The sequence below is a fragment of the Hyperolius riggenbachi genome, chromosome 3, assembly GCF_040937935.1.
Source record: "Hyperolius riggenbachi isolate aHypRig1 chromosome 3, aHypRig1.pri, whole genome shotgun sequence".
In the NCBI taxonomy this organism is placed as follows: domain Eukaryota; kingdom Metazoa; phylum Chordata; class Amphibia; order Anura; family Hyperoliidae; genus Hyperolius; species Hyperolius riggenbachi.
In genome coordinates, this window is record NC_090648.1 from 442,022,215 (window position 1) to 442,094,303 (window position 72,089).

At 40.4% G+C, this 72,089-nt stretch overlaps 2 protein-coding genes across 2 annotated transcripts; both read right to left on the bottom strand.

Annotated features, from left to right (window-relative positions):
• Window positions 1-21,334: 21,334 nt before the first annotated feature.
• On the bottom strand, window positions 21,335-55,109 carry LOC137562395 (protocadherin Fat 4-like). The gene is made up of 5 exons (XM_068273734.1): window positions 52,815-55,109; window positions 41,401-43,713; window positions 35,419-37,749; window positions 22,782-24,941; window positions 21,335-21,469 (listed from the first exon to the last, which is right to left on the bottom strand). The coding sequence occupies exons 1-5, from the start codon at window positions 55,107-55,109 to the stop codon at window positions 21,335-21,337; spliced, it is 9,234 nt and encodes a 3,077-aa protein (XP_068129835.1).
• Window positions 55,110-61,170: 6,061 nt separating this feature from the next.
• On the bottom strand, window positions 61,171-63,237 carry LOC137562396 (protocadherin gamma-B1-like). The gene has a single exon (XM_068273735.1). It carries the CDS (start codon window positions 63,235-63,237, stop codon window positions 61,171-61,173), a length of 2,067 nt encoding a protein of 688 aa, XP_068129836.1.
• Window positions 63,238-72,089: the final 8,852 nt, after the last annotated feature.

Consider the following 72,089-nt stretch of genomic DNA (forward strand, 5'->3'; position numbering starts at 1 on the left):
TAGACGCTGATACACACACACGCTGCTTCCGGCTAAACAGGAAGCAGCGTGTGTGTGTATCAGCGTCTATGGAGAGATGAGACTAGCGGCGAGAGAGCAGCGATCGGAACCAGGGAAGTAAGTAGTTTTCTATAGCGCTTCCCTGCTGCATTACGCTGCAGTCCGAGGGGAGATCGCACGGAGGGCGGCCCGGGGAGTGGAAGGGAGGGAGAGGTGGGGCTGCCCTCCCCGTGGCTGCGGCTCCCCCCTCCATCATGGGGGGCACCTACCTTACCTATATTGGGGCAGCTACCTATCTAACCTATCCTGGGGGGCACCTGCCTATCTAACCTATCCTGGGGGGCACATACCTATCTAACCTATCCTGGGGGGCACCTACCTAATCTAACCTATACTGGGGGGCATCGACCTAATCTAACTTATACTGGGGGGCACCTACCTAATCTAACCTATACTGGGGGGCAGCTATCTAACCTATACTGGGGGCAGCTACCTATCTAACCTATACTGGGGGCAGCTACCTATCTAACCTATTCTGGGGGGCACCTACCTATCTAACCTATACTGGGGGCAGCTACCTATCTATCCTGGGGGGCAGCTACCTAATCTAACCTATACTGAGGGGGCAGCTAACTAATCTAACCTATACAGGGGGAAACCTACCTATCTAACCTATACTGGGGAGCAGCTACCTATCTAACCTATAGTGGGAGCATTAACTTATCTAACCTGTATTGGGGGAACCTACCTACCTAGCTAGCCTATACAGGTGACAACTATACTGGCTACCTATATTGGAGGCACCTACCTAACTAACCTATACTGGGGGCATCTACCTATCTAACCTATGCTGGGGGCAACTATTCTGGCTACCTATATTAGAGGCACCCACCTAGCTAACCTGTACTGGGGGCACCTACTACCTATCTAATTTATACCGGGGACGCCTGCCTATCTAACCTATACTGGGGGCAACTATACTGGCTACCTATACTGGAGGCACCTACCTGGCTAACCTACACTGGAGGCAACTATACTGGCTCACCTATGCCTGGCTACCTATAATGGGGTACCTATTCTGGGGGAATCTATACTGAGTGCAACTATACATGGCTAACCTATACTGCGGGCACCCATACCTTGCTGCGGGGGGGGGGGGCGCAATTTTTACACCCTCGCCCTGGGTGCATTTTAGCCTAGAAACTGCACGGATTAGCCAATAATTACCTCCAAGCTGGTAATGTCATAAGTCTTCTCTAATGTTTTCTTCTAAGTAGAAAAACCAGATCAACAAACCATTTCTATTACATTGAACCCTAAAAAAATTTACAGAGTACATCTCTACAATATATGCTTATAAAGTTTATTTAGATTCTGCAGTATTGTACCTAAAAAGAGAAAACTGCATCTCTCATTTGGGTGGATTCAGCAAAAGTTAGTAAAACTGCTGTGTAGAGAGAGAGTATGGCAATGTTACTGGCACTACCATCGCTGAGCTAGCACACATTGCAGAAATAACGCAACCCACATTTCCTAGGTAGTATAGTGTGCAGTACCCACACAGCCTCAATGTCAATAGTACTGGTAAAATTGCCTTGTGCTCTCTGTGCATGGCAGTTTTACGGATGTTTGCTGAATACACTTCTTTGATGCAAATCACTGGAGAACACTACCTGGAGTCAGCAAGAATTTGTGAATTGATGGGAGTGCTCAATTTCCATGCCCATTTTTTTTTACATTTGTCTACAACCATGTTTTCATCATGTCTAGTATATACTGATTTGTCAGGCAATATACAATGACAAAAGTACTAGAACATTAGCCTCCACAAAGATAAGCTGAACTATAAAATTTGAATGTCTCATGCTTTCCTTATTTTGCATCAGCTTGCTTGCCTTATTTCGCACCTATCTTGGTTGACTTCTATGTATTATTAAGAAAGTGTGTTATAACAACTTACCTGAGTTACAGTGCTGGTTAAAATAGCTTCTTTTAAACTTTCATGCCCAAGGCCTGAGTCATCTGTGTCAATAAGAGTATCCACTGGAACAATTTGGTTTGATTGTAAGAGACCAAAATCACTTCCTGATGGGTCCATAGCTACACATACATTGTATGAGTAGGGGAAGGGTAATGTTCCATCACTATACATGGACAGTACCCTGGGATCTCCTGCAGGATACAGACTTGTATTTAAAGTTCCAAAGTTTGGTAATGGCTTTGGCTCCTTGCATTTTGATATAATGACCAACATCACAGTTATAATAAACAACAAAGAAATCAGTGCTAAAGCAATTACTAAGTAAAGCTGCAAGTTTGACTGAGGTTCTTCATCTGTCAGTGGATTACTGAGTTTAGGAACAACCTGCTGGAAGTTATCTGCAACAATGAGGCTTAAGGTGACAGTAGCCGAGAGAGCGGGAACCCCATTATCTCTCACCATCACCACAGCCTTTTGCTTCAGCGTATCTTTCTCTTGAAAGATGCGGGATGTCCGGATTTCTCCTGTCTGATCATTAATGGTAAAGTGAGATGGTTCTGACACGTGTATGAAATGATAGGAGAGCCAAGCATTATGTCCAGAGTCTGCATCCACTGCTACCACCTTAGTGATTAAGGAACCTGGTTCTGCTGTAAATGGAACCATCTCAAACGCATCCTGCCCAACACTTCCTGATGATGGGAACAAGATCTTAGGTGTGTTATCATTCTGATCCACAATACGGATCAGTAAGGTGGCATTGCCAGTTAGAGATGGTGACCCACTGTCTCTAGCAGTTGCTCTTATTACAAATTCCTTTTGCTGTTCATAGTCAAATGACTTTTGAGCATAAAGGGCACCAGTCTCTATGTTGATGGACAGATAAGATGACACTGGGAGGTCTTCTGCATTTATGGTGGATATTGAATAAACAATTTTAGCATTGTCCCCGGCATCAGGATCTGAAGCTTGTATCTTATATATCAAGGCGCCTGGTAAATTGTTTTCTGTTATAGAAACAACATGAGAAGATTTCATGAATGTCGGTGGGTTGTCATTAACGTCTGATATATCCAGTCTGATGGTCTTCCTGCTTGAGAATGGAGGAGAACCTCTGTCAGTGGCTATGATTGTGATATTATAAGTTGATATTGTTTCTCTATCCAGATTACTTGTTGTAACAATTCTGTAATAGCTGTCCGATGACAGTACTAAATTAAACAATGTCTGTTCCATTAGCTTGCAGTCAATATATCCATTTTCTCCAGTATCTAGATCATCAACTTCAATCAAAGCAATCACTGTTCCAGGCTGTGAGTCCTCCAGAACAGGAGAAAACAATGAAGTGATGGATATCTCAGGAGCATTGTCATTCTCATCTATTACCTCTACCAGCACTTTGCAATGAGTGATGTGGCCTCCTCCATCTTTGGCTTGTACTGATAGTTCATAATTCCTTGTCAGTTCAAAGTCCAGGTTCCTATTCACTTTGACTTCCCCACTTTTTGGATGAACGCTGAAAGAACCAGTATGATGCACACTTCCTGCTGTCTTGGTGAAGGAATAGTGTATTTGGGCATATACACCTTCATCCTTGTCAGTAGCATTCACAGTAACAATTGTAGTATTAGCCGCCATGTTTTCACTCACACTGATTTTATATACTTCTTGAGTGAACACTGGAAAATTATCATTTGCATCTGTTACTATGATCCTTATCAGTGCAGTTCCAGATCTGACAGGGCTTCCTCCATCAGTAGCTGTTAATGATAAATCATGCACATTCTGAGATTCTCTATCTAATGGCTTCTCTAGCACAAGTTCAAGGAATTTACTCCCACCTGGCTTGATTGTCTCACTCAGTATAAAATGCTTATTGTCACTGAGCTTGTATGTCTGCACTGAATTGACACCAAGATCTGGATCTTCTGCATTGTGTAAAGCAAATCTTGTCCCTGGTGCTGTTAATTCAATTGCTTCAAAATTAAATGTGTCAGGATAGAATGCCGGAGCATTGTCATTAATATCCTGTATGTCAATTTTTACTCTTGTAATAGTCAATGGATTTTCAATAACAGCATCAAAGCTTAAGAAGCAGGAAGATTCTGCCCCACACAGTGTCTCTCTGTCTATCCTGTCCTTCACATACAGATTTCCATTATCCAGATTCACATAAAAATATTTCTCTGACACACGTGATACAATCCTAAGGTTTCTAGAGTAAATCTGTCCAACATTTAATCCCAGATCTTTCGCAATATTTGCTACAATAGAGTCTTTTCTCATTTCTTCTACAATGGAGTAATGGATCTGGGTAGAGACTGAATGACACAGCCAGGAAAATAAGACAGAAAATATTACTTGCCATCTGATTCCTTTGTATGCCTGGTGTTTCATCCTATCCATTATCAGCATCTGTAATCATCCATCAAATGTGTTAGTTGTAATCCCATAGGAAGGATGTTTTGTCCAGTTTACTTGTTTAAGAAAACAACAAATATTCAGTATTATATGCAGAGGATCCAGAAAATGGCTGTGTGCTTCTCTGTGCAGATCTGCAATGTGTGAGAGCAATGAAAATGCCAGTGGATCTCCAGTTCTGTATTCTTCTGCTTACTGGTTAAACAGCGGCGCTCAGAGGTGAAATTTAGGAACTGCAGGGCTAATGTTTTTATCCAGTTAAATTCCAGGTTAATGTTTTTTTTGTTTTTTTTAATAAATCAGTATGAGTTTTAAAATTAATCAGTATCATTTAACCTCACTGCAATTTACATAATTTTATATTATTATATTCCTTGTAAATCTTGATTTTCATATGGGGAATATTGGTTGGAAGTATATCTGTTAATATATCAAATAATAGTAGATTAATAACATATAGTGATGGAACAAATAGTTTGTCACAGGACCAGGCAAACTGTTTGTTAAATCTCTAATTATGCATATGTATGTATAATATATATGTTTTTGTATTTACAGATCTCCAGCACTGAAATATGTTTGCTTTATCATCAATAGTAATTAACACAGGATCTGTGGTTTCTTTTAAAGTGACACTTTAAACAGCAAGCATTTAATGATATAATGAGTTTTTATTTGTAGTACTGATAATTAATAGAATATTAGTAGCAAAGGAAATAGTCTCATATTTTTATTTTCAGATATAAAGCTTTTTTTTGTAACATTGCATAATTCTATCATATTTGCAATTACAAAACACACTCTGTATTTTAAACTATAAAACAAGCAGAGCTAATGACCCTTTGAACTTTCCTGCAGTAAAATCAGTAAAATTTTATCTGAATCTATCTCTGACTGATTCTCTGATGTATATGTGCTCCAGAAATCAGCACTGTAGCCAACCAAAGTTTGATCGGAGAGCTCAGAGAATCGCTATTGCATACATAACAACTAAAGTGTCTTAACTCTTTCTGTACTGGAATCAATATTAGTATCATTTTTTTGCTACCCATGCTCCATTTCTTAGATATACCACACATACAATTAATTATATCGAGTTTATTTTAGCTGCAGTGTCACTTTAGTTAGCATTGCGCTTTGGGCCATAGTTGTAATAGCTGTTTAGTTTCAAGTATTTCTTAATAAATATATAGCAAATAGTTAAGGATTAGCAGAAAAAGGATCCACAGTCTTTACCAAGTATCAAAGTAGAATGCTATAGGAAGTAGGAGAAAGTGACTGCTACTCGTCCCTTCTATGTTAGTACTGTGTGAGTCACAAATGGTGCTGGACAGGAAGCCACTCCAAACGATAAAATGTCACAGAAGTCTGCACTCCTTCCATTGATGTAAAATCAAATTACTTGCTTGTATATCCAATTAAAGCATATCAAACGGACAAGACAGCACAGGAGCTGATGTGTTTCCGACCCTGCTGGCTCCTTAGTCATAGCTAAACTGACACTGTGGTACAAACATTTAAATAAAGGTAACCGCGCCCACCAGTGCTATTACTGAATCAAGTAACACACCTCCTTTGAAGAGACATGTGCTACATTTCCTGTAATGATACTTACGGTCAGTAGCTGCATGTTATTCACTAAACAGAATATTGATTATAAAGAACTGTTACAGCAAGCATTTAATGGTAGAATAAAAAAAATCCCCTCCCTCTTCTTTATGCAGGGACTTCATGACAGAATAAGATGCAGACAATCTCTTTAAAAAAAAAAAAAGAAAATGCTGTGCAGCGCTGCGCAATGTAAATAGACGGTGGCGGTGATCGCCGCTGGGAGACTGATGACGGAGTGGAGCTCAATCATTCAAGCAGGGATGATTGCGCATCGGTGCATGCGACTCCCTACAATCTCTGCCCCCAGGACTTCACCCCATTTGTCGTTGTGCGGTCCTGGAGCTGCCGCTGCATTCACGCCAATTGGCGTGGGGCGGTCAGCAACAAGTTAAATAGGTCTCCAGTGAATCAAAACAACAAAGTGTAGGAAGACTGCACTTGTTAAAGTTATTTTTTGGCACACCCTTCGCCATTTACCGACCTCCACTTTGGGGTAAAGGCTAAAACATGATGCAGGGTTTATGCCTGTCCTTCCAGAACTGAGAAGGAAGTACCAGCAGCATGATCCCTCTGGGGTCGCTGCAATTAACATTTGCATAACAGTAAGCAATTAGCTGTGTAAATCTGCTTACTATTCAGCCTTTCCATAAGTTATACTTTGTTCAACTATATATACTCCCACTGTTTTTGGTTTATGACATGCCCTGCTTACTATGAGAAAACAATCTGAAAGCCTAATCTGGCATACAATCCCAGTGGTATCCAGATAGGCATTAACCATTTTGGGGCAAGCAGTACTTAAAACTATACAGTACTTGTGGCTGCCTCAGCCTGATGAAGCAACGCTGCCTGATTTCATGCACTGAACACAATAGCATGACTGGCCGATACAGAATTCAGTTATGGAAAGACAGCTGAGTTCTGTACTTTGGTAAGAAGCCGTTTTCATTGGTTCCTGACCCCCTGATCACTTTGAGCTAATCACAGTGATCAGGAAGAGAAAGGGACAAGAGCCCTGGGTCCGAAATGAATTAATTCTTGAGCTTCAATAGTGATAATTCAGAGTGCCTCTTAATTCTTAAAAACAAAACCACAATGAATTACATACACCATGAACCACTCTGAAATAGAGTGGACTATCCAATCATCAACATGAATAAAAACAAAACGAAAACAAAAGTCAATACTAGGCCTGGATAGCCTGAATAAAAATTGCATAGATTTATAACTACCAATGGGAAATATACAGACATCAAATATTAGTAACCGCTAAAGTTTAGCCAATAGTTACCTCCAAGCCGATGATTTCATAAGTATTCTCTAACCTTTTATTATGAGTAGAAAAACCACATGAAGAAACCTTTTCTATTACATAAAACCCTCAAAAATCTCCAGAGTACGTCTCTACAACATATTCTAATAAAGTTTATTTAAATTCCACTGTATTGCACCAAAAACAGAAAACTGTATCTCTCATTAGGGTGTATTCAGCAAAAGCTGGTAAAACTGCTGTGTGAGTGTATGGCAATCTTACTACCATCGCTGAGGTAGGACACACTGCACAAATGGGGCAACCCACATTACCTAGGTAGTGCCCATGCAGCCTTAGTGTCAATAGCACCAGTAAAATTGCCTTGTGCTCTCTGTGCAAAAGTTTTACCGATGTTTGCTGAATGCACTCCTTTGATGCAACTCACTGGAGGATGTTATCTGGAGCCAGCAAGGTTTTGTAAATTAATGTGAGTTCTCAATTTCCATACCCATTTTTTACATGTTTGTTTAAAACCATACTTTGAACATGTTTAGAATCTACTGATTTGTCAGGCAATATACAAATGACAAAAGTACTGGAACATCAGCCTCAATAATAATAAGCTGAACTATACTGCATCAGCTTGATTGCCTTATTTCGCAACTATCTTAGTTGACTTCTTCTATGTAGTATTAAGAAAGTTTGTTACAACATCTTACCTGAGTTACAGCGCTGGTTAAAATAGCTTCCCTTAAACTTTCATTTCCAAGGCCTGAATCATCTGTGTCAATAAGATTATCCACAGGGACAATTTGGTTTGATTGTAAGAGACCAAAATCACTTCCTGATGGGTCCATAGCCACACACACATTGTATGAGTAGGGGAAGGGTAATGTCCCATCACTATACATGGACAGTACTCTTGGATCTCCTGCAGGATACAGACTTGTATTTAAAGTTCCAAAGTTTGGTAATGGCTTTGGCTCCTTGCATTTTGATATGATGACCAACATCACAGTTATAACAAACAACAAAGAAATCAGTGCTAAAGCAATTACCAAGTACAGCTGCAAGTTTGTCTGAGGTTCTTCATCTGAGAGTGGATTACTGAGTTTAGGAACAACCTGCTGGAAGTTATCTGCAACAATGAGGCTTAAGGTGACAGTAGCTGAGAGAGCAGGAACCCCATTATCTCTCACCATCACCACAGCCTTTTGCTTTAGCATATATTTTTCTTGGAAGATGCGGGATGTCCGGATTTCTCCTGTCTGATCATTAATGGTAAAGTGAGATAGTTCCGACACGTGTATGAAATGATAAGAGAGCCAAGCATTATGTCCAGAGTCTGCATCCACTGCTACCACCTTTGTGATTAAAGAACCTGGTTCTGCTGTAAACGGAACCATCTCAAATGCATCCTGCCCAACACTTCCTGATGATGGGAACAAGATCTTAGGTGTATTATCATTCTGATCCACAATACGGATCAGTAAGGTGGCGTTGCCAGTTAGAGATGGTGATCCATTGTCTCTAGCAGTTGCTCTTATTACAAATTCCTTGTGCTGTTCATAGTCAAATGACTTTTGAGCATAAAGGGCACCAGTCTCTATGTTGATGGACAGATAAGATGACACTGGGAGGTCTTCTGCATTTATGGTGGATATTGAATAAACAATTTTAGCATTGTCCCCGGCATCAGGATCTGAAGCTTGTATCTTATATATCAAGGCGCCTGGTAAATTGTTTTCTGTTATATAAACAACATGAGAAGATTTCACGAATGTCGGCGGGTTGTCATTAACATCTGATATATCCAGTCTGATGGTCTTCCTGCTTGAGAGTGGAGGAGATCCTCTGTCAGTGGCTATGATTGTGATATTATAAGTTGATGTTGTTTCTCTATCCAGATTACTTGTTGTAACAATTCTGTAATAGCTGTCTGATAACAATACTAAATTAAACAATGTCTGATCCATTAGCTTGCAGTCAATATATCCATTTTCTCCAGTATCCAGATCATCAACTTCAATCAAAGCAATCACTGTTCCAGGCTGTGAGTCCTCCAGAACAGGAGAAAACAATGAGGTGATGGATATCTCAGGAGCGTTGTCATTCTCATCTACTACCTCTACCAATACTTGACAATGAGTGATGTGGCCCCCTCCATCTTTAGCTTGTACTGATAGTTCATAATTCCTTGTCAGTTCAAAGTCCAGGTTCCTATTCACTTTGACTTCCCCACTTTTAGGATGAATGCTGAAAGAACCAGTGTGATGTACGCTTCCTGCTGTCTTGGTGAAGGAATAGTTTATTTTGGCATTTAAACCCTCATCTTTGTCAGTTGCATTCACAGTAATAATTGAAGTATTAACCGGCATGTTTTCACTTACACTGATTTGATATACTTCTTGGGTAAACACTGGAAAATTATCATTGGCATCTTTGACTATAATCTTTATTAGTGCAGTTCCAGATCTCACAGGGCTTCCTCCATCAGTAGCCAGTATTGAAAAATCATGCACATTCTGAGATTCTCTATCTAATGGCTGCTCTAGCACAAGTTCAAGGAATTTACTCCCACTTGGCTTGATTGTCTCACTCAGTATAAAATGCTTATTGTCACTGAGCCTGTATGTCTGCACTGAATTAATACCAAGATCTGGATCTTCTGCCGTCTGTAAAGCAAATCTTGTCCCTGGTGCTGTTGATTCAATTACTTCAAAAGAGAATGTGTCTGTATAAAACACTGGAGCATTGTCATTAATATCCTGGATGTCAATTTTTACTCTTGTAATAGTCAATGGATTTTCAATGACAGCATCAAAGGTTAAGAAGCAGGTAGCTTCTGCCCCACACAGTGTCTCTCTGTCTATCCTGTCCTTCACATACAGATTTCCATTATCCAGATTCACATAAAAATATTTCTCTGACACACGTGATACAATCCTGAGGTTTCTAGATGAGAGCTGTACAACATTTAATCCCAGATCTTTTGCAACATTTGCTACAATATAGTCTTTCCTCATTTCTTCTACAATGGAGTAATGGATCTGGGTAGAGACTGAATGACACAGCCAGGAAAATAAGACAGAAAATATTACTTGCCATCTGATTCCTTTGTATGCCTGGTGTTTCATCCTATCCATTGCCAGCATCTGTAATCATCCATCAAATGTGTTATTTGTAATCCGATAGGAAGGATGTTTTGTCCAGTCCTCTTGTGTAAGAAAACAACAAATATTCAGTATTGTATGCAGAGGATCCAGAAAATGGCTGTGTGCTTCTCTGTGCAGATCTGCAGTGTGTGTGAGCAATGAAAATGCCAGTGGATCTCCAGTTCTGTATTCTTCTGCTTACTGGTTAAACAGCGGCGCTCAGAGGTGAAACAGAGGAACTGCAGTGCTGATGTTTTCATTCAGTTCAATTCCTGGTTAGTGTTTTTTTCTTTTCTTTTAATAAATTGGTATCAGTTTTAAAATCGTTCAGAATTATTAAGCCTAACTGCAATTCAAATATTATTATGCAATTCAAATATTATTATAACTTTCCAATTTAAATAATATTCCTTTTAAATCTGGTCTTTCATATGTGGAATATTGGTTGTAAGTATGTCTGTTGAATGTATCTAATATTAGTACAGTAATAAGGTATAGTGATGGAGCAGACAGTTTGTCACAGGGCCAGGTGAACTGTTCATTAAATCTCTAATTTTGTATATTTATGTATAAGGTATATGTGTTTATGTAATTCTGCAGATCTCCAGCACTGAAACATGTTTGCTTTATCAATAGTAATTAACACATGGTTTTATATGTTTCTTTTAAAGTGACACTGAAGCGGAAAAAAAAATGATGTAGTATTTGTATGTGTAGTACTGATCATTAATAGAAGAGCATTAGTAGCATATTTGTAATTACAAGCCACACTCAGTATTTTAAACTATAAAACAAACAGAGTTAATGATCTTATGGCCTTCCCTGCAGTAACATCTTATCTAAATCTTTCTCTGACTGTGTCTTTGATGTATAAGTGCTCCATAAAACAGCACTGTAGCAGACCAAAGTGTGGTTGAATAGCTCAGATAATCTCTATTACATAGATAACAACTGAAGTTTCTTAACTCTTCATGTACTGGAATCAATATAAGAATCAATTATTTGCCACCAATGCTCTATTTCTTAGCTGTACTACACATACAATTATTTATATCATGAGTTTATTTTCACTTCAGTGTCACTTTAATTAGCATGGGGGCTCGGGCCCATAGTTGTAATAGCTATGCAGTTTCAAGTATTTATTATTAAATATACATATAGCAAATAGTAAAAGAGACACTGAAGCAACAAAAAGATGATATAATGAATTGGTTGTGTAGTACGGAAAATTACTAGAAGGATAGTAGCAAATAAAATATTCTCATATTTTTATTTTCAGTTATATGGTGTTTTTTTATAATATTGCATCATTCTTTAATACTTGCAGTTTCCACACTACTCAGCATTCTAAATTTTTTTATAGGGCAGTCTTGTGAACTATTGACCTGTCCTCTGGCAGAGAAAAAGAAAATCCTTGACTGACAGTTGAGATAATAAACTTCAGAAGACAGACCTCTCTGCGACTTTGAAAGTGTTGGAGCTTAATGGCTTTTTTGCATAGAGATAATAACTGGAGTTTATTAAATCTTCCTGTACTGGAAACAATTAGACTTATGTATCTGCTCATAATGTTTTATTTATAGCTGTACTACACATGCAAATCATTATATCATAATTTTTTTCCCCTGCTTCAGTGTCTCTTTAAGGATTAGCAGAAAGAACAATCCACGGTCTTTACCAAGTATCAAAGTAGAAAGCTATAGGAAGTCGTAGAAAGTGACTGCTACTCATCCCTTGTATGCTAGGACGGTGTGAGTAACACACAAATGGTACTAGACAGGAAGCCACTCTGAATGATAAAATGTCACAGAAGTCCGCACTCCTTCCATTGATGTAAAATCAAATGTTTTGGTTGCATAGCCAATTAAAACATAGCAAACAGACAAGACAGCACAGGAGCTGATGTTTTTCCAACCCTGCTGGGTCCTTAGTCATAGCTAAACAGACACTGTGGAACAAACATTTAAATAAAGGTGACCCCGTCCACCAATGCTATATCTGAATCAAGTAACACACCTCTCTTAAAGAGACATGTGCTAAATTTCCTGCAATGATACTTATGGTTAGTAGCTTCATTGTATTCACTAAACAGAAGATTGATTATGAAGCACTGTTATAGCAAGCACTACATGGTAGAATATAAAAAAATCCCCTACCTCTTCTTTAGGCAGGGACTTCATGACAGAATAATGTGCAGACTATCACTTTAGAAAATAAAAATAAACCCCCCATCTGTAATTCATGTCAGTCAGAGTGCTAGTTCCCATCTTGAAGTGACACTGAAGCAAAAAAAAAAAAAACAACAACTTATGATATAATACATTGTATGTGTATTACAGCTAAGAAATAGAACATTAGTAGCAAAGAAAAAGGTCTCATATTTTTATTTTCAGCTATATAACTTTTTTTTAATAACATAGCATAATTCTCTAATATTTGCAGTTTCAAAACTGCAATCTGTTATGAAAAGGGGGAGGTTGCGCATCTCTAAAAACATGCTGCAATTGACTGGTTAATCGCTCAGGCATGCACCACCTCTATTAGGCAGAAAATGCATGCCCTGCGTCCAAAACAAATGCTACATTTATTATACTATGGCGGAACTTTGGCTTCCACTTGTAATGATCCGCTTTTTGACCACTGTTCAGGTCTGCATTCTGCAGGTCTCTGGAAGAGAGACCTTTTGTCAGTTTTGCAGCTTGCTGCTGCTGAGGAATTTGCATACGTTTGTCATGCAAATTGCCTAGCCACATCCTTTGTAGGCTTGCTCTATATATACCATGTGATATCACAGACCTTCGCTGGTCATAAGGATTTGTTCCTGTGAAACACTCCTGGAGTGTCAGCCATACTTCTTGTTAAAGCTAGCTTAGAGTAATTCTCAGGGATTGCACTAGGCATCCTTGCTAGGGCAGTCAGGATTGCATTATTTGTATTGCCTGTTCTGTCTGTTTGTGGTCTGCTAACCAGAGCAGCGGTTGCTACTGGTAAGCCCTTCTGTTCTGTTGTTGCCTTACTTGGATCACACTCGCTCTGACGGAAAGAGCAGTGGATCGTATCTCTCACGTATTCCTGTTTTCGTGTATCTGTTTTGTCTTGTACGAACGCTTGCTGGAGGCTCTGTGAGGTAACCGTTAAGCAAGCGCTCGCGTCCTCTGTTTCATGTTTGTCTGTCGGTGGTTAGTTAGGCGTGCTTGTCTCTGTTGTGCTTATCACGCGGAGACCGCGCATAAACGCGTGCACTGTTGCGAATGAGTGCGGTGTTCGCGTTTAGTTAGCGTTTGTTATTTTCCTTATCATTCTCATTGTATGATTTGCTGTGCCTTTGCTACTCTCGTGCTCTGCCTTGCTGTAGCCTTGTGTCACCTCTGGCAATCACCTCTCTCGCGATTGCGTTCCTACTTCATATCTGCTGTTGTGTGTGCACCGTCGCGGGTTGGCGACTAGTTTGGTGCACACATATACAATCTTTCTCTGTGCTCATTCTCAATCGCTTCTCTTGCGATTGCGTTTCTTCCCTTCATACAATTCCTGTCTGGCATTTGTGGTAGGGCAGAGGATCTGTTCCTCTGCACTCCACAGCTCCATCTGCTGACAGGAATTTCCCTCTACAGGTGCGTTGCACCTTGTGTTGGGTTCCCTCAAATTATACGCTTGTGGAGGATTTCCGCAGTGTCAGCGCACATCCTGTGCGCTGATCACGGAGAGAATTCCACAATCGTTACAGTATGACCAGCCAAACCGAAATTCCCAGTGTAGAGGGAATTTCCGATTTGTACGATTTGGTCAAATATGGGTCCTGTGTCTTTAAGAGGTTTAAGATACTGGACTCTGAAACCAGAGATGAGTTCATATCAGAATGTTCCAGATTCTTGGCAAATCCTACATTTCAGGCCACCAATATTTCCACTTGGAGTGGTCAGATTGCTTACAATCTTTTCCAAGGGAATCTGTTCATGTGGGCTGATGAGTATGCCAGACACAAGAATCTGAGACATAACCCTCGCAGATTTCTGACTCATGTGTTTTCTCGTAAGCTTGGAACTTGCATGCCAAGTGATTTCTATGAGTTTTTTCCTGCAGTGCATGATGCTGATCAGATTAGGTTATGCAACATTTCTGTGTCATTACCATATGTTAATGAATTGGTGCTTGCAGGCCAATCTGCTGATTCGGCTTGTCAGCCAAAAGATTCGTTGCCCATAGCAACCACACATAAAAAGGTTATTTCTGTCAAGTCTGAAATGTGCAAAACCATTCAGTATGATAATCAGTTCAATGTTTCTCTCGCCACTTCAGCTTCTCAGCAGATGCAAGAGAACTGCCTGGACACATTTCTTGCATTTAAACAGACATGCAAAGTGTCTAAAAAGGGAAAAACTAAAAAGTGCAAGCATCTGAATAAAACACTCCCTATTGATGTTTACAATGATGTTGCTCAGTCTCCGGGTTTTTGCCCCAATCCAAAGCTTATGTGGATCCTATTATAGGTAGGATCGCACACTATATTAAAGCAGTTAAAAAATCTGTTCTGGTTCCTGATCTCCACCCATATGGAGATTATCTAGATACTGGCTTGTTTGAACCTCCATTTGCCTCATGGGACATTGGGGCCTTGATGGAGGAATTTGATTTTGATTGGAAAGCCTTTTGCGATTTTTACATCGCAAAAAGCGAAGATGTCTTGAATGATTGTCTTGATTCTATGTACCTTTTGATTGATTCCGATGAATGTGACGAGGGTGATGTGGATCTGGTGATTTATGTATGGCAGACGATTTTGGATGAGTTGCACACACACCAATCGATTGATTCCAGTAAAGAGACATCGTTGTCGGATGATTGTTCCTGCCTTTCTGGGGTAGAGCATGTGCGTCTTGACATTGTGCGATCTGAAATGGATGGGTGTACCACCGTGGTTGATTCCTGTGCGAATCCTGAAAGATTCTCTCCTGATTGGGTGCAGTTTGAATCTATGTGATCTAATGCCTGTTTCTCGGATGTTCCTGCAGATTGTGATCAGCATGAATGTGCCAGTTTTCTCAGGGATGTGTGGGATCCCTTGTAATTTAAAAACAGATCTTTGAGATCTTCCATCTGTGATCCTGCTATGGGGAAAATTCCTAAGTTATGCAGCGTCAAGACTAAAATGAATATGTCTAATACATTTTCTCCTGTTGTTGTCGCTGTTTCTTCTGCAAATGAGTCTTTGTGTCACCCTGTTCACACCTGTGGGGGCCTGTTGCCTGATGGCAGTTGCTCCAGTGTTTCTGTCCTGAACGCCTTGCGGTCTGCTCCGCAGATCACGGAGGTTTGCGCTATGGAAGCGTCAGTTTCACAACCTAAAGCGATCTTGGATTCGCAAATTTTGCGTTCTGTCTCCTCGGATTCGACATCGTTAGCCCAGTCTAAGAGTGAGGCAGCACTTTGGTTTTGCGAATCTGACTCTGAAGCATCGTTGCTGGGTCCAGAGAAGGTTTCTCTGAGCCTGCCCTGTACCATGAATAACAATATGATGTCCAATCACACTGACATTTGGGAGCCCCTTTCTTGCTTTGAAGAAAGTTCTGACTCTCCACCCTGTACTCTGGATGAGTCAATATTGCCTTGTACAATATCTCCTGCACTGTCCCTAGAGGCTCGTCTAGGTATTGCTGCTATCCTCACCTGTTTTTCTGCAGTTTTAGAGTTGCAAGCTAGTTTGACTGCTACGCAGAATTCTGGGTGCAGTGAGATTGAAGTTAGGGAGTCAGTGTGTGTTCCAGTAAATATACCTGTACATTCCCCTCATGATGATGATATTACAGTCACAAAAATTTCTTAATTTGAGTCCGAGTTTTCTTTTGAAAGACCAGTACCTGTGGCCTCTGCTCGTGATGAATTTTTGCCCGGTTCTGGTTTTGGTCTTGTCATGTCGGACTCTGAGGTTGGCAGTTCCCCGACATGTCCTGAGGTTTCTCCTGTGCTGGTGTACCCCAATGTGCTCTGTGACCCAGAAAGCCCAAGTATGCCAAGGTTACCAGCATGCTCAGATGCTTCCTCAGTGGAGACATGCTCTGATATGGCCTGCCTGTTTGCATGCCCAGAAGTGGTCCCGGAAAGTCCTGATCTTGATGGGTGTCTGGGTAATTCTGAATCCAGAATAATCATTGGTTCCATAGGGGTACTTGGCGGTTCTCCATGTAAGCCTGGTGAGTGTTCTGGCCTCTTGGGATCTCTGCAGAGCTCCAAAGGGTTTTGGGAGATTCCGGGAGAGATTTTGCTTGATACCCTGGATAGGATCAACAGTGGCTTTTGTCTTGAAAGAGACACTTCGAACAGGTATTGTGACAGGTATGGTGTCTTCAGACGCTCCCTGGAAGGTGGTGGGTATTGTCTGGAGGGTGTCGATGGCTTCTTCTCTGGCATTTACAGTCCTGATGGGTGTTACACTGAGACTTGTAGTACTGATGGGCATGTTTCGGTGGCTTCTGCTTCCGATGAGGTCGGTTTCGGGTGGACTGACTCTGGAATGTCCCGACCTTCATGAGTCTTCAGTTGGGGTCTTTTGCTTATAGCGGTTTTGAGGCTCGTCTGGAATTCGACCCTAGAGGGGGGGGGGGTACTGTAATGATCCGCTCAGCTGCCTGCGCAGGCAGGCAGTTTTTTGACCACTGTTCAGGTCTGCATTCTGCAGGTCTCTGGAAGAGAGACCTTTTGTCAGTTATGCAGCTTGCTGCTGCTGAGGAATTTGCATACGTTTGTCATGCAAATTGCCTAGCCACATCCTTTGTAGGCTTGCTCTATATATACCATGTGATATTACAGACCTTGGCTGGTCATAAGGATTTGTTCCTGTGAAACACTCCTGGAGTGTCAGCCATACTTCTTGTTAAAGCTAGCTTAGAGTAATTCTCAGGGATTGCACTAGGCATCCTTGCTAGGGCAGTCAGGATTGCATTATTTGTATTGCCTGTTCTGTCTGTCTGTGGGCTGCTAACCAGAGCAGCGGTTGCTACTGGTAGGCCCTTCTGTTCTGTTGTTGTCTTACTTGGATTGCACTAGCTCTGACGGAAAGAGCAGTGGATCGTATCTCTCACGTATTCCTGTTTTCGTGTATCTGTTTTGTCTTGTACGAACGCTTGCTGGAGGCTCTGTGAGGTAACCGTTAAGCAAGCGCTCGCGTCCTTTGTTGCATGTTTGTCTGTCGGTGGTTAGTTAGGCGTGCTTGTCTCTGTTGTGCTTATCACGCGGAGACCGCGCATAACCGCGTGCACTGTTGCGAATGAGTGCGGTGTTCGCGTTTAGTCAGCGTTTGTTATTTTCCTTATCATTCTCATTGTATGATTTGCTGTGCCTTTGCTACTCTCGTGCTCTGCCTTGCTGTAGCCTTGTGTCACCTCTGGCAATCGCCTCTCTCGCGATTGCGTTCCTACTTCATATCTGCTGTTGTGTGTGCACCGTCGCGGGTTGGCGACTAGTTTGGTGCACACAAATACAATCTGTCTCTGTGCTCATTCTCAATCGCTTCTCTTGCGATTGCATTTCTTCCCTTCATACAATTCCTGTCTGGCGTCTGTGGTAGGGCAGAGGATCTGTTCCTCTGCACTCCACAGCTCCATCTGCCGACAGGAATTTCCCTCTACAGGTGCATTGCACCTTGTGCTGGGTTCCCTCAAATTATACGCTTGTGGAGGATTTCCGCAGTGTCAGTGCACATCCTGTGCGCTGATCACGGAGAGAATTCCACAATCGTTACACCACTATAGTTTGCATGCAAAGTATAATATACTGGACACTTGCGCCACGGTGAGGCAGACCTCCGGGCAAGTGGCCTAACCTAAATTAAAACAACATATGTATAACCTTGGGAGCAGCTAAGCAAAAATGGGTAACTTTCATTTTAATGGACAGCAGGGAGTGGGCCAGCACATACAACAAAGGCTGCATCTGAAATGACCAACAGCTCACATGTGCAGCACCTATAATAAGCTATAGTTTGCATGCATGCATGAGCTTTTGGTCATTTCAGATGCAGCCTTTGTGGTATGTGCTGGCCCACTCCCTGCTGTCCATTAAAATGTAAGTTACCCATTTTTGCTTAGCTGCTCCCAAGGTTATACATATGTTGTTTTAATTTAGGTTATGCCACTTGCCCGGAGGTCTGCCTCACCGTGGCGCAAGTGTCCAGTATATTATACTTTGCATGCAAACTATAGTGGAAGCCAAAGTTCCTCCATAGTATAATAAATGTAGCATTTGTTTTGGATGCAGGGTATGCATTTTCAGCCTAATAGAGATGGTGCATGCCTGAGCGATTAACCAGTCAATTGCAGCATGTTTTTAGGGATGCGCAACCTCCCCCCTTTTCATAATTTTGCTAGTATGTAACTACTAGGTTAGCTGCTCCCAGCCTGTATTCCTGAGTTTCCCATTTGCATGGTAAGTAATAGTAGTTATGCATATGATTTGCATCTGAATTGAATGCGAAGTGTGCAGATAGCTTATTATAGGTGCTGCACATGTGAGCTGTTGGTCATTTCAGATGCAGCCTTTGTGGTATGCGCTGGCCCTCTCCAAACTGCAATCTGTATTTTATGAAGTAGAGCAGAGCTAATGAGCATTTGAACTTCTCTGCAGTAAAATCTTATCTGAAGTTGTCTTTCACTGTTTCTTTCATGAATACGTGCTTCAGAAAATAGCACTGTAGCCAACTAAGTTGGGTCGGAGAGCTCAGAGAAGCCCCTTTGCATAGATAACAACTGAAGTTTCTTAACTCTTCCTGTCCTGGAAACAATACATGATTTACATCTGTGCTACTAACGTTCTATTTCCTAGCTGTATTACACTTACAATTCATTACATCATAAGTTTATTTTCATTTCAGATTACCTTCAACAATCCACTCTACCTCATGTTCCAGAAGCTTCCTCTGCAGATCTTCACCCCTACAATTAAGATGCACTCTCTCCAGGCCCCGAAATGACAAGTGAGTTGTCTCTGCCATGGCTTGAATTAAAGTGCTTGGCCACATTATATGGACTGATCCCCAAAGGGCTACAGACATACACAGTGGTGTGGCTAATGAGCTATGGGCCCCGGGTGCGAATTATACATGTCCCCCCCAAGCACTCGATACATAACAATTGATAAAGAACACCAAAACCTGCCAAGGACAACACAGTGTCAGAGGTGCAGGAAGGGGATGGGTAACAGCTTGGTAATGATTATTATCTTTCAAAGAATTTATAGAAATGAACAATGCAAACCAAGGACCAATAAAGAACTAATACTGCAGTTGAGGAAGGGCCCTATGGGGTCCCTCTGGCCCAAGGGCCCCGGTATGGTCGCAACCTCTGCAACCCCTATTGCTCGCCACTGGAAATACACAAGGAAGATGGATTGAATATGGATATTTGTGTAATATTTGTGTAATATGCAAAACCTTAAAGTATCCTTCTTGTCCTGCTGAAAGGCAAAAACTTTTTACAGGTAGGTAGTCCTGCTTAGTGGCTGCACCATTTTTCTTAAATAGGTCTCCAGTGAATCAAAGCAGGAAAGTGTAGCAAGGCTGCACTTGATTAACCACTTGCCGACCAGGGGTGATTTGCCTGATCTGTGCTGCGTGGGCTCTCCAGCCCGCAGCACAGATCAGTATTATGCCAGGGCGATCAGACTTCCCCCCTTTTTTCCCCACTAGCTGGATGTCCTGCCGGGGGGGTCTGATTGCCGCCGGCCATCTGCGTTTTGCGGGGGGGGGGAGGGCTCCTCAAAGCCCCCCTCCGCAGCCATTTCCGCCCTCTGCCTCCTTAACTCCCTCCCTCCCTCTCTCTGTAATGCGCAGGACGGAGTTCCGTCCTGCGCATTGAAGGATAGGCTTCCGCCTATCAGATGCCGGCGATCCCCGGGCAATCAGAGGCCGGGGATCGCCGATCTGCCCTACGGCGCTGCTGCGCAGCAGCGCCGTATGATGTAAATGTGTTTACATTTTGCCGGCGAGCCTCGATCGGCGGCTCTCCGGCTGTTCACGGAGACACCCTCCGTGAACTGACATGGAAAGGCCGCTCGATCGAGCGGCCGTTTCCATGGTAACCCGTAGACGACCAGTTTACGCCGATCGGCATTAGCTGGTCGTCAAGAGGTTAAGTTCTTCTTGGCACACCCTTCACCACTCACCAACCTCCGCTTTGGTGTAGAGGCCAGAATATAATGCAAGGGTTCTTGCCTACCCTTCCAGAATTGAAAAAGCTGTACCAGCAGAATGATCTCTCTGGGGTTGCTGAAATTAACATTTGCATAACAGTAAGCAATTAGCTGTTTAAATCTGCTTTCTATTCAGCCTTCCCATAAGTTACACTTTGTTCAAATATACTGTATATACTCCCAGTGTTTTTGGTTTATGATATGCCCTGTACTTTGGTAAGGAGCCGTTTTCATTGGCTCCTGATCCCCTAATCACTGTGAGCTAATCATAGTGATCAGGAAGTGAAAGGGACCAGAGCCTTGGGTCTGAAATGTATTAGTGCATGTGCCATCTCACATACTTTTGATGGAAGTAGGAAATTTGGGCTTCTGTGGCCAGTAGGAAATTTGGGCACTGTCACAGGCCGCAATATTAATAATGGCAGTACTAATGGCAGTGGACAATTTGTTAGGAGTAGACAATGAAAGGTTAGTGTTGGGAGTAGGTAGAGGAAGGGTTAGTGTGAGAAGAAGGTTAGATAAATCCACATATAGAATTATCCAACATCCAATAGTAGAATATCAGCATTATTACTGTAATTCCACTAGCGGCTTCACCCAGCACATAAATTCCTAGATGCCGTTTTTTTGTGTATGCCTTCTGTTTGCCAGAATGCTAAACAACCACTTTTACTACTTCAAGGGGTATAAACGTGGAACCACCTATCCAATCATTATGGATCAAAAGTAAGGTCATTCTACTGGTATCACCCAAACATTCTGCTCATGGGTAAGGGAGATGTGGTTCCCGTGAGTGGAACATGGTTTAACCTTACTGATGTAGTAGAATGGACACTGGTAAACTAGACTCACATGGCACCCATTAACCTGAAAAAAGTTTATATAATTGATATAATTAGGTAAACTTACCTCCTATTTGCAGGATTAATTTACTTTAATATTTTTATAAACCCCATGTTCCTTAGACTTCGAAAGTGACTGCATAACTTTCAAAGGTAAAATATTATAAACATACTACTCACTAATGAGAATATATAATACATTGATTTGGTTTTTGTAAAAGAAAATAGACACGCAAATGAGTTTACATTATACTTCATATTCTAAATTCTGTAATTGCAAGGAATGCCCAAAACTATCATAATCAGCCTCCACCCAAAATGTATACATTGGGGGTATAAGTGATAATACTTGCATGGTAAAGTTAAAAAAGGCTCATTGTAAAAAATATAGACTAAGCAACATTCAGTAATTAATTCTTGAGCTTCAATAGTGATAATTCAGAATGCCTCTTAATTCTTAAAAACAAAACCACAATTCATTACATACACCATGAACCACTCTGAAATAGAGTGGACTATCCAATCATCAACACGAATTAAAAAAAAAGAAGTCAATACTAGGCCTAGATAGCCTGGATAAAAATTGCATAGATATTAAAATACCAATGGGAAATATACAGACATAAAATATTTGTAACGACTAAAGATTAGCCAATAGTTACCTCCAAGCTGGTGATTTCGAAAGTCTTCTCTAACCTTTTCTTATAAGTAGAAAAACCAGATCAACCAGATCATAAAACCCTAAAAATCTCCAGAGTACAACTCTACAACATATTCTAATAACGTTTATTAAATTCCACAGTATTGCACCTAACAACAGAAAACTGTATCTCTCTTTGGGGTGTATTCAGCAAAAGCTGGTAAAACTGCTTGAATGTAGGAGTCTATGGCAATCTTACCGGTACTACCATCGCTGAGGTAGGACACATTGCACAAATGACGCATACCACATTAACTAGGTAGTGTAGTGTGCAGTGCCCATGCAGCCTTGGTGTCCATAGTACCAGTAAAATTGCCTTGTGCTCTCTGTGCTGACAGTTTTACTGATGTTTGCTGATTGCACTCCTTTGATGCAACTCACTGGAGGATGTTATCTGGAGCCAGCAAGGTTTTGTAAATTAATGTGAGTGCTCAATATCCATGCCCATTTTTTACATGTTTGTTTAAAACCATACTTTGATTGTCAGGCAATATACAAATTACAAAAGTACTGGAACATCAGCCTCCATACTAATAATAAACTGAACTATTCTGCATCAGCTTGCTTGCCTTATTTTGCAACTATCTTAGTTGACTTCTTCTATGTATTATTAAGAAAGTTTGTTACAACATCTTACCTGAGTTACAGCGCTGGTTAAAATAGCTTCTTTTAAACTTTCATTTCCAAGGCCTGAGTCATCTGTGTCAATAAGATTATCCACTGGGACAATTTGGTTTGATTGTAAGAGACCAAAATCACTTCCTGATGGGTCCATAGCCACACACACATTGTATGAGTAGGGGAAGGGTAATGTTCCATCACTATACATAGACAGTACTCTGGGATCTCCTGCAGGATACAGACTTGTATTTAAAGTTCCAAAGTTTGGTAATGGCTTTGGCTCCTTGCATTTTGATATGATGACCAACATCACAGTTATAATAAACAACAAAGAAATCAATGCTAAAGCAATTACCAAGTACAACTGCAAGTTTGTCTGAGGTTCTTCATCTGTGAGTGGATTACTGAGTTTAGGAACAACCTGCTGGAAGTTATCTGCAACAATGAGGCTTAAGGTGACAGTAGCCGAGAGAGCGTGGACCCCGTTATCTCTCACCATCACCACAACCTTTTGCCTCAACATATCTTTTTCTAGAAAGATTCGGGATGTACGGATTTCTCCTGTCTGATCATTAATAGTAAAGTGAGATGGTTCCGACACGTGTATGAAATGATAGGAGAGCCAAGCATTATGTCCAGAGTCTGCATCCACTGCAACCACCTTTGTGATTAGAGAACCTGGTTCTGCTGTAAAAGGAACCATCTCAAATGCATCTTGCCCAACACTTCCTGATGATGGGAACAAGATCTTAGGTGCATTATCATTCTGATCCACAATACGGATCAGTAAGGTGATGTTGCCAGTTAGAGATGGTGATCCACTGTCTCTTGCAGTTGCTCTTATTACAAATTCCTTGTGCTGTTCATAGTCAAATGACTTTTGAGCATAAAGGGCACCAGTCTCTATGTTGATGGACAGATAAGATGACACTGGGAGGTCGTCTGCATTTATGGTGGATATTGAATAAACAATTTTAGCATTGTCCCCCGCATCAGGATCTGAAGCTTGTATCTTATATATCAAGGCGCCTGGTAAATTGTTTTCTGTTATATAAACAACATAAGAAGATTTCTTGAATGTCGGTGGGTTGTCATTAACATCTGATATATCCAGTCTGATGGTCTTCCTGCTTGAGAGTGGAGGAGATCCTCTGTCAGTGGCTATGATTGTAATATTATAAGTTGATGTTGTTTCTCTATCCAGACTACTTGTTGTAACAATTCTGTAGTAGCTGTCCGATGACAATACTAAATTAAACAATGTCTGTTCCTGTAGCTTGCAGTCAATATATTTATTTTCCCCAGAATCCAGATCATCAACTTCAATCAGAGCAATCACGGTTCCAGGCTGTGAGTCCTCCAGAACAGGAGAAAACAATGAGGTGATGGATATCTCAGGAGCATTATCATTCTCATCTATTACCTCTACTAATACTTTACAGTGAGTGATGTGGCCACCTCCATCTTTGGCTTGTACTGATAGTTCATAATTCCTTGTCAGTTCAAAGTCCAGGTTCCTATTCACTTTGACTTCACCACTTTTAGGATGAATGCTGAATGTACCAGTGTGATGCACGCTTCCTGATGTTTTGCTGAAAGAATAACTTATTTGGGCATTTGCACCTTCATCTTTGTCAGTAGCATTCACAGTAACTATTGTGGTATTAACTGGTATGTTTTCACTTACACTGATTTTATATACTTCTTGAGTAAACACTGGAAAATTATCATTAACATCTATAACTATGATCCTTATCAGTGCAGTTGCAGATCTCACAGGACTTCCTCCATCAGCAGCCACTATTGAAAATTCATGCACATTCTGAGATTCTCTGTCTAATGGCTTCTCTAGCACAAGTTCAAGGAATTTACTTCCATCTGGCTTGATTGTCTCACTAAGTATAAAATGCTTATTGTCACTGAGCTTGTATGCCTGCACTGAATTGACACCAAGATCTGGATCTTCTGCATTCTGTAAAGCAAATCTTGTCCCTGGTGCTGTTAATTCAATTGCTTCAAAATTAAATGTATCAGGAAAGAATACTGGAGCATTGTCATTAATATCCTGGATGTCAATTTTTACTCTTGTAATAGTCAATGGATTTTCAATCACAGCATCAAAGGTTAAGAAGCAGGTAGCTTCTGCCCCACACAGTGTCTCTCTGTCTATCCTGTCCTTCACATTAGTGTTGGGCGAACATCTAGATGTTCGGGTTCGGGCCGAACAGGCCGAACATGGCCGCGATGTTCGGGTGTTCGACCCGAACTCCGAACATAATGGAAGTCAATGGGGACCCGAACTTTTGTGCTTTGTAAAGCCTCCTTATATGCTACATACCCCAAATTTACAGGGTATGTGCACCTTGGGAGTGGGTACAAGAGGAAAAAAAAATTTAGCAAAAAGAGCTTATAGTTTTTGAGAAAATCGATTTTAAAGTTTCAAAGGGAAAACTGTCTTTTAAATGCGGGAAATGTCTGTTTTCTTTGCACAGGTAACATGCTTTTTGTCGGCATGCAGTCATAAATGTAATACATATAAGAGGTTCCAGGAAAAGGGACCGGTAATGCTAACCCAGCAGCAGCACACGTGATGGAACAGGAGGAGGGTGGCGCAGGAGGAGAAGGCCACGCTTTGAGACACAACAACCCAGGCCTTGCATGAGGACAAGAAGCGTGCGGATAGCATGCTTTGTACCACCATGCAGTCATAAATGTAATAAAGATAAGTGGTTCAATAAACAGGGACCACGCGGCAACGCTAACCCAGCAGCAGCACACGTGATGGAACAGGAGGAGGCGCAGGAGGAGAAGGCCACGCTTTGTGAGACACAACAACCCAGGCCTTGCATGAGGACAAAAAGCGTGCGGATAGCATGCTTTGTACCGCCATGTAGTCATAAATGTAATAAAGATAAGAGGTTCAATAAACAGGGACCACGCGGCAACGCTAACCCAGCAGCAGCAGCAGCAGCAGCACACGTGATGGAACAGGAGGAGGCGCAGGAGGAGAAGGCCACGCTTTGTGAGACACAACAACCCAGGCCTTGCATGAGGACAAAAAGCGTGCGGATATAGCAGCAATGCTTTTTGCCGCCATGCAGTCATAAATGTAATACAGATGAGAGGTTCAATAAACAGGGACCGGAAACGCTAAACCATCCCAGATGTTCATCGGTCATGTTACTTGGTTGGGGTCCAGGAGTGTTGCGTAGTCGTTTCCAATCCAGGATTGATTCATTTTAATTTGAGTCAGACGGTCTGCATTTTCTGTGGAGAGGCGGATACGCCGATCTGTGATGATGCCTCCGGCAGCACTGAAACAGCGTTCCGACATAACGCTGGCTGCCGGGCAAGCCAGCACCTCTATTGCGTACATTGCCAGTTCGTGCCAGGTGTCTAGCTTCATGCCCGGTTTCAGGTCCAGCGGTGCCAGCCACAAATCCGTCTGTTCCTTTATTCCCCTCCAAATTTCCTCCCCTGTGTGCTGCTTATCCCCAAGGCAGATCAGCTTCAGCAACGCTTGCTGACGCATGCCAACAGCTGTGCTGCACTGCTTCCACGATCCTACTGCTGCTGGTGCTGGGTTAGCATTTCCGGATGAGGTACAGCTTTGAGATGCGTTGGAGGAGAAGGAGTCAGAGAGGTAGGTGCTGCTGTTGTTATCCAGCTGTTTGCGGCGTGGGCAACACCCGCGCCGTAGCAGGTGAGGAATCGCTGCCAGGCTCCACAAGGTTCACCCAGTGCGCGGTAAGGGAGATGTATCGACCCTGGCCGAACGCACTCGTCCAGGTGTCAGTGGTGAGGTGAACCTTGCAGGCAACGGCATTCTTCAAGCTTCGGGTTATTTAGCTGACCACGTGCTCATGCAACTCAGGCACTGCAGAGCGCGCAAAGTGGTAGCGGCTGGGAACCACGTAACGTGGGATGGCCACTGACATCATGCCCTTGAAGCTGTTTGTCTCCACCACTCGATATGGCAGCATTTCGCAGGCCAGAAGCTTGGCTATGCTGGCTGGCTGTTACTGCCACGGCCCGGGGGTCATTTGCTGGCAATTTCCTCTTGTGCTCAAACATCTCAGAAACAGACAACTCAACCGTAGCGCTGCACACCGAAGGGCTGTTGGTTGTTGTGTTTGATGAACACTGGGAGACCTCAAGAGCACTAGTCCGGAAAGTGACAGTGTCAGCATCGTCTGATGTTTGTGAATGTTGTGAACCACGCAATGGCTGGGCTACTGCTGCTGCTGAGGCGGGTCTGGTGGTGAGTCTGGTGAACCCAAGGGAGGCAGTGTTGCTGGTGGTACCCTGTCCTGCCGCGTTTGCCCACAGAGTGGGATGTTTGGATAGAATGTGGCGGCTCATGCTGGTGGTGGAGAGGTTGTTAATACTTTTCCCCCTGCTCAGGCGGGTCTTGCACACCTTGCAAATCGCCATGGTAACATCCTCAGTGCAGTCTTCAAAGAAAGCCCAGACTTTAACTGGCTGAGGACTCGGACCTCGTGCGTGATGTGCTGGTGCTGCTTAACCCACTGCTGGACGCTTGAGAGGTCATCCAAGTAATTATCTGGTCCTGTTCTTTTGGATCTGTGAGGGTTGTTGTCCTGGACAACATGGGCAGTATTGAGTGGGTTTTCTTGGGTGCTCCCCTGTGGCCTGTACGTGAACCGTCAGGGGAAACACCTCTTCCCTTGCCCCTCCCTCTTTCACCGGATTTCTTCCTCATTTCACTTATCCTTAAAGTACACGCTGACTGGCAGCAGTACAGTGGCAGTACAGAAATGCTATACAGTGGTGGGTGAGCGGTGTACCACTATTGTCAGCAGTGACACAGAGCACAATGCTATACAGTGGCGGGTGAGCGGTGTACTACTGTTCCCAGCAGACACAGAGTGGAAGTAAACACAATGCTATATAGTGTGGCTGAGCCGTGTACACAGAGTGGCATTAAACACAATGCTATATAGTCTGCTATATAGTCACCCCGAACAGGGTGATGTTCTGCAGAACCCGAACAGTGGCAAACACTGTTCGCCCAACACTACTGGGAGGGAACGCAGATTTTAGTACCTAAACACACGATACAACATGTTTTCCGGGGTCGGACTCTGAGGCACATACAGATGGTCCCGATCATCATCCTCATCATACAACTCTTCTCCTGAGTCTGACCCACCCACCACCTCTGCCACCCCAACATCCCCAGACACAGACCCCTCATCGTCCTCAACATTAACTTGGGATGCTGGCCTGAGCCAGACCTCCTCCTCCACATCAGGCCCCATCATCTCCTCAATGGCAGCCCTCATTAATCGCTCTGGCGACGGACTGATGGACACAACGTTCTCCTCCGGGGAGGGCTGCTGCTGACCACTGGCTGCTGGGGTGGATGTTATAGCTTGCGTGGGGCGTTGGCTGTTGCTGTTGTTGGGAGTGCTGCTCACAGCGGAGGTCTCTGGGGAACTCATGTTGAGCTCATATAGTGGTTGACGGTGAGTGGAGTATTACTGATCCCAGCAATATACACACTGACTGGCAGAGTACGCAATGCTATATAGTGTGGCTGAGCGAGGTACACAGAGTGGCAGTAAACAGAATGCTATATAGTGTGGCTGAGCGAGCGGTGTACCACTATTCCCAGCAGACACAGAACAGTGAACAGAATGCTATATAGTGTGGCTGAGCGAGCGGTGTACCACTATTCCCAGCAGACACAGAACAGTGAACAGAATGCTATATAGTGTGGATGAGCGAGCGGTGTACCACTATTCCCAGCAGACACAGAACAGTAAACAGAATGCTATATAGTGTGGCTGAGCGAGCGGTGTACCACTATTCCCAGCAGACACAGAACAGTGAACAGAATGCTATATAGTGTGGCTGAGCGAGCGGTGTACCACTATTCCCAGCAGACACAGAACAGTGAACAGAATGCTATATAGTGTGGCTGAGCGAGCGGTGTACTACTGTTCCCAGCAGACACAGAACAGTACACAGAATGCTATATAGTGTGGCTGAACGAGCGGTGTACTACTGTTCCCAGCAGACACAGAACAGTACACAGAATGCTATATAGTGTGGCTGAACGAGCGGTGTACCACTATTCCAAGCAGACACAGAACAGTGAACAGAATGCTATATAGTGTGGCTGAGCGAGCGGTGTACCACTATTCCCAGCAGACACAGAGTGGCAGTAAACAGAATGCTATATAGTGTGGCTGAGCGAGGTACACAGAGTGGCAGTAAACAGAATGCTATATAGTGTGGCTGTGCAAGCGGTGTACTACTATTCCCAGCAGACACAGAGTGGCAGTAAACAGAATGCTATATAGTGTGGCTGAGCGAGGTACACAGAGTGGCAGTAAACAGAATGCTGAGCGAGCGGTGTACTACTATTCCCAGCAGCGACACACAATGACTGGGGGGGACCCTGGCTAGCGTGGCTGGAGCGCGAACTACCCTGCCTGCCTACCCAAAGCTAAACCCACAGACAAATGGCGGAGATATGACGTGGTTCGGGTATTTATTTACCCGAACCACGTGACAGTTCGGCCAATCAGAGCGCGTTCGGGTCCGAACCACGTGACCCGTTCGGCCAATCACAGCGCTAGCCGAACGTTCGGGGAACGTTCGGCCATGCGCTCTTAGTTCGGCCATATGGCCGAACGGTTTGGCCGAGCACCGTCAGGTGTTCGGCCGAACTCGAACATCACCCGAACAGGGTGATGTTCTGCAGAACCCGAACAGTGGCGAACACTGTTCGCCCAACACTACTTCACATACAGATTTCCATTATCCAGATTCACATAAAAATATTTCTCTGACACACGTGATACAATTCTGAGTTTTCTAGATGAAATCTGTCCAACATGTAATCCCAGATCTTTTGCAATATTTGCTATAGCAGAGTCTTTCCTCATTTCTTCTACAATGGAGTAATGGATCTGGGTAGAGACTGAATGACACAGCCAGGAAAATAAGACAGAAAATATTACTTGCCATCTGATTCCTTTGTATGCCTGGTATTTCATTCTATCCATTATCAGCATCTGTAATCATCCATCAGATGTGTTAGTTGTAATCTGATAGGAAGGATGTTTTGTCCAGTCCCCTTGTGTAAGAAAACAACCAATATTCAGTATCTTATGCAGAGGATCCAGAAAATGGCTGTGTGCTTCTCTGTGCAGATCTGCAGTATGTGTGAGCAATGAAAATGCCAGTGGATCTCCAGTACTGTATTCTTCTGCTTAATGGTTAAACAGCGGCGCTCAGAGGTAAAATAGAGGAACTGCAGTGCTGATGTTTTCATTCAGTTCAATTCCTGTTTAGTGTTTTTTTCTTTTCGTTTAATACATCAGTATGAGTTTTGAAATTGTTCAGTATTACTAAGCCTAACTGCAATTCAAATAACATTATAACTTTCCAATGTAAATGATATACTTGTAAATCTGGTCTTTCATATGTGGAATATTGGTTGTAAGTATATCTGTTGAACGTATCTAATGTTAGTAGTGTAATAAGGTATAGTGATGGAACAGACAGTTTGTCACAGGGCCAGGTGAACTGTTTGTTAAATCTCTAATTATGTATATGTATGTATACAGTATATGTGTTTATCTGTTTCTACAGATCTCCAGCACTGAAACATGTTTGCTTTATCAATAGTAATTAACACATGGTTTTGTATGTTTCTTTTAAAGTGACACTGAAGCAAAAAAAAAAATATGATGTTATATTTGCATGTGTAGTACTGATAATTAATAGAAGAACATTAGTAGCATATTTGCAATTACAAGCTGCACTCTGTATTTTAAACTATAAAACAAGCAGAGTTCATGATCTTATGACCTTCCCTGCAGTAAAATCTTATTTAAATCTGTCTGTGACTGTGATGTACAAGTGCTCCAGAAAACAGCACTGTAGCAGACCAAAGTTTGGTTGAATAGCTCAGATAATCTCTATTACATAGATAAGAACTGACGTTTCTTAACTCTTCCTGTACTGGAATCAATATTAGAATCAATTTTTTGCAACCAATGCTCTATGTCTTAGCTGTACTACACATACAATTATTTATATCATGAGTTTATTTTCCCTTCAGTGTCACTTTAATTAGCATTGGAGCTCGGGCCATAGTTGTAATAGCTATGTAGTTTCAAGTATTTTTTAATAAACATACATATAGAGAATAGTTAAGGATTAGCAGAAAAAACAAGCCACAGTCTTTCTTTACCAAGTATCAAAGTAGAAAGCTTTGGAAGTCTGAGAAAATGACTGCTATTCATTTCTTGTATGCTAGTACTGTGTGAGTCACAAATCGTGCTGGACAGGCAGCCACTAAAATGTCACAGAAGTCCGTAATCCTTCCATTAATGTAAAATCAAATTATTTGGTTGCATAGCCAATTAAAACAGAGCAAAATTACAAAACAGCACAGAAGCTGATGTTTTTCCAACCCTGCTGGTTCTTTAGTCATAGCTAAACAGACTGTGGAACAAACATTTAAATAAAGGTGACCCTGCCCACCAATGCTATATCTGAATCATGTAACACACCTCTCTTAAAGATAATCTGTACTCTAAAATTCTTACAATAAAAAGCATACCATTCTATTCATTATGTTCTCCTGAGCCCCTGTGCTGTTTCTGCCACTCCCTGCTGAAATCCTGGCTTGTAATTGCCAGTTTTAGGCAGTGTTTACAAACAAAAGACATGGCTGCTAACCAGAGTGTGATAGGCTGAGAGGAGAGCTTGGAGAGGGTGTGTAAAGCTTCTGCCTATCACAAGCAGTGCTGCACATTCCACACATTCCATCCTGAGCCCGACAGAGCCGACAGAGGAAAGAAGATAAGATTTATTACAGAGACAGTGCAACTAGAAAAGGCTGCAGTAAGACAGACCACATTAGAACAGGTATAGGAACTTATAGGATAGAAGAAATAAGGCTCAACATTTTGTTACAGAGTCCTTTAAAGAGACGTGTGCTACATTTCCTGCAATGATACTTATGGTCAGTAGCTTAATTTTATTCAATAAACAGAAGATCAATTATAGAGAACTGTTACAGCAAGCACTAAATGGTAGAGTATAAAAAATCCCCTCCCTCTTCTTTAGGCAGGGACTTCATGACAGAATAATGTGCAGACTATCGCTTTAGAAAAAAAAAAAAAGAAACCCCTCATCTGTAATTCAGGTCAGTCGGCATGGTAGTTCCCATCTTGAAGTGACACTGAAGCAAAAAAAAAAAAATTATTATACAATAAATTGTATGTGTAGTACAGCTAAAAAATAGAACATTAGTAGCAAAAAAAGGGTCTCATATTTTTTATTTTCAGCTATATAAATGTTTTTAATAACATAGCATAATTCTCTAATATTTTCAGTTTACAAACTACAATCTGTATTTGTAACTATGAAGCAGAGCTAATGACTATTTGAACTTCCCTGCAGTAAAATCTTATCTGAAGTTGTCTTTCACTGTTTTTTTCATGAATACGTGCTTCAGAAAATAGCACTGTAGCCGACTAAGTTGGGTCGGAGAGCTCAGAGAAGCCCTTTTGCATAGATAACAACTGAAGTTTCTTAACTCTTCCTGTCCTGGAAACAATATGTGACTCACATCTGTGCTACTAATGTTCTATTTCCTAGCTGTACTACACATACAATTCATTACATCATACGTTTATTTTCATTTCAGATTCCCCTTAAAAATTTACCCCACTTCATGTTCCAGAAGCCTCCTCTGCAGATGTCCACCTCTACAATTAAGTTGCACTCTCTCCAGGCCCCGAAATGACAAGTGAGTCCTCTTTGCCATGGCTTGAATTAAAGTGCTTGGCCACATTAGATGGATTGATCCCCAAAGGGCTATAGAAATACACAGTGGCGTAGCTAAGGAGCTATGGGCCCCGGGTGCGAATTTTACATGAGCCCCCCCCCAAGCACTCGATACATAACAATTGATAAGGCGCACCAAAACCTGCCAAGGACAACACAGTGTCAGAGGTGCAGGAAGAGGATGGGTAACAGCTTGGTTATGATTATTATCTTTCAAAGAATTTATAGAAGTCATCATTACAAACAAAGGACCAATAAAGAACTAATACTGCAGTTGAGGAAGGGCCCTACAGGGTCCCTCTGGCCCAAGGGCCCCGGTATGGTCGCAACCTCTGCAACCCCTATTGCTCGCCACTGGAAATACACAAGGAAGATGGATTGAATATGGATATTTGTGTAATATTTGTGTAATATGCAAAACCTTAAAGTATCCCTCTTGTCCTGCTGAAAGGCAAAAGCTTTTTACAGGTAGGTAGTCCTGCTTAGTGGCTGCACCCTTTTTCTTAAATAGGTCTCCAGTGAATCAAAGCAGGAAAATGTAGCAAGGCTGCACTTGATTAAGTTCTTCTTTGCACACCCTTCACCAGTCACCAACCTCCGCTTTGGGGTAAAGGCCAGAATATGATGCAATGGTTCATGCCTGTCCTTCCAGAATTGAAAAAGCTGTACCAGCAGAATGATCTCTCTGGGGTCGCTGAAATTAACATTTGCATAACAGTAAGCAATTAACTGTTTAAATCTGCTTACTATTCAGCCTTCCCATAAGTTACACTTTGTTTAAATATACTGTATATACTCCCAGTATTTTTGATTTATGATATGCCCTGTACTTTGGTAAGGAGCCGTTTTCATTGGCTCCTGATCCCCTGATCACTGTGAGCTAATCACAGTGATCAGGAAGTGAAAGGGACCAGAGTCTTGGGTCTGAAATGTATTAATGCATGTGCCATCTCACATACTTCTGATGGAAGTAGGAAATGTGGGCTCCTGTGGCCAGTAGGAAATTTGTGCACTGTCACAGGCCGCAATATTAATAATAGTAGTATTAATGGTAGTGGACAATTTGTTAGGAGTAGACAATGAAAGGTTAGTGTTTAGAGTAGGTAGATAAAGGGTTAGTGTGAGAAGAAGGTTAGGTAAATCAATTTATAGAATTATCCACCAACCAATAGTAGCAAATGAGCAGTATTGCTGTAATTCCACTATCGGCTTCACCCAGCACACAAATTCCTAGATGCCATTTTTTTTGTGTATGCCTTCTGTTTGCCAGAATGCTAAACAACCACTTCTACTACTTCAAGGGGTATAATCGTGGAACCACCTATCCAATCATTATGGATCAAAAGTAGGGCCATTCTACTGGTATCACCCAAACATTCTGCTCATGGGGAAGGGAGATGTGGTTCCCGTGAGTGGAACATGGTGTAACCTTACTGATGTAGTAGAATGGACACTGGTAAACTAGACTCACATGGCACCCATTAACCTGAAAAAGTTTATATAATTGATATAATTAGGTAAACTTACCTCCTATTTGCAGGCTTAATTTGCTTTCATATTTTTATAGACTCCATGTTCCTTAGACTTAGAAAGTGACTGTATAACTTTTAAAGGTAAAATATTATAAGCATACTACTCACTAATGAGAATATATAATACATTGATTTGGTTTTTGTAAAAGAAAATAGACACACAAACGAGTTTACATTATACTTCATATTCTAAATTCTGTAATTGCAAGGAATGCCCAAAACTATCATAATCAGCCTCCACCCAAAATGTATACATTGGGGGTATAAGTGATAATACTTGCATGGTAAAGTAAAAAAGTCTCATTGTAAAAATATAGACTAAGCAACATTCAGCAATTAATTCTTGAGCTTCAATAGTGATAATTCAGAATACCTCTTAATTCTTAAAAACAAAACCACAATGCATTACATACACCACGAACCACTCTGAAATAGAGTGGACTATCCAATCATCAACACAAATAAAAAATAAATAAAAAAAAGTCAATACTAGATCTAGATAGCCTGAATAAAAATTGCATAGATATTAAACTACCAATGGGAAATATACAGACATAAAATGTTAGTAACCACTAAAGATTAGCCAATAGTTACCTCCGAGCTGGTGATTTCAAAAGTCTTCTCTAACCTTTTCTTATAAGTAGAAAAACCAGATCAACCAGATCATAAAACCCTAAAAATCTCCAGAGCACGTCTCTACAACATATTCTAATAAAGTTTATTTAAATTCTACACTATTGCACCTAAAAACAGAAAACTGCATCTCTCATTGGGGTGTATTCAGCAAAAGCTGGTAAAACTGCTGTGCAGAGCGAGTGTATGGCAATCTTACCGGTACTACCATCGCTGAGGTAGGACACATTGCACAAATGGTGCAACCCACATTACCTAGGTAGTGTAGTGTGCAGTGCCCATGCAGCCTCAGTGTCGATAGTACCAGTAAAATTGCCTTGTGCTCTCTGTGCTGACAGTTTTACTGATGTTTGCTGATTGCACTCTTTGATGAAAATCACTGGAGGACACTATCTGGAGCAAGCAAGGTTTTGTAAATGAATGTCAGTGCTCAATTTCTATGCCCATTTTTTACATGTTTGTTTAAAACCATACTGTGCACATGTCTAGAATCTACTGATTTGTCAGACAATATACAAATGACAAAAGTACTGGAATATCAGCCTTTATAATAATGAGCTGAACTATTTTGCATCAGCTTGCTTTCTTTATTTCGCGCCCATCTTGGTTGACTTCTTCTAAGTATTATTAAGAATGTATGTTACAACTTCTTACCTGAGTTACAGTGCTGGTTAAAATAGCTTCTCTTAAACTTTCATTTCCAAGGCCTGAGTCATCTGTGTCAATAAGATTATCCACTGGGACAATTTGGTTTGATTGTAAGAGACCAAAATCACTTCCTGATGGGTCCATAGCCACACATACATTGTATGAGTAGGGGAAGGGTAATGTTCCATCACTATACATGGAAAGTAATCTGGGATCTCCTGCAGGATACAGACTTGAATTTAAAGTTCCAAAGTTTGGTAGTGGCTTTGGTTCCTTGCATTTTGATATGATGACTAACATCACAGTTATAATAAACAACAAAGAAATCAATGCTAAAGCAATTACCAAGTACAACTGCAAGTTTGTCTGAGGTTCTTCATCTGTGAGTGGATTGCTGAGTTTAGGAACAACCTGCTGGAAGTTATCTGCAACAATGAGGCTTAAGGTGACAGTAGCCGAGAGAGCAGGAACCCCATTATCTCTCACCATCACTACAACCTTTTGCCTCAACATATCCTTCTCTTGGAAGATGCGGGATGTCCGGATTTCTCCTGTCTGCTCATTAATGGTAAAGTGAGATGGTTCCGACACGTGTATGAAATGATAGGAGAGCCAAGCATTATGTCCAGAGTCTGCATCCACTGCTACCACCTTTGTGATTAAAGAACCTGGTTCTGCTGTAAACGGAACCATCTCAAATGCATCCTGTCCAACACTTCCTGATGATGGGAACAAGATCTTAGGTGCATTATCATTCTGATCCACAATACGGATCAGTAAGGTGGCATTGCCAGTTAGAGATGGTGATCCACTGTCTCTAGCAGTTGCTCTTATTACAAATTCCTTGTGCTGTTCATAGTCAAATGACTTTTGAGCATAAAGGGCACCAGTCTCTATGTTAATGGACAGATAAGATGACACTGGGAGGTCTTCTGCATTTATGGTGGATATTGAATAAACAATTTTAGCATTGTCCCCCGCATCAGGATCTGAAGCTTGTATCCTATGTATCAAGGCGCCTGGTAAATTGTTTTCTGTTATATAAACAACATGAGAAGATTTATTGAATGTTGGTGGGTTGTCGTTAACATCTGATATATCCAATCTAATGGTCTTCCTGCTTGAGAGTGGAGAAGAACCTCGGTCAGTGGCTATGATTGTGATATTATAAGTTGATGTTGTTTCTCTATCCAGATTACTTCTTGTAACAATTCTGTAGTAGCTGTCTGATGACAGTACTAAATTAAACAATGTCTGATCCATTAGCTTGCAGTCAATATACCCATTTTCTCCAGTATCTAGATCATCAACTTCAATCAGAGCAATCACGGTTCCAGGCTGTGAGTTCTCCAGAACAGGAGAAAACAATGAGGTGATGGATATCTCAGGAGCATTGTCATTCTCATCTATGACCTCTACTAATACTTTACAATGAGTGACATGGCCACCTCCATCTTTGGCTTGTACTAATAGTTCATAATTCCTCATCAGTTCAAAGTCCAGGTTCCTATTCACTTTGACTTCACCATTTTTAGGATGAATGCTGAAAGTACCAGTGTGGTGCACATTTCCTGATGTTTTGCTGAAGGAATAAGTTATTTGGGCATTTGCACCTTCATCTTCGTCAGTAGCATTCACAGTAACTATTGTGGTATTAACTGGCATGTTTTCACTTACACTGATTTTATATACTTCTTGTGTAAACACTGGAAAATTATCATTAACATCTATGACTATGATCCTTATCAGTGCAGTTGCAGATCTCACAGGACTTCCTCCATCAGCAGCCACTATTGAAAATTCATGCACATTCTGAGATTCTCTGTCTAATGGCTTCTCTAGCACAAGTTCAAGGAATTTACTTCCATCTGGCTTGATTGTCTCACTCAGTATAAAGTGCTTGTTGTCACTGAGCTTGTATGTCTGCACTGAATTGATACCAAGATCTGGATCTTCTGCATTGTGTAAAGCAAATTTTGTCCCTGGTGCTGTTGATTCAATTACTTCAAAAGTAAATGTGTCAGGATAGAATACTGGAGCATTGTCATTAATATCCTGGATGTCAATTTTTACTCTTGTAATACTCAATGGATTTTCAATCACAGCATCAAAGCTTAAGAAGCAGGTAGATTCTGCCCCACACAGTGTCTCTCTGTCTATCCTGTCCTTCACATGCAGATTTCCATTATCCAGATTCACATAAAAATATTTCTCTGACACACGTGATACAATCCTGAGGTTTCTAGGTGAAAGCTGTCCAACATTTAACCCCAGATCTTTTGCAATATTTGCTATAACAGAGTCTTTCCTCATTTCTTCTACAATGGAGTAATGGATCTGGGTAGAAACAGAATGACACAGCCAGGAAAATAAGACAGAAAATATTACTTGCCATCTGATTCCTTTGTATGCCTGGTGTTTCATCCTATCCATTGTCAGCATCTGTAATCATCCATCAAATGTGTTATAGGAAGGATGTTTTGTCCAGTTCACTTGTGTAAGAAAACAACCAATATTCAGTATCTTATGCAGAGGATCCAGAAAATGGCTGTGTGCTTCTCTGTGCAGATCTGCAGTGTGTGTGAGCAATGAAAATGCCAGTGGATCTCCAGTTCTGTATTCTTCTGCTTACTGGTTAAACAGCGGCGCTCAGAGGTAAAATTGAGGAACTGCAGTGCTGATGTTTTTATTCAGTTCAATTCCTGGTTAGTGTTTTCTTTTTTCTTTTAAGTAAATCAGAATGAGTTTAAAAAATAAAAAATGTATAATTTAAACTAACTGCAATTCAAATAACATTATAACTCTCTAATTTAAATGATATTCTTTGTAATCCTGGTCTTTCATATCTGGAATATTAGTTGGAAATATGTACGTTAAACTTATCAAATAATAGTTTAATAATAAATAATAACCTTACTATAATAATTTATATGAAGTAGAAATGTGTTGATGTGTTTATAAAGATCATAAGCACAGACATATATTTGCATATCAATAGTATTCAACACAGAATCCATGGTTTTGTACTGTATGTTTGCTTTAAACAGCACTTGGCCCTGGAGCCATAGTTGCAATCGCTACAGTACATAGTTTCAAGTATTTTTTAAAAACATATAGTAAATAGTTAAAAGATACCCAAATTAAAGATAAAGTTCCCCTTTTACTTACCTGGTGCTTCTTCAATCCCCTGTATTCTTGAAGGTCCCCAGCTGTCTTTCAGGTCCTCTCTCTTGATCTGCTGTGCGGCCTGGTAAAGTGAGGGACTTTGAGCTAAGCTGAGCACTACTGTGCATGCACTGGCCCAGCCATGGCCAGTAGTGTTTTGAGCATGAGAAGTAACTCGGTGTATGCGCAGTTCTCTCGGACACAGAAACACAATCAAGGAGGCACACCGCCGGACCAGCATGTGTGCAGTGGTACGATACTTAGCTAAGTCACTCACTTTACCGGGCCGTACAGTGGATCAAGTAAGATGATCAGGAGCACTGGCGTACCAATAGGGGATGCGACCCCTGCCAATGCGGGGGGGGGGGGGGGGGCGGGGCCCCCCTAGGGCCCTGTCAGGGACTTTTGGGGGGCAGGAGGGGTCGCTGCATAAGAGGAGAGTGTGGCAGATCGGTGGGGAGGGGGGAAATACCCCCTCCCCCTCCCTCACCTCGGGCTCTCCTCTCAGCGCTCCTCCTCCTGAAATCATTGGTGGCAGCGGGCGGCAGCAGGATGATACATTACCTCCTTCTTGCTGGAGGACTTCCGTTCTCTAAGAGCTTCTTGTAAACAGGAAGTTGCTCCTAGAGAACGGAAGACCTCCAGCGAGAAGGAGGTAATGTATCATCCTGCCGCCACCGCTGCCGCTGCTGCTGCCTGCCCGCTGCCACCAATGATTTCAGGAGAGGGAGCGCTGAGAGGAGAGCCTGAGGTGAGGGAGGGGGGGGGGAATTTCCCCCCTTCCCACCCATCTGCCACACTCTCCTCTTATGCAGCGACCCCTTCTGCCCCCCAAAATCCCCAGAGTGGGCCCTGGGGGGGGGGGCAGATTTTTTTTTTGCAGGGGGGCCCGGGGATTTCTAGGTACACCCCTGTTCAGGAGGACAGCGAGGGACTTTCAAGACTATGGGGGCTGGAAGGAGCCTAAGGTATGTAAAAGGGTATACTCTATTTTCATCTCAGTTATCCATTAAGGTTTAGCAGAAAGGGATCCACAGTCTTTACAAAGTAACAAAGTAGGAACCTATAGCAATACACAAGGAAAAGGATTCAATATATAAACACAAACAACAAACACAAATGTTGCATCCATTTGTGGATTAAAAGTGTGTAATTATTATAATATACAAAGTCTTAAAGTACACCTCTTGTCCATAAAGACAAAACTGCGTTTTACAGGTATATAGTCCTACTTGGTGGCTACACCTTTTTTGTAATACCAAGAGGAAATAGGTCTCCAAATAGGTCTCCAAGTGAATCAAAGCAGTAAGGTAAAGGTTGTACTTCATTAAGTTCTTTTTGGCACACCCTTCTCCGCTCAGCAACCTCAGCTTTGAGGCCAGAATATGATGCGGGTGTTCATGGCTGTCCTTCCAGAACTGAGAAACTGTAAGGCAGCCAGCTGTGTAAATCTGCATACTCTGCAGCCTTCCCATAAATTAGACTTTGTTAAAATATATAGACCCCCAGTGTTTAAGTGACATGCACTGCTCACCATGAAGATATGAGGAAAACAATCCAGAAGCAAGATCTGGTATATTATCTCAGTGGTTTTCCGATAGGCATTATATTACTACTCATATGCATCTACTTCCCATAATGTTAGACGAGCACTTTTAGTGCTTTAATGGTAGAAACTTAATGGGAACCAGAGGTGAGAGGGATAGGGAGGCTGACATATTTCTTTTAAACATTGCACATTGCCTGTCTGTCCTGCTGATTCTCTGCCTCTAATACTTTTAGCCATAGACTTCGAACAAACATGCAGATCAGATTTTAAAATTACATCTTAAGGTAGACAAGGAATTGCACACCACCAATGAGGTGCTGGATCAAGTTGTAAACCATAAGAATCCAGGAGATCCGCACACTCGGTGAACCAAGTCCACTTTATTTAAGCATAGTGACACAATTCCATTCAATAGACCAACGATTTGTTTCAGGGCCCCGTGAGGTCCCCTTTGTCAAGGTAACAACACAGAATGGTGAACACACCATTGTTGTTACCTTGGCAAAGGGGACCCCATGGGACCCTGAAATTAATTGTTGGTCTATGGAATGGAATTGTGACACCTTGCATAAATAAAGTGGACTTGGTTCACCGAGTGTGCGGATCTCCCGGATTCTTAAAAATTACATATGATGACAAAAATCTGACAAGATGAGCTGAATGCTTGTTTCAAGTGTGTGATTTAGACACTACTGACCAGAAAGATCAGCAGCACTGGCAGGCAACTTGTATTGGTTAAAATGAAATAAATATGGCACCCCTCATGTGCCTCTTACATTGGGTTACTTTCAACTTTGAACCACCCACCTAATTGTTGTGCATCAAAAGTACATACATTACTGTACCGTTTGTACTATTGCTCCTGAAATTTAAAACAAAATAAAAGAATCTTTAAAAAAAAAAGTACATACGTTACTGATGCAGGAGAACCAACACTGGTAAACAAGGTTTACACAATACCCAATAACCTTTTAAAGAGTTTATATAGTTGAGAAAAAGTTAGGTAAACGTACTTCCTATTTGCAGGAGAAAAAGTTTAGGATCAGTGTGGCTTATTTCTGTCTTTATGCTGCTGAAAAGTCATAATGCTAACATTGCTCCATAAATTAATGGAGCCTTTGATAGAGCCTTAAACCATTCTATTTAAATCCTCACACTAAAATGACAAAACAGGAGCACAGATGCATGTTTCGGCACTATTTACGCAATACACTTCCATCAATCTTGGCTAGCATCTCCCCAAAAAAATTCTCGCTGATATTAAATCAACTTACCTGAGTGACCAAGGTGGTTGGAATAGCTTCTTTTAAACTTTCATTTCCAAGGCCTGAGTCATCTGTGTCAATGAGATTATCCACTGGAACAATTTGATTTGATGTTAGAAGACCAAAATCACTTCCTGATTGGTCCATAGCCACACACACATTGTATGAGTAGGGGAAGGGTAATGTTCCATCACTATACATGGACAGTACTCTGGGATCTCCTGCATGATACAGACTTGTATTTAAAGTTCCAAAGTTTGGTAATGGTTTTGACTCCTTGCATTTTGATATGATGACCAACATCACAGTGACAATAAACAACAAAGAAATCAGTGCTAAAGCAATAACCAAGTACAGCTGCAAGTTTGACGGAGGTCCTTCATCTGTGAGTGGATTACTGAGTTTAGGAGCAACCTGCTCAAAGTTATCTGCAACAATGAGGCTTAAGGTGACAGTAGCAGAGAGAGCTGGCACCCCATTATCTCTCACCATCACCACCGCCTTTTGCCTCAACATATCCTTTTCTTGAAAGATGCGGGATGTCCGGATTTCTCCTGTCTGATCATTAATAGTAAAGTGATATGGTTCCGACATGTGGATGAAATGATAGGAGAGCCATGCATTATGTCCAGAGTCTGCATCCACTGCAACCACTTTTGTGATTAAAGAACCAGGTTCTGCTGTAAAAGGAACCATCTCAAACGCATCCTGTCCAGAAATTCCTGATGATGGGAATAATATCTCTGGAGCATTATCATTCTGATCCACAATACGAACAAGTAGGGTGGTGTTGCCAGTTAGAGATGGTGATCCACTGTCTCTAGCAGTTGTTCTAATTAGACATTCTTTGTGCTGTTCATAATCAAATGTCTTCTGAGCATAAAGAGCTCCAGTCTCTATATTTATGGAAAAATAAGAGGACACTGGGAGGTCTTCTGCATTCATGGTGGATATTGAATAACCAATTTTAGCATTGTCCCCAGCATCAGGATCTGAAGCTTGTATCCTATGTATTAAGGCGCCTGGTAAATTGTTTTCTGTTATATAAACAACATAAGAAGATTTTGTAAAAGCTGGTGGGTTGTCATTAACATCTGATATATCCAGTCTGATGGTTCTTCTGCTAGAAAGTGGAGGAGATCCTCTGTCAGTGGCTATGATTGTGATATTATAACTAGGTGTCGTTTCTCTATCCAGATCACCTGTTGTAATAATTCTATAATAACGGTCGGTTGATAATACTAAGTTGAATGCTTGTTGGTTCTGTAGTTTGCAATCAATATATCCATTTTCCCCAGAATCTAGATCGTCAACTTCAATCAGAGCAATTACTGTTCCAGGCTGTGAGTCCTCCAAAATAGGAGAAAACAATGAGGTGATGGATATCTCAGGAGCATTATCATTCTCATCTATTACCTCTACCAACACTTTACAATGAGTGATGTGGCCTCCTCCATCTTTAGCTTGTACTGATAGTTCATGATTCCGTGTTAATTCAAAATCTAACTTTTTATTTACCCTAATTTCACCATTTTTTGGATGAATGCTGAATGTACCAGTGTGATGAACACTTCCTGCTGTCTTGGTGAAAGAATAGTTTATTTGGGCATATATTCCATCATCTTTGTCAGTTGCATTCACAGTAAGAATTGTAGTATTAACTGGTATGTTTTCACTTACAATGATTTTATATACTTCTTGTGTAAACACTGGAAAATTATCATTAGCATCTATGACTATGATCCGTACCAGTGCAGTTGCAGATCTGACAGGGCTTCCTCCGTCAGTAGCTGTTAGTGAAAATTCATGCACATTCTGAGATTCTCTATCTAATGGCTTCTCTAGCACAAGTTCAAGGAATTCACTTCCATCTGGCTTGATTGTCTCACTCAGTGTAAAGTGCTTGTTGTCACTGAACTTGTATGTCTGCACTGCATTGATACCAAGATCTGGATCTTCTGCAGTATGTAAAGCAAATCTTGTCCCTGGTGCTGTTAATTCAATTGCTTCAAAAGTAAATGTGTCAGGATAGAATGCTGGAGCATTATCATTAATATCCTGAATGTCCACCTTGATGGTAAATATATTTAATGGGTTTTCAACCACAGCATCAAATGTTACGAAGCAGGTAGCTTCTGCCCCACACAGTGTCTCTCTGTCTATTCTGTCCTTCACATACAGATTTCCATTGTCTAGATTTACATAAAAATATTTTTCTGACACACGTGATACAATCCTGAGTTTTCTAGAGGAAACCTGTCCAGCATCTAATCCCAGATCTTTTGCAATATTTGCTATAACAGAGTCTTTTCTCATTTCTTCCTGAATGGAATAATGAATTTGAGTAGAGGTAGAGACTGAACGACACAGCCAGGAAAATAAGACAGAAAATATTACTTGCCATCTGATTTCTTTGTATGCCTGGTGTTTTACTTCATCCATTATGTACACTTGATATCTTCTTTTTAATATTTGTAATCCAGTGCAAAAAGAAGTGCTGTCCAGTCCACTTGTGTATGAAAAGAACAAAATATTTAGTATTGTATGCAGAGGATCCAGAAAATGGCTGTGTGCTTCTCTGTGCAGATCTGCAGTGTGTGTGAGCAATGTAAATGCCAGTGGATCTCTAGTTCTGTATTTTTCTGCTTTCTGGTTAAACAGCGGCGCTCAGAGGTGAAATTGAGGAACTACAACACTGCATTAGTCCAATAAAATAGATGTTGAGCCTTTTGTAAAATAAAAGAACATTATTTTAATCTAGTTAAATAGCATATTTGTTTTCCAAACTGGAATACCTTGTAATCCTGGACTTTCAGGTGTACAGTATAGCATGTATAGCTGTAGACTTTATCAGATAACAGTACAGTCAGTGACATATATTGAATTATCTTACAATATTAATTTATATGAATTCAAAATATGTTTATGCAGAGCATCAGTGGTGAGATATAAAAAAAATAGTATACAATCTCCTTGTCAGCTGTAAGAATCATATAAACAATATACATTTTTTAAACAACATATATAGAGCAACTACTGAAAGCAATAAAAATTGTTTTTAAAAAGAACACACAAAAAAGTTCTTCCACAAACAGCGCAATCTAGCACATGAGGAGGCTATACTGAACCAATTTATGTGATAGTATCACCTAAAGTGTTACACAGCATTATCAAAAAACAATCAAAATATGATCTAAATTGTAAAAAATGTATATATGCATGATGCAAAACAGTGATTGGAATGAAACTATAACAACTAGAAATAAACATCCATTAAAGTGCATTAGTGCACAGCAGTCATCCTGTGTAAAAATAATGGTTCAATAACAGTGCTGTACTCCGCAATATGTATATTGTGCATTTTCCATTTTTGCGAATTTGCTTTCACTGTGCGTCAAGCCAAAGTCAACGGCATCATATTTGACATGCATTCTAGTGCCAATTTTAGCATCTGAATTCTCTGCAGAAAGAAAACAGTCTACATATGTCTTTTTTTCCCCCAGAATGGACATGTGAATCGCCTACAATGCAAGTCAATGGAAATGCACATTTTCACATTTCAAATTTGTAAATTTGCTTATGAATGTAAAGTTAATTACATACAAATACATGTAAATTAACTTCATTGATATGAATGGAAACATTGGAATGTGAAGCTTCACATAAAACGCGAACGAAAAAGAAGAATCAGAGTCAAAATAAATGCAAAACATTGAATCGCAAATAAAAAAAAAACAGACTGAACATCACAATGATAAGTGTGAAGGCACTCTTACTATTACCCCCTCCTCCTTACCTTAAGTTAGCTTACTACAATAAATATAATGCCCGTGGTGATGACCACAATTAATTAAATCACACATCTCAAAGTAAATAAGTACATGTGAAAGTACTAAAGCCCCATTAGATTACAGAGCCAGGTGCGGTGTAAGGAGGGTCAGGGGGGGGGGGGGGAGGACAGGAAGGAAACAGCAGGGCTTCTCAAGTGTGTTGCAGAGAACAGCATCAGTTCTGAAATGTTGTTTTGACTCAGAATAATTTATTTAGCATTTTACTTTTGATAAACAATTAGTGTTGCAGTCACAACAACCATGTTTAGTATGTTTAATGAATATATAGAAAAGATAGTAAATAATTAGTCCAATGGAGTCCTCAATTTGTACAAATCACAAATTTGGGAAGCTATAGGAAAGCTTAAGCAAAATTATACTACTACAAAGTAGTGCTGTTGTTCATTTTAAAATGAAAACAGCAGCTTATTACGCAACCTTGACGCATACATCTTTTATCAATACAGGTCTTTAGTGACTCTCAAAATGTAGCAGATGAGTAGTTAAGTTTGAATAAGATTTGATTTTGCATTTTCTAGGCCTCTTGCCCTTCATGTATTTTTGTGTAGAGGCTTAAGTATGATGGGGAGGTGTTAACCTATTGCCGATCGCGAAACTGCCGTCTAATATACCTGTACATTGCTGTGATTTAAAGGGAACCAGAGATGAACGTTTCACACAAAATAAACATATCAGTCGATAGCTTGTAAAGAATAAATGCTCTACCTAATAATTTCGCCGCTCTGGTGTGCCTTTTTTAGTGTTTTTTATCCATTATTGCTCCAGGAAAAATCAAATATGGCCGCCGGCTCATATCCCTTCTGCTTCTGGGTTATGAGTTGTTCTGGATGTGCTGTCTAGGCCATATGAGACTAGGCTGCTATCTAGGCTATATGAGAAAGGCTGCTGCAGCCTTTCATCTGTGTGCTTTCATTTTGGTATGATGTGCAGCTGCCTGTAGGAAGTGTCTCTGATAGGAATGAAACTGCAATCATCATATTGCAGCCACCCACACTTGTCTGTTTCAGAGATTCTCTCTCAGCAGGAGCAGCCCCTCCCATGTCATCACAGCTCTCAGTATGCAAAGCAGGAAATCTGAGCCAGGAGGTGGCAGGCTTGGGCTTGAAAAGACTCCACAGAAGAGTGACTCAGCTATAATGATTCCAGGTCAAACCTAGACTGAGCCAGTCGGGGATTCTTATCACAGCTGCTAATAGACTAATTAAGCAGATAAGAATGAAACTAAAAGCAGGGTAGGTGTTTACTGTCATGTTCCCACTGATAAATGTAATAAAATACATGAGGGTGCTTCGTCTCTGGTTCTCTTTAAGGCAGGGCTGTACTGCGGACAGCCGTGTGACACGGCTGCCCCCCTGTGACACAGGAGAGCAATCGGCTTTCATAGGCTGAAGCCTATGACAGCCGATTGCCATGATTGGCTGGCTGGGGGGAGGGAGGGATTTAAAAAAAAAAAAGTAAAATGTATTAAAAAAATAACAAATATTTATATAAAAAATGTAAACACTGGGGGAGCTATCAGACCTCACCAACAGAGAGCTCTGTTGGTGGGGAGAAAAGGTAGGGAATCACTTGTGTGCAGAGTTGTGTGGCCTTGCAGCTAGATCTTAAAGCTGCAGTGGCCAATTAAGCCACAAATGCCCGGTCTTTAGTGGGTTTAACACAGCGGTCCTCAAGAGGTTAAAGTTAGTGCTTGCACTTCCACACCTAGGGTCCAGGTTTTTCGGAATGATTACAGCAGTTACGTGTGTACAGTCTGTCACATCGAGACTCCTTTTGCACCAGGCAACAGCTTACTTTAAGTACGCTGCTTTTCCATTAGGATTAATAGTATCTTTATAAGAGCTTACATGAACTAAGGGCTGGTTCAGACGGACATTTGCAGAGCGTTTACAGCCAGCGTTCAGGGCTTGGTGTTAAACGCTCCCATTCAAGTGAATGGGAGCGTTTGTACCAAGCTTTTAAGCGCGTTTACACAAACGCGGCGTTTGGGTCCCGATTTTCCCTGGCGTTCAAGGAGCCCCTGGAAGCTACATGTAGCTTTCAGGGGAGGTTAACCGCGACGGCTAATGTCCCTCTAGGGGAAGAAAAAACGCGACCGCATCCAAACGCACACGAACGCTGCTAAACGCCAACGAACGCAACGCCTCCAAACGTCCATCTGAACCAGCCCTAAAGAATATCCAGAATAGCAGAACTGGGCATGCCCTGACCCCTACTACTTTAGAGAGTTAGCTCACAAGGGCAGGGCTCTCTCACCTTATTGTGTCTTGGATTTTATTATATATTTTATTTATTATGTTAAATTTGTCACTGTCATTACGAATTCTGTATTTTGTACCAAATCTGTATTTTGGACCAATTCTGTATTTTCTATATTGGAATATACCGTTGTTTGTATAATGTACCCCCTGTTGGTTTCTTACTTTGTACAGCACCACAGAATATGTTGACGACTTGACGCTTTATAAATCAATAATAATAATGATAATAATAATATTCAGTATTTGGTACAGTTCAGTCTCCAAAGGCATTTTAAGTGTAATAAGCCCTTCTTTTGTCAAGGTAATTACTCACTGAAAAATATGTAATCACATTCTGGATAATAATAGTAACAATAACACAAACTTGAGATGGGATATGCACTGCTTAAAAAGCAACACTGTTGGAAAGAAAATGTTGTAAACTTTCCCCCCCCCCCCTTTTTATTATGAAAACCAGATTCAGAAACAAGTGTATTTGCTATGCACCAGTAAGGTAAACATTAAAATCACCAAGTGAAGTGAATAACATTGACCGTCTTATTTTGATGGCACTTGCTAATCTGTAGGATATATTATGCAGCAAGTGAACAGTCAAAAGCTGATGGTGACAAAATAGGAAAATGGTTAAAAATAAGGATCTTAGCAAACTTGACAAAAGTCCAGTTTGTGGTGGCTTGATGACTGGGTCAGGGCATCTCAAAATGGCTGGTCCTGTGGGTGGTTTTATGGAGGAAGTGGTTAGTGCTTACCATAAATGGTCCAAGGAAGGACAACTAATACATTGATAACAGGGTAATGGTTGCCCAAGGCTCCTTGATATCCTGGGAAGCAATGACTATACCACCTGATCTTATTCCATGGAACAAAACGTAATGTTGCCCATGAGAGAAAGGTGCCAAAAATTCAATAAGTCTGTTGTGTATGGCACTGTGTAGCTGCAGACCAATCAGAGTGCCTATGCTCACTTGCCCACTGCCAAATGTTCCTACTGTAGGCAAGTGAGAATCAGAAGTGAATTATAGAGCAAAGTAAGAAGGTGGCTTGATCTGTTGTATCACATTTTCTTTGGTTTGCAAATCCCTGTATTTGAATTGAATTGGGAATTTGTGGGATGTGCTGGAGTTTTTCTGTTTTATCCACAGAGCCCTAATATTTACAACTTACAGGACTCTTAGGGTCAGATACTACAGTGCACCTTTTGAGATCTTGTGTAATTTACAGCAAATTTTCCTATAGGACTCAAAGTGCACTGCATAGCTTTTCTCAGTTTATATCTTTCAGTGGAGTGGATTTTGTCACAGAAGTGATAAATACATGTTTGCCAAAACATAACACCAAAAGGTGTTAATGTAATTAGAGTTTGTGTATACCTGTAGTTAAGTGCTGCCTAATAGCTAATTTGATTAGGGTGCATATGTCTCCACCCATTGCCAAATGCTCTCAGGATGAATAGATCTAAGCTTTGATGACATCCTTTATATTTAAAAAATAGGAAGTCTGTAAAATGGTGTCAGATTGCTGTATACCCTATAAAATCATATATAAGTTTAATTATGAAACACTACTTTGTATGGTTCTGATCTGAAATATGCCTGAAGTGGAAACTTAAAGTTTTGAGAGCTTGCAGAAAATCTTGTACAGTTATTCATTAACCTCCCTGGCGTAATGATTATTTCTAGATTTAGGGTCTAAAAACCATGTAATTTTTTCACAAGCTATTAGACCCTAAAAACAAGAAGAAAAACATACTATAGAGAGATCTGCAGCAGCAACTGCATATAAATAATTTAGGCACGTGATTACCGCTCTGAGCTGCGAATTTCCGTTCAGAGCCTGACTCAGGATTACCGCTAAGGAAGTTAATGGAATCACCTTTTGTTTTTATGTCTTCGGAATATCTTTATCGCTAACATCGGACCAAACACAACAAAATACTTGTTTGTAAATGCATGGCTGGATAGTTAGGTTTTCAGTATGAAGCTGCCCTTATTAATTACGGTAAGAAGTTCTGTAGTTTGGGATCTAAATAACAGAAGCAGGGCCGGGCCGAGGCAGAGGCTGGAGAGGCTCCAGCCTCAGGGCGCAGTGTAGGAGGGGGCGCACAATTCATTCAGCAGTCATTCCCAATTGTGTTTGAAGCAGAAAGAAATAAGAAAAGGGGATACATTACAGTGACTGCAAGCCAGATAACTAGAGATTAAGGTATTGGGGAGGTTGGGGGCCCTGGGGCACCTATTAGTCTAATAGCAATCAGTGTGTGAAGGCTGGGGTGGGAGGGATGGAGGGGCGCACTTTGCTGTCTCAGCCTTGGGTGCTGAAGGACCTTGTCCCGCCTCTGAACAGAAGGTAACGTACTTGTTAAAAATTTTTGAGGTGGAATCCAGGTTTGAGTAGACTCAATTGTAGGAGGGTTGGTGCAGCTGCACTGCATCCTATAGACAGCCAGGCCTAAATTGTATAAGAATTCAGATATCAGTAAGTAAGTCTTGAAAAAGATTCTGTGTTTCATTTGTGCAGTGAGTGAAGAATCTATGTTGTGTGGTAATGGGGGGGGGGGGAGGTTGGGTAGTAGCATTCTGTAATAACTACAGGTGGTGTAGGTCTTTATTTTAAAGGCCTGTGTAGAGGATATTTCACATGGCAATAATATAAGTGCATTACTTAGAGTGCTTATCATGAGGCCAGTCTATAAACTTTCATGTTGCTTTCTCCTACTAATTCTGCTTTCAGATTACTTTTTCCAGCAAAACACAAGCATGCAATGAGTTTACAGTGTTCATTTAGAATTTGGACACAACAGATGAACTTTTTTGATTGCCTTTGTGTTCAGTATAGGATAACCTACTGGTTGTTGAATGTCATTGTACTTGTTGACAGGTTAACGATCTGGGTAGGTAGACAAGGCACTGCAAAAATTTGACTTGACAGGTTAACAATCTGGGTAGGCAGACAAGGTACTGCAAAAATTTGACTTGGTAGACTTGACAGGAGCAGGATGCTGTGGGACTTTTCATTGTGAGAGGTGTGTGAGGTCTATGCATACCTGTAGATCTGTCTGGATGCGAGTGACGGTGAGGTGCAAAATTAGAGGAGCTACTTGTTTGTGGTATGATCTTTTATGGCTACGTAATTAACGTTATTAAATTGGTTTTAAGTGTGCAGGAGTATTATTGTTTTATTTTAAAAAACAAAATCATCAAAGTGGTCCATTTCTTCTCCATCTTATGCTAGGCCTTCTCTGCTTTAGCAGCCTGATGGTTACTGTCTAAACTTCCTTTATCATTGAATAAATCATAACAGAATAAATATGAGTCTTTTGAAATTCCAATATTGCCAAATACGAAGAACTTCAAATATCCATTGTACTCTGTAAGTTTCGAGTGGAACAGGTAGTGACAGTTCACAGTAAACAACTCCATTGTCAGCACATTAAAACAAGGCAATGATACAGCTTCATATTTTTTTTATTTATCTGTTAAACTAATACATTAAACATGTTTTCCTTGCTCTTTTTCTTTCTTCTCCTGATCACACAAGTAGTTTTATAAAATGACATTAATTTATATTTTAATAGGGAATAACTAATGTTATTCTTGGATGTATGATATAATACCAAATGTTTACTTGTCAATATCTACTGAATTGTGGCTAAACTACCATAAACAGATATGCTAAATTAAAAAAAAAGAGTTTTGCTTTAATTAGCTGTATTTTGGCAAAGTTTTTATTTGTTAGGTAACTTCATCTCCATGTTTGGTATCTAGGAATGATCAATGAGATGCAAATTATTCTGAGTTGATACAGGATTGTGCAAATTTAGCATGTAAATGTATGCAGCTTGAAAATGGACCAGTCACATCTCACAAAGGTGGAATGTGATTGGTCCACTGCAAAACTGCATAAATTTGCACACAAAATGTGCACAGTCCTGCATTTACTCATCATTTTGCATCTCACTGACCATGCATCGTGTTAGCCCTACAAGAGACAACAATATGCAGTCCACCACAAAGCTTAAATTACAAATTATTACTGTTTAATGTCCACTCTAATATACAGCATACAGTTAAAATGCTGGCTCATTTGATTTGGGGAAGCGACAGAATTAAATATTTTAGTATACAAGTTAAACTAAAACATACAGTGAATAGTGTTTTCCTTCATAAGCAGTATTTTAATGCCACATGTGCTAACCCTACAAGAGAAAACAATATGCAGTCCATTACAGAGGTTAAATTACACATTATTACTATTTTACATCACAAAGAATAAAACAGTTCATGTTTTTTAGTATCATATTTTCACTATTAAGTGAATTACCTGAATTATTACAATCTACTTTTACTCACAATATGAAAAATATATAATTCTGGTACTTCCATTGAGTGAAACTTAATAACATTCAAAAACGTGGATGGCATTTACACAACTGTTAATTGTAAACATTGAGCCCACATATACAGTCATCAAGTTACCTTGTAAAGCTCTGGATTTCTCAGACCAAGCTGAATATAATTCTAATAATTACACCATTGCTTAAATTTCTACGCTTACAAGTTACAATTCTGCTAGTGCCAATCTCATGAACAGAGCATTTTATAATATCTACACAGATCTAATAGCATCTTTGATAGACAGTTTTTTCATAAGCAATTTTTCAGTATGCATGATTTTCAGAATCAATGGATTTTAGTTTACCAACAAAACTAGCTCTACATATAAACACCCCTTATGGAAATGCAAATATATATTTCTCACTTGCAGGGTAAGACCTATTTTCTGGTTTAATAGTTGTGGTTTAGGGGGTGGGGCTTATTATATTGCTTGCTGTCCATCTGAGGTACACCACAGCAAAACTGGAGCAGGGCCTGATAAATAAAATTCTATGGGAGAGAGAAGCTCCCAGATGAAGGGAGGGTCTAAGTTTTAGTCATTCACCTGTGTGCATTGACCTGTATGGCCATATAATGCAGCAGTGCATTAATTGTTACCTACAAAGTCTTCTGTTATTTTCTGTAGACATTGTGTAACTTGAATTTTATTGGTTTTATGAGTAAAGCTCAGTTTAAATGCACCCAAAGAGGTGAGCTAAGTATACTGTGAAAATAAAAACAAGGGTGTAAACAAAGCTCTCGACACTGGTGGAAAAGCAGTTGGTTGGTTAATTTACTCTATCCTTAGACATCAGCTGTTGACACAACAGGGACTTGGGAGTTTTTTTTTATACATCATATATACCTTGGTTTATTTCAAAAAGTCTAGCTTAGCTAGCATATTTTTGATAAAATGTAGTGTTGATATAAGGTCTTACCTGAGAGACAGCTGTTGTTGGAAGACTTTCATTACCAAGGCCTGAATCATCTGTATCTATAAGATTATCCACCGGGACATTTTGATTTGATGTTGGGAGGCCAAAATCACTTCCTGATGGGTCCATAGCCACACATACATTGTATGAGTAGGGGAAGGGTAATGTCCCATCACTATACATAGACATTAGTCTGGGATCTCCTGCAGGATACAGACTTGTATTTAAAGTTCCAAAGTTTGGTAATGGCTTTGGTTCCTTGCATTTTGATATGATGACCATCATCACAGTTATAATAAACAACAAAGAAATTAGTGCTAAAGCAATTACCAAGTACAGCTGCAAGTTTGTCTGAGGTTCTTCATCCGTGAGTGGATTACTGAATTTAGGAACGACCTGCTGGAAGTTATCTGCAACAATGAGGCTTAAGGTGACAGTAGCTGAAAGAGCTGGAACCCCATTATCTCTCACCATCACCACAACCTTTTGCCTCAACATATCTTTTTCTTGAAAGATGCGGGATGTCCGGATTTCTCCTGTCTGATCATTAATGGTAAAGTGAGATGGTTCAGACATGTGTATGAAATGATAGGAGAGCCAAGCATTATGTCCAGAGTCTGCATCCACTGCAACCACCTTTGTGATTAAAGAACCTGGTTCTGCTGTAAAAGGAACCATCTCAAATGCATCCTGCCCATAACTTCCTGATGATGGAAATAGGATTTCTGGAGCATTGTCATTTTGATCCACTATATGGATCAACAAGGTGGCATTGCCTGTTAGAGGAGGTGATCCACCATCCCTTGCAGTTATTTGAATTAGAAATTCCTTGTTTTTTTCATAATCAAATGTCTTCTGAGCATAAAGAGCTCCAGTCTCTATATTTATGGAAAAACAAGAGGACACTGGGAGGTCTCCTGCATTCATGGTGGATATCGAATAGGCAATTTTAGCATTGTCCCCAGCATCGGGATCTGAAGCTTGCATACTGTATATCAAGGCGCCTGGTAAATTGTTTTCTGTTATATAAATGATATAAGTAGATTTTGTGAAAGTTGGTGGGTTGTCATTAACATCTGATAAATCCAGTCTGATGGTTTTTCTGCTGGAAAGTGGAGGAGATCCCCTGTCAGTGGCTAGTATTGTGATATTATAACTTGATGTGTTTTCTCTATCCAGATTACCTGTTGTAATAATTCTATAATAACGGTCAGTTGACAATACTAAGTTGAACAACTGTTGATCCTGTAGTCTACAGTCAATATATCCATTTTCCCCAGAATCCAGATCATCAACTTCAATCAGAGCTATTACTGTTCCAGGTTTGGAGTCTTCCGGAATAGGAGAAAACAATGAGGTGATGGATATCTCAGGAGCATTATCATTTTCATCTATTACCTCTACCAATACTTTACAGTGAGTGACATGGCCACCTCCATCTTTTGCTTGAACTGACAGTTCATAATTTCTTACAAATTCAAAATCTAACTTTTTATTTATCTTAATTTCACCACTTTTAGGATGAATGCTGAAAGAACCAGTGTGGTGCACGCTTCCTGTTGTTTTGCTGAAGGAATAGTTTATTTGGGCATATATTCCTTCATCTTTGTCAGTAGCATTCACAGTGACAATTGTATTATTAACTGGCATGTTTTCACTTACGCTGATTTTATATACTTCTTGTGTAAACACTGGAACATTATCATTAGCATCTATAACTATGATTCTTATCAATGCAGTTCCAGATCTCACAGGGCTTCCTCCATCAGTAGCTGTTAGTAACAATTCATGCTTATGCTCAGATTCTCTATCTAATGGCTTCTCTAGCACAAGTTCAAGGTATTTGCTTCCATCTGGCTTGATTGTCTCACTCAGTATAAAGTGCTTGTTGTCACTGAGCTTGTATGTCTGCACTGAATTGACACCAAGATCTGGATCTTCTGCATTTTGTAAAGAAAATTTAGTACCTGGTGCTGTTAATTCAATTGCATCAAAGCTAACTGTGTCAGAATAAAAGGTTGGTGCATTGTCATTAATATCTTGAATTTCTATGTTTATTGTAAATATATTAAGTGGGTTTTCAACCACAGCATCAAAGCTGAGGAAGCAGGTAGCTTCTGCCCCACACAGTGTCTCTCTGTCTATCCTGTCCTTCACATACAGATTTCCATTATCCAGATTTACATAAAAATATTTTTCTGACACACGTGATACAATCCTGAGTTTTCTAGTGAAAATCTGTCCAACATTTAATCCCAGATCTTTTGCAATATTTGCTATAATAGAGTCTTTCCTCATTTCTTCTACAATAGAGTAATTAATCTGGGTAGAAACTGAATGAAACAGCCAGGAAAATAAGACAGAAAATATTACTTGCCATCTGATTCCTTTGTATGCCTGATGTTTTATTTCCTCCATTCTGTATACCTGGAATCTTCTGTAAAGATGTGTAATCCGATGGAATAAGAAGTATTGCCTAGTCCACTTGAATATGAATAGATATGCAGAGGATCCAGAAAATGGCTGTGTGCTTCTCTGTGCAGATCTGCAGTGTGTGTGAGTAATGAAAATGCCAGTGGCTCTTTAGTTCTGTATTTTTCTGCTTTCTGGTTAAACAGCGGCGCTCAGAGGTGCAGTTGAGGAACTGCAGTGCTGTTATAGCCCAGTAATATTCCTGGTTAATCTTTTTTTTTATGTGCTTTTTTTAAAGAAATACTTTAACATTATTTTAACCTAGCTCAAGCACATTCTAATTTTCTAAACTGAATGGAACTGCATTCTGATTTTCTAAACTGAATGGGATTCTTTATAATCTCACACTACCATTTATGCATTGATGCTTGTATAAATGTAGAAATTATCAGATGATGAAATGACATATAATAAATGATCTTGCAATATTACTGTTTATAAGTTAAAAAATATGTCTCTGCAAATTATCAGTATTGAAATGTTAAAGAAAAACAGAAAGCAATAAAAACTAATAAAAAAAACAACCCAAAGGTCATCAATACTGTTTTTAAATTTTTTTTTGAAAAATTATACTCCTCTACCCATGCAGATTCATCCAGACTCATATCGGTCCTCACAGCTCTCCCAGTCAAGAAACTCACAGAAGATCAAATACAAGAATTAAATGCTACAATCACTGTGCAGGAGGTCAAAGAGGCTATCAAAGGACTAGAAAACCAAAAATCTCCAGGACCTGATGGATACCCGGCAGAGTTCTTTAAAATATTAAAGCAGAATGTTGCAGAACATCTCACTGCACTGTTTAATCATATTATGACTAATACGCAGTACCCTGACACAGGGAAAACAGCTTATGTAAAATTAATTCCTAAAGAGGGAAAAGAACCAAGTGAGGCAACTGCCTATAGGCCCATATCCCTCATAAATCAAGACGTTAAGATTTTGTCAAAAATTTTAGCAGAAAGGTTATCCCACATAATGCCCAGTCTTGTACATCCAAATCAGGTAGGCTTTATAAAAGGGCGTGCAGGGGTTACAAATGTTAGGAAATTTCTAACAATGATCGAACATGTGCGAGCATATCCACACACATATAAAAAAGCAGCAGTCCTTGTGCTGGATGCTGAAAAGGCCTTTGATAGCGTGGAGTGGGACTGGATGCTGGGAATAATGACTCAGATGGGATTTACAGGAAACAATCTTCAGGCAGTTAAAGCAATGTACTCCAGTCCAAAAGCCAGAATAGTGACCCATGGTTTCATATCAGAAGCTTTTCCAATGCAAAGAGGGGTGAGACAGGGATGTCCATTGTCTCCACTATTATTTAATCTGGCTTTGGAGCCTCTAGCTGCGCTTCTTAGGAGGCAAATACAAGGAATAAAAGTGGAGGATGTTGAGGTCCAGCAAGCATTTTTTGCTGATGACATGCTTCTTTTCATTAGAGATCCAATGACCCAGATACCGGAAATCTTCAAAATATTATCAGAGTTTTCCAGACTATCTGGACTAAAAATTAATAAAGAGAAGAGTGAAATAATGCCTCTTTCGAGACTGGCAGACACTAGACAATGGACATCCCTAGGCCTCAAAGTATCCCATACCCAAGTAAAATATTTAGGAATTAAAATCCCAAGAGACCCTACCCAATTATATAACCTAAATTATACACCTTTATTCCAACAGTTAAGGGAACAATTAGATAGATGGGATAAACTTCCCATAGGGTTAGCAGGGAGAGGAGCACTCATAAAAATGACTACGATGGGGAGACTACTCTATCCTATGCAGACAGTCCCACTTCTTATCCGGCACAAGGACATTCAGATGCTGGAGGCAGCTTTCACCAAAATCCTTTGGCATGGAAAGAAACCCCGAATAGCACTAAAAAAACTCCAAATGTCCAAACCTTTGGGAGGCCTAAATCTACCTGACATTCAAAGATATAATTTGGCAGCATTACTTCGCCATGTACAAGACTGGGTTAAGGGAACCTGCAAATACTCTAATAATACCCTGGAAACGGAGATTGCAATGCCATGGCCGCTTCTGGGCCTACTGCATTCTAAGCTTACTGAACGCCCTTTAAGACTCAGACAAAATGTTATTTTCAAAGATACTATACTGACATGGAAAGCTGTGAGGAAAAAACTAGGCCTTCACTGTTTAATTTCTAAATACATGCCCATATGGGGAAACCCACACTTCCCAGTAAGTACCACTCAGCAGTCTTTTTTAAACTGGGACCAAAAAGGGATTTCCAAACTGGGAAATCTTTTTCACTTAGATAAGGGTACCTGGGTATCTTTTGCAGAATTGAGAAGAGCATACTCCATTCCAGCAGCAGATTTTTTCCCATACATACAGATCCAATCCTTTGTGAAAGCACATATTATAAAAATTTCAGACGTAGCGCTACCAGATGCCTTCGACAAATTAATAAGCCCGGGGGGACCTGTTAAATCATTATCAGACTTGGTACAGGTGATGGTGGGAATAGAGGGACCAACATTAGCTCACCTCAGCTTTAAAGGGTGGGAAAAAGTCTTTAAAGATGAAGCCTTAGTAGAACATATCATACAAGGGTGGGGTGAATTTAGATCACACATACAAAATGAACAACACAGAACATCACACCTGCTTTTTCTCCATAAGGCAAAGTACGCTTTTAACATTAAGTATGCTCACCCTCCACCTCATTACACCCCAGCCTGCCCAAAATGTTCCTTGCCTAATGCTAATTTGATACACTGTGCGTGGGAGTGCTATGCAATTGATCATTTTTGGGATAGAGTACTTGAATATGCAAACAAGATGTGTAAAAAAAAATTAAGAAAAATTACCAACTATGTCTATTTCATTACTGTAAAAATTCAACTAATGATAAGCAGGAAAGCCCTTCAGCACTCTTCCATATTATCTTGGCCATGGCAAAGAGAATAATTTTCAAGTCTGGATTCACCCACAATTCCCTACACTGGATATGCTCCAAAAGGAAATACTGTCAGATTTTGCTCTGGAAAGACTGCAAGTAACACAGAGCTTGGAAAAAAGAGCTAAGAACTTCTTTAAAACTTGGAGAAAGTACATTTTGGAAATGTATTTACCTCGTGGTATTGTTTAGAAGACCTCAGTGGGTCTCTAGGTGCACTCAGACATTACCCACAGGGAAGTGTGAACTAACTGGGACAATAGTTTTATATAGCTTGAAAGATTATAGTTATATGTACGAGAACTGCAACTACCTAGATTTAGGAAACTGAATGCTGAGAGAGCTTATGGGGTTAATTTTGGGGAAGGGAGGGTTTTAATTTTTGTTGGGATCTATGTTACATATAGGTACAAATTTGATCTATGTCAATATCCAATTTGAGCTATGCTGTATCTCCTGTTTGAAGGTTCACTTGAAATGTTCATGGATCCTAATGTTTTTTTTTCGTTTTTTTCTGTGGGATAAAACGAAGAAAAAGCTAATAAAATATTTTACAAAAAAAAACTAATAAAAAAAGGCACAGACAAAAGTTTCCTCCTCAAATGTCCACCCCCTTAGTATACCATGTTGAATAATCTTGCACATGATAATAAAAGTATAGTGGGGACATTATGCTGAACCACTATCACAGTGGGGACATTATGCCACTATCGCAGACAATTCAAACCCTGTTCTCTCAAGGTGATTATCCACTATGAATTCTGTAACCACATCATGACTAATGATAATAAGAATAATACAAACCTGGGACAGAATGTGCACTACTCAAAACATTCTTCCAAAGGAAACATTGAAACCATTTTTTTTTATTCATCTCAGACTTAGCAGTAAGTACATTTGCTACACACCAGTTGGTCAAACATTAAAACCACTAAACTACATTAAAGCTATAAATTAAGTAAATACGTGTATTTTACAATTAATTGCATTCATTAACCTCAGCACTGTGAAATGTATACATTTATTGATATGTTAAGGAAAAAGAAAGTGTTTGCCTTAATTAGCAGTGATATTTACATGTATAAAGTTGTATTTGTTAGGTAACTTCAGCCCCACATGGGGTAACAAGGGATGGTCAATGAGATGCAAACCATTCTGAGTTGAAGCAGGATTGTGGAAATTTAGCCTGTAAATGTATGCAGCTTGAAAATGGATCAATCAAGTCTCACAGATGTATAATTCAATTGATCCATTCAAGCTGCATACATTTCCACATAAAATTTGCATAATCCTGTATTAAAGAGAACCTGAACTGAAAATAAAAAGTCAAAATAAACATACACAGGTCATACTTACCTCCCATGTAGTCTGCTCATCAATCTCTTTCTCCTCTCCTGCTTCCTGTTTTTTCCACTGTGATCAATGAAATTCTCTGTTCTCCACTTTGAAAATGGCCATTCCCCCATAACAGCTTCTTGGTCAGCACGCTGTTAAACTGTAATATTGCCCACTGGAGCCATAGGGAAACGTGAACATTACCTTGCACATTCAGTTGTAACTGACAGCAGCTGATATATAACTTTCAGTTGGCTGCATGAAATGGTTTTTTTTTTTATTAAAAAAAAAAGCCCACTAGAGGGCGCTCCGGAGGCGTTCTTCCGATTTAATTTAAAAAAAAACCCTCCCGCAGCCGCCCTGGCGATCTCAATAGAATGCCAGGGTGGATAAAAAAGTGCTTCATTTTTACAATAATTATGTATAAATGATTTAGTCAGTGTTTGCCCATTGTAAAATCTTTTAAATCCTTGATTTACATTCTGACATTTATCACATGGTGACATTTCTACTGCTGGCAGGTGATGGAGCTGCTGCTTGCTGTTTTAGCGGTTGGAAACTGCTGTAAACAGCTATTTCCCACAATGCAACAAGGTTCATAGACAGGAAACTGCCAGGAGTACCATGGTCCTCAGAGTTTCTTGTGGAATAAGTTTCACCACAATTTCAGCCATACAGCGCCCCTGATGATCCATTTGTGTGAAGGAGTAGATTTTTCATGTAAAGGGTATCAGCTACTGATTGGGATGAAGTTCAATTCTAGGTTACGGTTGCTCTTTAAGAATCAATGAATTAAAATGAATCAACAAACTAGCACTACAAATAAACACCCCTTTATACAATATGGCAATGTAAATATATATTACTCACTATTTTCCAGTTTAATAGCTGTGGCTAAGGTGGGGCTTATTATATTGCTTGCTGTCCGTGTGAGGTACAGCAAAGCAAAATGGAAGGTGCCTGATAAAAAAATCTATTAGAGGGAGGTGCTCCCAGATGAAGGGAGCATCTTACCCAGACAGACATCTGCTAGAAGACAAATACAGTCATTCACCTGTGTCCAGTACAGTCATTCACCTGTGGTCATATTCTGAACCATATTTTTGAATTGTTACCTACAAAGTCATCTGTTACTCCCTGTTGATATCTTGTAGCTTAAATTGTGTTTATTTTATGAGTTAGGTTTAGTTTAATAACATCTAAAGTGGTGAGCTGAGTATATGGTGAAAATGAACAAAACCACCATTGCTTATATGTACACGTATGCATGTGCACTATGCTGACGCTGTTGTTGATGTTATTGCATGCTGTTGCTGTTATTACAGTATACTGTTGTTATTGCATTATACCATTGTTATTGCACTATGCCAATTGCCCTTGTACCACAAACAATTCTGGGTGCAACAGAACTTGGGGAATAAAGCTTATTCCAGTCTATGTGCAAAACAGGGGTGTCAACATAGCCCCGGGCACAGGTGGAGATGCATCTGGGTCTTTACACACTCTCTGTACATATTGACACAACAGGAGGCTTGGGAGTTTCTTTATATATGATATTTATCTCAGTTTACTCCAACAAATATTCCAACAATTCTACCATAGCCAGCATATTCTTCATATAATTTAGTGTTGAAAATAAGGTCTTACCTGAGAGATTGCAGTAGTTGGAAGACTTTCATTACCAAGGCCTGAGTCATCAGTATCTATAAGATTATCCACAGGGACATTTTGATTTGATGTTAGGAGCCCAAAATCACTTCCTGATGGGTCCATAGCCACACATACATTGTATGAGTAGGGGAAGGGTAATGCCCCATCACTATACATGGACAGTACTCTGGGATCTCCTGCAGGATACAGACTTGTATTTAAAGTCCCAAAGTTTGGTAATGGTTTTGACTCCTTGCATTTTGATATGATGACCAACATCACAGTTATAATAAACAACAAAGAAATTAGTGCTAAAGCAATTACCAAGTACAGCTGCAAGTTTGACTGAGGTTCTTCATCTGTGAGTGCATTCATGAGTTTAGGAACAACCTGCTGGAAGTTATCTGCAACAATGAGGCTTAAGGTGACAGTAGCTGAGAGAGCTGGAACCCCGTTGTCTCTCACCAGCACCACAGCCCTTTGCCTCAACATATCTTTTTCTTGGAAGATGCGTGATGTCCGGATTTCTCCATTCTGGTCATTAATGGTAAAGTGAGATGGTTCCGACATGTGTATGAAATGATAGGAGAGCCAAGCATTATGTCCAGAGTCTGCGTCCACTGCAACCACCTTTGTGATTAGAGAACCTGGCTCTGCTGTAAATGGAACCATCTCAAATGCATCCTGTCCAGAACTTCCTGATGATGGGAATAGGATTTCTGGAGCATTGTCATTTTGATCCACTATGTGGATAAGTAAGGTGGCATTTCCAGTTAGAGGAGGTGATCCACTGTCATGGGCAGTTATTTGTACTAGAAATTCCTTGTTTTTCTCATAATCAAATGACTTTTGAGCATAAAGAGCTCCAGTCTCAATGTTTATGGAAAAATAAGATGACACTGGAAGGTCTTCTGCATTCATGGTGGATATTGAAAAGCCAATTTTAGCATTGTTCCCAGCATCAGGATCTGAAGCTTGTATCCTATGTATCAAGGCACCTGGTAAATTGTTTTCTGTTACATAAACAACATAAGCAGATTTTGTGAAAGTTGGTGGATTGTCATTAACATCTAATATATCCAGTTTGATGGTTCTTCTGCTGGAAAGTGGAGGAGATCCTCTGTCAGTGGCTATGATTGTGATATTATAACTAGGTGTCGTTTCTCTATCCAAGTCACTTGTTGTAGAAATTCTGTAATAGTGGTCAGTTGACAATATTAAGTTGAACGATTGCTGCTCCAGTAGCCTGCAGTCAATATATCCATTTTCCCCAGAATCCAGATCATCAACTTCAATCAGAGCTATTACTGTTCCAGGTTTGGAGTCCTCCAGAACTGGAGAGAACAATGAGGTGATGGATATCTCAGGAACATTATCATTTTCATCTATAACTTCTATCAGTACTTTGCAATGCATGAAATGGCCGCCTCCATCTTTTGCTTGTACTGATAGCTCATAGTTTCTTGCAAGTTCAAAATCTAACTTCTTATTTATCTTGATTTCACCACTCATTGGATTAATGATGAAGGTACCAGATTGGCGCACACTTCCAGATGTTTTGCTGAAAGAATAGTTTATTTGGGCAAATAAACCTTCATCTTTGTCAGTTGCATTCACAGAAATAACTGTAGCATTAATTGGCATGTTTTCACTTACACTGATTTTATATACTTCTTGTGAAAATATTGGAAAGTTGTCATTAGCATCAGTGACTATGATCCTTATTAATGCAGTTCCAGATCTCACAGGATTTCCACCATCAGTAGCTATTAGTGAAAATTCATGCAGAATCTGAGATTCTCTGTCTAAGGGCTTCTCTAGTACAAGTTCAAGAAATTTACTTCCATCCTGCTTGATTGTCTCACTCAGTATAAAATGCTTGTTGTCACTGAGCTTGTATGTCTGCACTGAATTGACACCAAGATCTGGATCTTCTGCATTCTGTAAAGAAAATTTAGTACCTGGTGCTGTTAATTCAATTGCATCAAAGCTAACTGTGTCAGAATAAACTCTTGATCCAGGTGATGTAGATTCTATCATTTCAACTGTTAGAACATCATGATAAAACACTGGAGCATTGTCATTAACCACCCTGGCGTTCTGATTAAATCGCCAGGGTGGCTGCGGGAGGGTTTTTTTTAAATAAAAAAAAAACTATTTCATGCAGCCAACTGAAAGTTGGCTGCATGAAAGCCCACTAGAGGGCGCTCCGGAGGCGATCTTCCGATCGCCTCCGGCGCCCAGAATAAACAAGGAAGGCCGCAATGAGCGGCCTTCCTTGTTTTGCTTATATCGTCGCCATAGCGACGAGCGGAGTGACGTCATCGACGTCAGCCGACGTCCTGACGTCAGCCGCCTCCGATCCAGCCCTTAGCGCTGGCCGGAACTTTTTGTTCCGGCTACGCTGGGCTCAGGCGGCTGGGGGGACCCTCTTTCGCCGCTGCTCGCGGCGAATCGCCGCAGAGCGGCGGTGATCAGGCAGCACACGCGGCTGGCAAAGTGCCGGCTGCGTGTGCTGCTTTTTATTTCATTAAAATCGGCCCAGCAGGGCCTGAGCGGCAGCCGCTGGCGGTGTTGGACGAGCTGAGCTCGTCCAAACCGCTCAGCTGTTAATATCCTGAATGTCTATCTTTACCCTTATAATATTTAAGGGATTTTCAGCCACAGCATCAAAGCTTAGGATACAGGTAGCTTCTGCCCAACACAGTGTCTCTCTGTCTATCCTGTCCTTCACATACAGATTGCCATTATCTATATTCACATAAAAATATTTCTCTGAGACACGTGATACAATTCTGAGGTTTCTAGAGGAAATCTGTCCAGCATCTAATCCCAGATCTTTTGCAATATTTGCTACAACAGAGTCTTTCCTCATTTCTTCTACAATGGTATACTGAATCTGGGTAGAAACTGAATGACACAGCCAGGAAAATAAGACAGAAAATATTACTTGCCATCTGATTCCTTTGTATGCCTGGTGTTTTGCTCTGTCCATTCTGCACACTTGCAATCTTCTTTTTAATATTTGTAGTCCAGTGCAAAAAGAAGTACTGTCCAGTCCAATTGTGTAAGCTCAAAACATTTAGTATTTTATGCAGAGGATCCAGAAAATGTCTGTGTGCTTCTCTGTGCAGATCTGCAGTGTGTGTCAGCAATGAAAATGCCAGTGGATCTTTAGTTCTGTATTTTTCTGCTTTCTGGTTAAACAGCGGCGCTCAGAGGTGCAGTTGAGGAACTGCAGTGCTAACGTTATAGCCCAGTAAAATTCCTGGTTGATCTTTTTTTTTTTTTTTGCAACTGAGGAACTACAACACTGATGCATTAGTTCAGTAATATACAGTATGTGGTAAGCATATTTTGTAACTAAATGAATTCTTAGTTTTCAAATTGAATGGCATCTCTTTAGCCTACATTTTTATATGTGCTGTTTCTTATGTAGCTGTAACATTTGTTAATGAATAGTGTAAGGATACAAAACAAATTATATTAGATTATTATTCTATGTACATTTTAAACATTTTACAGCACTAAACAGCACTAAAATATTATTGTTTGGCATTTTACTTTTAATAAACAATTATAGTTGCAGTCACAGTAGCATTTTTTAACTAATATGTAGAAATCTAATACAATAAATTAATTTTTTTTTAAGAACGCAGAAGCAAAGTACACAATACTTGATTACCATTAAACCTGCTATTTTATTTACAGATATGGATGGAAAGCATGCTGTTATTTAATAAAATATAAAAATAATATTTAATAAAATAGCCTGTGTAGTCCAGTTAACAGTTAACAGCTTAAAAAATGGTATATTACAAGTACACATCCTTAAGACCTGTACCGTTTTTGCCATAGCAATAGAAGATGCAGAGGTTGTTACCACACCAGGGCCGCTGGATGTAAGAGCCTGCATAAGGTCCTCCTCCAGTTCCTGCATTAGTTCTTCACTGATGCTGCACAAGTAATCACCTGTGTAACAATCCTTTCCATTTCCTCTGCTTACACCTGTCTAGCTTACACCTGCCTAATACAGTGGCTATCCTAGGAAAGCCTGTTTTGGTGTTGTGTACTCTGTGACTATTCTACATACAGTGCTGGCAGAAGGTGGGCAGTGTAAAACTTGCCATGAGGCACATTACTTTGTAGCTACACCGCTGCTAGTGATGGACAAAAAGTTAGAGATAAGCAGTTAGGTTTTATGAGGATCTCAGTATTTAACAAGTTCTATGTCCCTTCCACAAACTTTGTTTTGGTATAGATGCTAGATTATGAAAGGAGGAGGAGGCTTATATCTGCACTCTCAAATGTGAGAACTACCTGCCCTGTTTGAGGCTTGCTAGGGTCCAGGTTTGCTGAAAGCAACACTTAGTTAGGCAGTGATGCATAAGGTCTACAGCTCTCAACATAATTCAACTGATGTACTAACTTTTTGGAGATTTCACTTTCTTTACATGCCTGAAGCTACAGGAAGCTAGTCCAGAGAAATACATTGCAATCTATGAGAGTTTTGTTCATTTCAGTTCTTAGCCTCACCATTGAGTTTTTGTACCCAAGAGGAGGTAATATCACCTTTACCTCCTTTACTTTAAAACTGTTTTTAATCACTTTGAGACTGAGACTTGAGACTGAATGCATATCTTTATAAAAAAGCTTAAAACGGATCCGAGATGAAAAACTAACTATAACAAGTAACTTGTCTATATATCTTATCTAAAGTTTAGATAGTTTACACAGCAAATCTAGCTACAGACAGCTTCAATAGAATATGATTATTTCTTCCTGTGATACGACAGCAGCCATGTTGTTTGTAAACATTACACACAAGCAAAAGCTTATCTGCATCTTTAGCACTCAGCCTAATCCCCCCTTCTCCTCCCTCCTCCCCTCTGCCTCTGAAATCTCAGGCTAGTAATACCTCCCCCTCCTCCTTCCCAGACTGAGCTCCCATGAGCCCTTGCTACAGTGCCAAGGCTCTCTGAAAGGCTGTGGGCGAGGCTTGTTTAGTTTATAGGGAATTAGAGTATTAAAACAAAAACAAAAAAAGTATTTGGCTTGAGGAATGCCCTATAAACAATAGGAAAGGAACACAATTATGCAATGAGTTGAAGTTCATCTCGGATCCACTTTAAGTGAATGAAAACAAATTTGTTTCACTGAATATTCAAGATGTGGTACAATCTTTTACATTTTTGTCCTGCTTTCTCAAGAAGGTGATTCTGTAATTTCATTAGATCAAACAATAACAACAAAAACAGTGTAAAGCAGGACTTGAATGTAAAATTATAGCACAAAATGGAGGTTGGATGTGCACTATTCAACAAGAAACACTATTCTAAAGAAAATGTTTTACCCTGTATTTTTTTTTCTTCAGACTCAGAAGCAAGTACATTTGCTATACACCATTCAGCCACAATAGCAAAACCATTGCCAACTTAAGTTAATAAAAATGATTATCTCATTACAGTGGCAGCTGTCAATGAGTAGGATATATCAGGCAGCAAGTAAACAGTCAGTTCTTGAAGGTGATGCATTGGAAGCAGGAAAACTGCTCAAGTGTAAACCTAGAGGAAGTTATTTATTTAGTAAGAGGTCCTTGAGTAAGACTACCTAATGCTGCAGGGTGGCCTACTGAGTGTGCCCAGTGGCGTAGCTAGGCTGTTTGACACCCGGTGCGGATAATTTACCGACACCCCCCCAAAAAAGCGAAGCGCGCAGCGGCAAAAAAATGGGTGTGGACATGACATCACATGGGTGGGGGTAACTGTAGTGTAACAGTAAGGCAGCGGGCTTCCGGAAGCAGCGTGTGTATCAGCATTTATGCAAAGAGGCGAAGACCGGCGGCGAGTGCAGCGATTGGAACCAGAGAGGTGAGTAGTTTACTACAGCGCTTCCCTGCGGCTGCGTGCTCACTCTGCACTGGGAGGGGGGAGCATGGAGGGCGGCCCGGGGAGAGGGAGGGAGAGGTTGGGCCACCCTCCCCGCGGCTCCCCCCTCCATTAAAGCGCACCCCCTCTAGGGCGGCAGGTGTCACCCCACCTGGTGCGGGTCACACCCCCTGCACCCCCCTCACGACGCTACAGAGTGTGCCCTTAGTGGCTTCAGCTCTCAAATGCTTTCAGTCCAACGTGAGAAAAGTGCTATGCAAATGTTAGCATTAATATTATTATCTGGTCTGATCCCAAGGAAAAGCTACTACACCACAAATTGCTGAAACATGAAATGCTGCCATAAGAGACAGGTTCTAAAATACACAATACATTGCAATTTGTTATGTCTAGAACTGTGTAGCTATAGACCTATCAGGGTGTCCATGCTCACCCTTGTCTACTTCCAAAAGGACTTGCAATGAGCAACAAGCATAAGAACTGAATCGTAGAGCAATGCAAGAAGGTAGCCTTTATGATGAAATGTGTTTTATTTTGTCTGCCAATTACCAGATGTGAAGATCTGAATCTTATTGGGCATCTGTGGAATGTGCTGGGAAACAAGCTTGATGCATAGAACCTCACAACTTACTTGGCTCTTGGGGCAGAAACCACAGGAAATCTTTTTGAGGCGGTCTTGTGGTGTATAAAACACTTTTCTCCTATAGGACTTGAAGTGCTTAGCATTTTTTCAATTGGGTAGGATGGGAAATCTAGGTCATTTGAGTGTGGTGCAGGAGTGTCAGTAGATTGATGGCCCATAGTGTTGCACTGCAAATGGCCCGATTTTCAACATATTCCCTGGTGGAATCTATTAAAAAACTGATGTGATCTGTGAGGTAGGGATTGATTCCTTTCTGAATTGATTTCAATCAGGGGCAATCAATCCTTTTGGAACATCCAGTGAAAAATCAAAATGTGCATGGCCAGCTTTATCTCTCCTCATCTTACCTTGGAAATAAAAACTTTGTTACACCACTGTGCAATACACTTGTAAAAGAGTAATTTGAACAAAGAACAAACAATTTCCTGACCTTAAAGGAAACCATACGCTGAACTGAGAGGAATATGGAGTCTACCATATTTATTTCCATTTAAACAATATTGGTTGCCTGGCATCCTGCTGATATTTCATGCATCAGCAGTGTCTGAATCACCCACATGAAACATTATGGTGTTGCACTGCAAAGGGCCCAATTTTCAACAGATTCCCTGGTGGAATTCATTAAAAATGGATGTGATGTGTGAGATAGGGTTGATTCCTTTCTGAATTGATTTCAGTCAGGGACAATCAATCCTTTTGGAGCATTCGGCATAACATTTATATGTGTATGGCCAACTTAATCTCTCCTCATCTTACCTTATAAATGAATACTTTACTGTACAGTGATGTTACAAACTTGTGAAAGAGCAATTTGAACAAAGAGAAGTATCCACCCACAGCCCATCACTTTATTGAAAAATCTAAATACACAATCCAAGTGTTCCCTTCCATTTCCGTCTAATTCCAAATATTTTCTTCAGGTGCCTGATGGCTATTGTCTAAATCTCCTGACCTTAAAGGACAACTGACCTGAGAGGGATATGGAGGCTACCATATTTTTGTCCTTTTATACAATAGCAGTGGCAATGTCAATGGCATCCTAACAATCTTTCCTGCATCAGTGGCAAATGCAGTCAAACTTGAGTCAAACATTGTATGCGCTTGCTTGTTCAGGGTCTATAGCTAAAAGTTTTAGAGGCAGGGGATCAGCAGGACAGCTGGGCAATGTGCATTATTTAAAAGGAAACAAATATGGCAGCCTCCATATCCATCTCATGTCAGTTGTCCTTTAAGTCAGTTATTGAAAAAATCTGAACAGAATATATATGAGTATATGTGAAATTTTCACATTGTTATTGACTAAGAACATCAAATATCCACTGTAATGTGCAGCATAGAGTCTATTGCCACCTCATTTGATATGGGGGCATGATAGAACTTAATATTTTACTGTAGAAGTTAAAGTAAAACTTCAAAAGTGTTTGTCTTAATTTACCAGTATTTTAACAGAGTTTTATTTGTTAGGGAACTTAAATAAAACACGAAGTAGCCCTACAAGCGAAAACAATGGGCAGTCCACTATAAAAGTTAATTTACAAATTATTACTATTTTGTATAACAGAGAATATAGCATTTTTCATATCACTCTGAATATTTTGCATTTTCAATGAGTTATGTTATTACATTCAATTTTATCTGGTGTGAGAGTGTCCGGTGATCTCAAGTTTCTGGAATGGAGTGCTGAAGTGTTTTGGAGGATTGTGTGAAGATGGTGGAGACTGGGATCCTGCTAGGGTGTTGTTGCATGATATGCCAGTTTCCATAAGTAGACATAAGAGATCTCGGGCTTGATTCACAAAAGAGTGCTAACTGTTAGCACAGCCGTTTTTTGTGCGAATTTTCGCATTGTGCGCGCTCGCGAATTTTCGCACGAAACGATAATAGTTTTCGCGCACAAACGCGAATTTCCCCGTGAAAACGATATTGATTTCGCGTGAAAATTCGCATTTGCGCGCGAAAACCGTTATCATTTCACACGTAAATGCAATGCAAAAATTTGTGCGAAAATGCCGTGCTAACAGTTAGCACTCTTTTGTGAATCAAGCCACTCTTGTTCCTCAGCCATTGCTTGCTGCTAAAAGTTTGATTCCTGTTAAGTGGAGATGCCAGGATTCTCCTACTCTAAAGGAATGGATAGGCAGAATTAATTTGGTTAAGAACATGGAGAATCAGATTGCTCTACAGCAAGATAGGATGGAGGGTTTTAATCATAAATGGGAAAAATGGAATATGTTTCAAGATACGGTGGAGTATGGGAACATGGTGGGGAGGTCGGGGAAAAGTCTCTTGTTGGAGAAGTAAGATTATTTGGGCTAGTCAGTAGGGTATGAGTCCTTTTTGTATTCTAGGGCTGTTATACTGATATTATATTGGTTGGATTGGAGAGAGGAGGAGGGAGGTTTTTTTTTGTTGTTTTGGGGGGATATTTGGTAACATTTGGAAAAATGAAGAGGAGAACATTGATTGTTATTGCTGAATATGACGTTGTTTATGGAAATGGTCTCTTTCTCTTAATAACAACTATATATAAAAAAACATTCAATTTTATTTCCACCATAAAAAAACCCAACATTATTAGGACACTTCCATCTGCTGACACTTTATAGCATTAAAAAGTTGAGAGCATTAACATAACTGACACATTAAACCCAAATATGCATAGCGGCCACTAAATTCCTTTCTAAAGGGCCTGATTTCTTAGCCCAAGTTAAGAACAATATAAAAATGCAATCATTGTGTAAACCTACATTATAAGATCAAAAAGTAGAGATTATATGTAGCTGCTAAAGCCACCTCTTGGTGTAATCTTCAAGTGCAATCACATTCAAAAGGCACAATGATAGCATCTCATTATGGTGAGTGCAAAGGGGTGGGGGCACATGACCTACAATCGTTTTCTCAAATGGCTTCTTCCAAAAGACTCCCAGAAGAAGTGGTTTGGCAAATTGATCATCAGCCATGGGCCTCCACCACCTTTGCACCCTTTGCGACTATCATTGTGGATATTGAATGTAATTGAACTTAAAGATTAAACCAATAGGTGGCTTTACCAGTGCTTTATCCTCTCTACTTTTTTGCTGTATGAAGGTTCTTTTTGTACTTGATACTCACAGTAAAGTTACAAATACAATCATCTCTTGACAGTTGGTCAGTGCACTGACAGTGGAGCTCCTGCCTTTTTGTGTCTAAAAGTAAAGCTCAAAATTCTGCTAGTGCCATACTAAGGAACAGAGCATTTTATAAAATCTACACAGATCAAACAGTATCTCTAATAAAAAGTTTTTTTTCATAAGTAATTTTCTAGTATGTAAGATCTTCATAATATATAGATTTTAGTTTACCAACTAACTAGCGCTACAGTGGAGACCCTTTCATAAATTATATAAAAAACAAATATATGTTTTTCACTTGCATTGTAAGCTGTTTTTCAGTTTAGCAGTTTTGGCTGATTACAAGTGGGGCTTATTATACTGTTTGCTGCCCTTTTGAGGTACACCAAAGCAAAACTGGAGAAGTGTCCAATAAAAAAATCAATTTGAAGGAGGAGTTCTGAGACAAGGGGAGGAGCATAGGCAGATGTGTATCTACTAGAGGACAGATACAGCCATTCACCTGTGTCCATTGTCCTGCATAGCCATATACTGAAGCCCATTTTTTAATTGTTACATACAAAGTCATGAACATCTGTTACTCCCTGTTGACATCTTTTTGTCTGATTTTTGTTTGTTTTATAAGTAAAGTTCAGTTTTAAAGTATCTAAAAAAGTAAGCTAAGTATAAAGTGTGTACATGCATAAACATAATGGTGTTAACATAGCTCCAAGCACTGGTGGAGCTGCAGTTGGGTCTTATACCTACACTATCCTTAGACTTCATCTTTTATATTGACACAACAGGGGCTTTATGCTGGGCATACACGGCTCAATGCAGGCTTATCAATCGAGCCGCCGATGGCTCGATTGATAATATCCAACGTGTCTGATGACCGCAGGGATAGATTCCGCACTCAATACCCGCGGGCGGACAATAACGGCGAATCGAGTGGAAGATAAGAAGCGCCGGCGGGGACGAGCGGGAATCGATCCGGGGCGCACACGCGGGCGAGCGGGGATGCGGCGGGAGTCGATCTGGTGGCTAATCGGCCGCCGGATCGACCCGTGTATGCCCAGCATTAGAGTTTCTTTATACAGTATAATATATTTAGCTCAAATTATTCCAACACTTCTAGCCTAGCCAGCATATTTTGTTATAATTTAGTGTTGATATAAGGTCTTACCTGAGGGACAACAGCAGCTGTGATACTTTCATTACCAAAGCCTGAATCATCTGTGTCTATAAGATTATCCACAGGAACATTTTGAT

Excerpts from the sequence above, each read along its gene's own strand:
- LOC137562395 (XM_068273734.1), bottom strand. The coding sequence starts at position 55,109 with ATGAGGAAAGACTCTATTATAGCAAATATTGCAAAAGATCTGGGATTA. Across the intron at positions 43,714-52,814 it reads CAACAACAGCTGTCTCTCAG|GAAGAAATGAGAAAAGACTC; the intron begins GTAAGACCTTAT and ends TATTCCATTCAG. Across the intron at positions 21,470-22,781 it reads TAACCAGCGCTGTAACTCAG|GTTAATGGGTGCCATGTGAG; the intron begins GTAAGATGTTGT and ends AACTTTTTTCAG.
- LOC137562396 (XM_068273735.1), bottom strand. The coding sequence starts at position 63,237 with ATGATAGAATCTACATCACCTGGATCAAGAGTTTATTCTGACACAGTT.